This window comes from Rhinoderma darwinii, unplaced genomic scaffold (genome assembly GCF_050947455.1).
Source record: "Rhinoderma darwinii isolate aRhiDar2 unplaced genomic scaffold, aRhiDar2.hap1 Scaffold_68, whole genome shotgun sequence".
In the NCBI taxonomy this organism is placed as follows: domain Eukaryota; kingdom Metazoa; phylum Chordata; class Amphibia; order Anura; family Rhinodermatidae; genus Rhinoderma; species Rhinoderma darwinii.
This window is the reverse complement of record NW_027464238.1, coordinates 126,492-198,580: the sequence shown is the minus strand read 5'-3', so window position 1 is coordinate 198,580 and position 72,089 is coordinate 126,492. Positions and strand designations below refer to the sequence as shown.

At 42.9% G+C, this 72,089-nt stretch overlaps 1 long non-coding RNA gene across 2 annotated transcripts; it reads right to left on the bottom strand.

Moving 5' to 3' along the window:
• Positions 1–43,678: 43,678 nt before the first annotated feature.
• On the bottom strand, positions 43,679–51,855 carry LOC142728491 (uncharacterized). 2 transcript variants are annotated; one of them, XR_012877617.1, is made up of 5 exons: positions 51,132–51,855; positions 48,078–48,198; positions 47,736–47,938; positions 46,575–46,669; positions 43,679–44,182 (listed from the first exon to the last, which is right to left on the bottom strand). It is a non-coding gene; the product is annotated as an uncharacterized LOC142728491 (long non-coding RNA). The 2 variants fall into 2 exon arrangements; XR_012877616.1 differs by lacking the exon at positions 51,132–51,855 and having other exon boundaries at positions 48,078–48,291.
• Positions 51,856–72,089: the final 20,234 nt, after the last annotated feature.

The following is a 72,089-nucleotide window of genomic DNA, read 5'->3' as shown; positions in this document are numbered from 1 at the left end:
AGATGTTGGATTGCGCACTCTTGGTATTTCTGCTTTATAAGTCTTGGATGCTTCAAAGCCTCATTGAAGAACATAGCTGCTGTCATTTTGGCCTTTGGGTCCGCATTCTTCAGGGCATTGAGCAGAAACTGAAGGAAATCTTTTGTTATTTTCCTGCCAGATACCAGAGATGTCACAAGCATGTTCATCCCAATACGCTGCTTCTCTGTATCTTCCAGTTCCTTATTCTCCGCCGCAACTTGCTCCCTGTACTTTTCTAGGAGCTCGGCGTGAGGCAACCAGGCAACCAGGTGGAAATGTTGGCCTTCATGTTGCTTATGGCCTTCATAAGTTGCACTTTGCAGCTGCCACCCTTCACAATATATTCTTGGATGCTGCCGCATAAACGTCTTATAGCATAGCACAACGTCTCCTTAGATAGTTGGTCAGGAGCATTTTTGACCACTTGGCCCAGCACTGGCAGCATGTCCAAGATGTGTGGCATGATGACTGTAGCACACAGAGATGTCACTTCTGTCAAAGTGTCGACAATGGCAGCATTGAAATCCTCATAAACGATGTTGTATCTCAGTTCCCCGACCACCGCTTCAAGATGGAGGATGCTCAGCCAGACAATAACCTTCTTAGTCATGGCATAGGAATAGTATTGTCCCTTCATGTACTCCACCTTCAAGTGCTCACATAGCACATTGATTATATATTCCTTCAGGTAGTGTGCCGCGTCTCTTCTGTACTGAATGACTCTGATGAAGAAGCGGCACATGGCGGCGTTGTATTGAGATGGTAACAGGCTACTCAGAATGGCTTTCTGAAACACATCCGTATAAGTGAAGAGATCTTCAGCCACCTTCTCCTGGATGAAATAAGGGACACAGGCTCCTAAGACGTCTTCTTCCACCAAATCCCAGGTGTCCAAAGCATTTCTGAGCTCTTGATTTGTGTCCACACAGAATGTCTGATGTTTTCTATTCATGATCTTCATATCCACAAATCTGCTGAGGCGAGAAATCATTGTGTGGTTACTTGTTTCTAAATCATCTTCCAAAAAGAAAATAGATTCTAGACTTCTCTGTCCTCAATTATCAGCCCCCTCCCCAATAAACATGTGATAACTGCATGAAGAGCGCCCTCCCAAGGCAGAGACAGGACAGTGCAGCCAGAGGAGACAGCGGCACTCCTCTACACTTGCGCCCTCTGGTGGTGTAAGAATTTAAAGGTTTCAGAAAATGAAAGCCACATATAAGATTATATGTAATATTATATAGGATATTTTATTTGGGTAAATCAAAGATGGGTATAGTTGCGTTTCTTAATGAAATGCGTCTCATCCGTTTGCAAGATTCCTATTGTTTACCCTGATTCTCACAATAAATGACCCCGAGGTTCACAGGTATCTCTTACAGGTGCTAACCAGTAGTGTGAACCCAGTCTTACCCATGGACAAACTCAGGATGTCATAAATGCTAAAGGTGGTTGATAAGTGGCACCAGTATTCTATATCCGCATGTTACATGAGGGGGGAAGTTCTTTTTATCAGGAAGGTCACACTATTTGTCTCTAAGAGGGGCAGACAAGGGGGCATAAAAGACCCAAGCATGACATGAGGGCAGCCACTTGGGAGGCCACTTGAGGAGGGACATACTGGAAAGGAGACTTCCTGGAGTGTGGGGAGACCATGGATGGTAACTATAACCTGCCATGTAATTATTGATGATAAGGAAAAAGTGTCTCTGTAAAGTTCCTTGTTTATGGCTGTCGCTATGTACAAATCTCCATAGAAGTCTCAGAATAACTAACAGTCATTTCACTCTTTATACAATATACATTTTCATACACTCAATCTTGTATTTCATTTATTGCGCCTGACCTTAGAATCTAACCCAGTAAGAGGGTGAAAGAGAAACATTCTTACAGTGGCAGCACATGGAACTCGCTGCAATACTTCACAAGAAACATTCGACATGTTCTCCTCTTACCTCTGAATCGTGGATCTGAAGCTTCTGGATAAAGCAAGATTTCTAGAAGTCACAGGACTCAAGAAAAAGTCAAGTGAGAGCGACGTACCAAAAAGCAAGAAACTATTGGTCTATAGCGGCTCAACGGAATGTGACTGATCTGCAGCTTTTATAGAGAAGGTGAATTATGACATCACTGATGACCTCACACTTACCTTACATTCTAACACACATCTAATCAACATCACATCAAATCACACATTTCAATATCCAGTGATTATAAATATCATAATGCTCAACAATTTATCTGCACAATTTACATCAGGCAACATATATCTCCCCAATCCCATCCCCCGCCCACCCCAAAGATCATTAAGTACCATAAAATTATTACCTTTTTATGATAAAATAATAATTATACCTTCCTATAAAACACCAATCAATTCCATATCCCCAATATTTCCTCCCACTTTTTTATACAATTTTTCTTGTCTGCTCTTATTTTCTCATATTCTTTAATTGTCTTAACCAACTTCAACCAATCCATAACAATTGGGGATTTACCAGCCATCCAATTTCTTGCAATTATTACTTTTGCGTAAAAGAGAACATTAACCCCTTTGTGCACCGTGACGTGCTGTTACATCCGGGTGCGGGTGGTGATGTTTGGAGTGCGCTCCATATGCTGCGTGTGTCGGCTGTGTTTTACAGTGGACACCCGGGACTAACAGTCGGGAGCAGTGATCGTGCTGTTCCTAGCTGTTTAACCCCTCAAATGCTGGAGTCAATCGTGAGCATCTGAGGCATTGAAAAAAGGGGGGCGGCCCCCTCTGACAGTTCATCACCCCCCCAGTTAGATCAGGGGGTGACAATGATTGTAATGGCAGCTCATGGGCCTAATGATGGCACCCAGAGCTGCCTTCACTTAACTTAAGCCTGTAAAAATTACAATATACTGCAATACGTTAGTATGATCGCTGGTTCAAATCCCCTAGGGAGGCTAATAAAGTGTGTAAAAACAGTGAAAAAAAGTTTTTAGTAGTGAAAAAAATTAAAAACAAATAGTTAAAAAAAAACTTTTCCCATTTTCCCCCTAAAGTAATGTAAAAAATAAAAAAGTAAACAAAATTGGTATTGCTGCATGCGTAAAAGTCTGAACTATTACATTATAGCGTTATTTAATGTGCAAGGTGAATACTGTAAAAAATAGAAAATGTAAAACGCCAAAATCGCTGTTTCTTGGTCAACCTAGCTCCAAAAATGTTTTCATGAAAAGTGAGCAAAAATTTCTACGTACCGAAAACTGCTACCAATAAAAACTACAGCTCAACCCGCAAAAATTAATCCCTCACACTGCTCAATCAGTCAAAAAATAAAAAGTTATGACTCTTAGAATGTGGCGACACAAAACATTTTTATTTTAACTAAACGTTTATTATCAATAAAAGTAGTAAAATATAAAAAAAAAAGTATATAAATTTGGTATCACCGTAATCGTATTGAGTCACAGAATAGAGATAAGTTGTCATTTGTACCGCACGGTGATCTGACATTGCTGCTGCTGCTGCCGCCTGTTGCTGCCGCCTGCTACTACGGGATTCTGTCCTGTCCACTCTTTTTTAAATGTGCCGCTGTTGGTGCTGCTACTACTTCTACCACCAATCCACCCCCTGTGCCGTCTGCTACAAGCAGGCCTGCCCCACCACAGGGCTTTGTTCTGTGACTGTCCAGTGTCTTTTAATGTGCTGCTACTACTACCACCACCCTTGCTGTCCGTTGGCTACCTCTACTACCAGCAATACACCTCCACTGCCGTCTGCTACAAGCAGGCCTGCCCCACCACAGGGCTTTGTCCTGTGACTGTCCAGTCTGTTTTAATGTGCTGCTACTACTACTACTACTACCACCACCCTTGCTGTCCGTTAGCTACCTCTAGTACCACCAATACACCTCCACTGCCGTCTGCTACAAGCAGGCCTGAGGCCTGCCCCACCACAGGGCTTTGTCCTGTGACTGTCCAGTGTCTTTTAATGTGCTGCTACTACTACTACTAGCACCACCCGTGCTGTCCGTTGGCTACCTCTACTACCACCAATACACCTCCAATGTTTGGAGGGCTTGTGAAAAGTCATTGCTTGTTGCTTTTACATCCATGTATGGAAGAACCCCGGCAGGCATCTGCCAATAAAAAGAGTAAATTTTTGAAGGGCTTGTGAAAAGCCATTGCTTGTTGCTTTTACATCCATGTATGGATGAACCCCGGCAGGCATCTGCCAATAAAAAGGGTACATTTTTGGAGGGCTTGTGAAAAGCCATTGCTTGTTGCTTTTACATCCATGTATGGATGAATCCCGGCAGGCATCTGCCAATAAAAAGGGTACATTTTTGGAGGGCTTGTCAAAAGCCATTGCTTGTTGCTTTTACATCCATGTATGGATGAACCCCGGCAGGCATCTGCCAATAAAAAGGGTACATTTTTGGACGGCTTGTGAAAAGCCATTGCTTGTTGCTTTTACATCCATGTATGGATGAACCCCGGCAGGCATCTGCCAATAAAAAGGGTAAATTTTTGGAGGGCTTGTCAAAAGCCATTGCTTGTTGCTTTTACATCCATGTATGGATGAACCCCGGCAGGCATCTGCCAATAAAAAGAGTAAATTTTTGGAGGGCTTGTGAAAAGCCATTGCTTGTTGCTTTTACATCCATGTATGGATGAACCCCGGCAGGCATCTGCCAAAAAAAGGGTACATTTTTGGAGGGCTTGTCAAAAGCCATTGCTTGTTGCTTTTACATCCATGTATGGATGAACCCCGGCAGGCATCTGCCAATAAAAAGAGTAAATTTTTGGAGGGCTTGTGAAAAGCCATTGCTTGTTGCTTTTACATCCATGTATGGATGAATCCCGGCAGGCATCTGCCAATAAAAAGGGTACATTTTTGGAGGGCTTGTCAAAAGCCATTGCTTGTTGCTTTTACATCCATGTATGGATGAACCCCGGCAGGCATCTGCCAATAAAAAGGGTACATTTTTGGACGGCTTGTGAAAAGCCATTGCTTGTTGCTTTTACATCCATGTATGGATGAACCCCGGCAGGCATCTGCCAATAAAAAGGGTACATTTTTGGAGGGCTTGTCAAAAGCCATTGCTTGTTGCTTTTACATCCATGTATGGATGAACCCCGGCAGGCATCTGCCAATAAAAAGAGTAAATTTTTGTAGGGCTTGTGAAAAGCCATTGCTTGTTGCTTTTACATCCATGTATGGAAGAACCCCGGCAGGCATCTGCCAATAAAAAGAGTAAATTTTTGGAGGGCTTGTGAAAAGCCATTGCTTGTTGCTTTTACGTCCATGTATGGAAGAACCCTGGCAGGCATCTGCCAATAAAAAGGGTAAATTTTTGGAGGGCTTGTCAAAAGCCATTGCTTGTTCCTTTTACATCCATGTATGGATGAACCCCGGCAGGCATCTGCCAATAAAAAGAGTAAATTTTTGGAGGGCTTGTGAAAAGCCATTGCTTGTTGCTTTTACATCCATGTATGGATGAACCCCGGCAGGCATCTGCCAATAAAAAGGGTACATTTTTGGAGGGCTTGTCAAAAGCCATTGCTTGTTGCTTTTACATCCATGTATGGATGAACCCCGGCAGGCATCTGCCAATAAAAAGAGTACATTTTTGGAGGGCTTGTGAAAAGCCATTGCTTGTTGCTTTTACATCCATGTATGGATGAACCCCGGCAGGCATCTGCCAATAAAAAGGGTACATTTTTGGAGGGCTTGTGAAAAGCCATTGCTTGTTGCTTTTACATCCATGTATGGATGAACCCCGGCAGGCATCTGCCAATAAAAAGAGTAAATTTTTGGAGGGCTTGTGAAAAGCCATTGCTTGTTGCTTTTACATCCATGTATGGATGAACCCCGGCAGGCATCTGCCAATAAAAAGGGTACATTTTTGGAGGGCTTGTCAAAAGCCATTGCTTGTTGCTTTTACATCCATGTATGGATGAACCCCGGCAGGCATCTGCCAATAAAAAGAGTAAATTTTTGGAGGGCTTGTGAAAAGCCATTGCTTGTTGCTTTTACATCCATGTATGGATGAACCCCGGCAGGCATCTGCCAATAAAAAGAGTACATTTTTGGAGGGCTTGTGAAAAGCCATTGCTTGTTGCTTTTACATCCATGTATGGATGAACCCCGGCAGGCATCTGCCAATAAAAAGAGTACATTTTTGGAGGTCTTGTGAAAAGCCATTGCTTGTTGCTTTTACATCCATGTATGGATGAACCCCGGCAGGCATCTGCCAATAAAAAGAGTACATTTTTGGAGGGCTTGTGAAAAGCCATTGCTTGTTGCTTTTACATCCATGTATGGATGAACCCCGGCAGGCATCTGCCAATAAAAAGAGTACATTTTTGGAGGGCTTGTGAAAAGCCATTGCTTGTTGCTTTTACATCCATGTATGGATGAACCCCGGCAGGCATCTGCCAATAAAAAGAGTAAATTTTTGGAGGGCTTGTGAAAAGCCATTGCTTGTTGCTTTTACATCCATGTATGGATGAACCCCGGCAGGCATCTGCCAATAAAAAGAGTAAATTTTTGGAGGGCTTGTGAAAAGCCATTGCTTGTTGCTTTTACATCCATGTATGGATGAACCCCGGCAGGCATCTGCCAATAAAAAGAGTACATTTTTGGAGGGCTTGTGAAAAGCCATTGCTTGTTGCTTTTACATCCATGTATGGATGAACCCCGGCAGGCATCTGCCAATAAAAAGAGTAAATTTTTGGAGGGCTTGTGAAAAGCCATTGCTTGTTGCTTTTACATCCATGTATGGATGAACCCCGGCAGGCATCTGCCAATAAAAAGGGTAAATTTTTGGAGGGCTTGTCAAAAGACATTGCTTGTTGCTTTTACATCCATGTATGAATGAACCCCGGCAGGCATCTGCCAATAAAAAGAGTAAATTTTTGGAGGGCTTGTGAAAAGCCATTGCTTGTTGCTTTTACATCCATGTATGGATGAACCCCGGCAGGCATCTGCCAATAAAAAGGGTACATTTTTGGAGGGCTTGTCAAAAGCCATTACTTGTTGCTTTTACATCCATGTATGGATGAACCCCGGCAGGCATCTGCCAATAAAAAGAGTAAATTTTTGGAGGGCTTGTGAAAAGCCATTGCTTGTTGCTTTTACATCCATGTATGGATGAACCCCGGCAGGCATCTGCCAATAAAAAGGGTACATTTTTGGAGGGCTTGTCAAAAGCCATTGCTTGTTGCTTTTACATCCATGTATGGATGAACCCCGGCAGGCATCTGCCATTAAAAAGAGTAAATTTTTGGAGGGCTTGTGAAAAGCCTTTGCTTGTTGCTTTTACATCCATGTATGGAAGAACCCTGGCAGGCATCTGCCCATAAAAAGGGTACATTTTTGGAGGGCTTGTGAAAAGCCATTGCTTGTTGCTTTTACATCAATGCATGGATGAACCCCGGCAGGCATCTGCCAATAAAAAGGGTAAATTTTTGGAGGGCTTGTCAAAAGCCATTGCTTGTTCCTTTTACATCCATGTATGGATGAACCCCGGCAGGCATCTGCCAATAAAAAGAGTAAATTTTTGGAGGGCTTGTGAAAAGCCATTGCTTGTTGCTTTTACATCCATGTATGGATGAACCCCGGCAGGCATCTGCCTATAAAAAGAGTACATTTTTGGAGGGCTTGTGAAAAGCCATTGCTTGTTGCTTTTACATCCATGTATGGATGAACCCCGGCAGGCATCTGCCAATAAAAAGAGTACATTTTTGGAGGGCTTGTGAAAAGCCATTGCTTGTTGCTTTTACATCCATGTGTGGATGAACCCCGGCAGGCATCTGCCAATAAAAAGGGTAAATTTTTGGAGGGCTTGTCAAAAGCCATTGCTTGTTGCTTTTACATCCATGTATGGATGAACCCCGGCAGGCATCTGCCAATAAAAAGAGTAAATTTTTGGAGGGCTTGTGAAAAGCCATTGCTTGTTGCTTTTACATCCATGTATGGATGAACCCCGGCAGGCATCTGCCAATAAAAAGGGTACATTTTTGGAGGGCTTGTCAAAAGCCATTGCTTGTTGCTTTTACATCCATGTATGGATGAACCCCGGCAGGCATCTGACAATAAAAAGAGTAAATTTTTGGATGGCTTGTGAAAAGCCATTGCTTGTTGCTTTTACATCCATGTATGGATGAACCCCGGCAGGCATCTGCCAATACAAAGGGTACATTTTTGGAGGGCTTGTGAAAAGCCATTGCTTGTTGCTTTTACATCCATGTATGGATGAATCCCGGCAGGCATCTGCCAATAAAAAGAGTAAATTTTTGGAGGGCTTGTGAAAAGCCATTGCTTGTTGCTTTTACATCCATGTATGGATGAACCCCGGCAGGCATCTGCCAATAAAAAGGGTACATTTTTGGAGGGCTTGTCAAAAGCCATTGCTTGTTGCTTTTACATCCATGTATGGATGAACCCCGGCAGGCATCTGCCAATAAAAAGAGTAAATTTTTGGATGGCTTGTGAAAAGCCATTGCTTGTTGCTTTTACATCCATGTATGGATGAACCCCGGCAGGCATCTGCCAATACAAAGGGTACATTTTTGGAGGGCTTGTGAAAAGCCATTGCTTGTTGCTTTTACATCCATGTATGGATGAATCCCGGCAGGCATCTGCCAATAAAAAGGGTAAATTTTTGGAGGGCTTGTCAAAAGCCATTGCTTGTTGCTTTTACATCCATGTATGGATGAACCCCGGCAGGCATCTGCCAATAAAAAGGGTACATTTTTGGAGGGCTTGTCAAAAGCCATTGCTTGTTGCTTTTACATCCATGTATGGATGAACCCCGGCAGGCATCTGCCAATAAAAAGAGTAAATTTTTGGAGGGCTTGTGAAAAGCCATTGCTTGTTGCTTTTACATCCATGTATGGATGAACCCCGGCAGGCATCTGCCAATAAAAAGGGTACATTTTTGGAGGGCTTGTCAAAAGCCATTGCTTGTTGCTTTTACATCCATGTATGGATGAACCCCGGCAGGCATCTGCCAATAAAAAGAGTAAATTTTTGTAGGGCTTGTGAAAAGCCATTGCTTATTGCTTTTACATCCATGTATGGAAGAACCCTGGCAGGCATCTGCCAATAAAAAGGGTACATTTTTGGAGGGCTTGTGAAAAGCCATTGCTTGTTGCTTTTACATCAATGTATGGATGAACCCCGGCAGGCATCTGCCAATAAAAAGGGTAAATTTTTGGAGGGCTTGTCAAAAGCCATTGCTTGTTCCTTTTACATCCATGTATGGATGAACCCCGGCAGGCATCTGCCAATAAAAAGAGTAAATTTTTGGAGGGCTTGTGAAAAGCCATTGCTTGTTGCTTTTACATCCATGTATGGATGAACCCCGGCAGGCATCTGCCAATAAAAAGGGTACATTTTTGGAGGGCTTGTCAAAAGCCATTGCTTGTTGCTTTTACATCCATGTATGGATGAACCCCGGCAGGCATCTGCCAATAAAAAGAGTAAATTTTTGGAGGGCTTGTGAAAAGCCATTGCTTGTTGCTTTTACATCCATGTATGGATGAACCCCGGCAGGCATCTGCCAATAAAAAGAGTACATTTTTGGAGGGCTTGTCAAAAGCCATTGCTTGTTGCTTTTACATCCATGTATGGATGAACCCCGGCAGGCATCTGCCAATAAAAAGAGTACATTTTTGGAGGGCTTGTGAAAAGCCATTGCTTGTTGCTTTTACATCTATGTATGGATGAACCCCGGCAGGCATCTGCCAATAAAAAGAGTACATTTTTGGAGGGCTTGTGAAAAGCCATTGCTTGTTGCTTTTACATCCATGTATGGATGAACCCCGGCAGGCATCTGCCAATAAAAAGAGTAAATTTTTGGAGGGCTTGTGAAAAGCCATTGCTTGTTGCTTTTACATCCATGTATGGATGAACCCCGGCAGGCATCTGCCAATAAAAAGAGTAAATTTTTGGAGGGCTTGTGAAAAGCCATTGCTTGTTGCTTTTACATCCATGTATGGATGAACCCCGGCAGGCATCTGCCAATAAAAAGAGTAAATTTTTGGAGGGCTTGTGAAAAGCCATTGCTTGTTGCTTTTACATCCATGTATGGATGAACCCCGGCAGGCATCTGCCAATAAAAAGAGTACATTTTTGGAGGGCTTGTCAAAAGCCATTGCTTGTTGCTTTTACATCCATGTATGGATGAACCCCGGCAGGCATCTGCCAATAAAAAGAGTAAATTTTTGGAGGGCTTGTGAAAAGCCATTGCTTGTTGCTTTTACATCCATGTATGGATGAACCCCGGCAGGCATCTGCCAATAAAAAGAGTAAATTTTTGGAGGGCTTGTGAAAAGCCATTGCTTGTTGCTTTTACATCCATGTATGGATGAACCCCGGCAGGCATCTGCCAATAAAAAGAGTAAATTTTTGGAGGGCTTGTGAAAAGCCATTGCTTGTTGCTTTTACATCCATCTATGGAAGAACCCCGGCAGGCATCTGCCAATACAAAGGGTACATTTTTGGAGGGCTTGTGAAAAGCCATTGCTTGTTGCTTTTACATCCATGTATGGATGAATCCCGGCAGGCATCTGCCAATAAAAAGGGTAAATTTTTGGAGGGCTTGTCAAAAGCCGTTGCTTGTTGCTTTTACATCCATGTATGGATGAACCCCGGCAGGCATCTGCCAATAAAAAGGGTACATTTTTGGAGGGCTTGTCAAAAGCCATTGCTTGTTGCTTTTACATCCATGTATGGATGAACCCCGGCAGGCATCTGCCAATACAAAGGGTACATTTTTGGAGGGCTTGTGAAAAGCCATTGCTTGTTGCTTTTACATCCATGTATGGATGAATCCCGGCAGGCATCTGCCAATAAAAAGGGTAAATTTTTGGAGGGCTTGTCAAAAGCCATTGCTTGTTGCTTTTACATCCATGTATGGATGAACCCCGGCAGGCATCTGCCAATAAAAAGGGTACATTTTTGGAGGGCTTGTCAAAAGCCATTGCTTGTTGCTTTTACATCCATGTATGGATGAACCCCGGCAGGCATCTGCCAATAAAAAGAGTAAATTTTTGGAGGGCTTGTGAAAAGCCATTGCTTGTTGCTTTTACATCCATGTATGGATGAACCCCGGCAGGCATCTGCCAATAAAAAGGGTACATTTTTGGAGGGCTTGTCAAAAGCCATTGCTTGTTGCTTTTACATCCATGTATGGATGAACCCCGGCAGGCATCTGCCAATAAAAAGAGTAAATTTTTGTAGGGCTTGTGAAAAGCCATTGCTTGTTGCTTTTACATCCATGTATGGAAGAACCCTGGCAGGCATCTGCCAATAAAAAGGGTACATTTTTGGAGGGCTTGTGAAAAGCCATTGCTTGTTGCTTTTACATCAATGTATGGATGAACCCCGGCAGGCATCTGCCAATAAAAAGGGTAAATTTTTGGAGGGCTTGTCAAAAGCCATTGCTTGTTCCTTTTACATCCATGTATGGATGAACCCCGGCAGGCATCTGCCAATAAAAAGAGTAAATTTTTGGAGGGCTTGTGAAAAGCCATTGCTTGTTGCTTTTACATCCATGTATGGATGAACCCCGGCAGGCATCTGCCAATAAAAAGGGTAAATTTTTGGAGGGCTTGTCAAAAGCCATTGCTTGTTGCTTTTACATCCATGTATGGATGAACCCCGGCAGGCATCTGCCAATAAAAAGAGTAAATTTTTGGAGGGCTTGTGAAAAGCCATTGCTTGTTGCTTTTACATCCATGTATGGATGAACCCCGGCAGGCATCTGCCAATAAAAAGAGTACATTTTTGGAGGGCTTGTGAAAAGCCATTGCTTGTTGCTTTTACATCCATGTATGGATGAACCCCGGCAGGCATCTGCCAATAAAAAGAGTACATTTTTGGAGGGCTTGTGAAAAGCCATTGCTTGTTGCTTTTACATCCATGTATGGATGAACCCCGGCAGGCATCTGCCAATAAAAAGAGTACATTTTTGGAGGGCTTGTGAAAAGCCATTGCTTGTTGCTTTTACATCCATGTATGGATGAACCCCGGCAGGCATCTGCCAATAAAAAGAGTACATTTTTGGAGGGCTTGTGAAAAGCCATTGCTTGTTGCTTTTACATCCATGTATGGATGAACCCCGGCAGGCATCTGCCAATAAAAAGAGTAAATTTTTGGAGGGCTTGTGAAAAGCCATTGCTTGTTGCTTTTACATCCATGTATGGATGAACCCCGGCAGGCATCTGCCAATAAAAAGAGTAAATTTTTGGAGGGCTTGTGAAAAGCCATTGCTTGTTGCTTTTACATCCATGTATGGATGAACCCCGGCAGGCATCTGCCAATAAAAAGAGTACATTTTTGGAGGGCTTGTGAAAAGCCATTGCTTGTTGCTTTTACATCCATGTATGGATGAACCCCGGCAGGCATCTGCCAATAAAAAGAGTACATTTTTGGAGGGCTTGTGAAAAGCCATTGCTTGTTGCTTTTACATCCATGTATGGATGAACCCCGGCAGGCATCTGCCAATAAAAAGAGTAAATTTTTGGAGGGCTTGTGAAAAGCCATTGCTTGTTGCTTTTACATCCATGTATGGATGAACCCCGGCAGGCATCTGCCAATAAAAAGAGTAAATTTTTGGAGGGCTTGTGAAAAGCCATTGCTTGTTGCTTTTACATCCATGTATGGATGAACCCCGGCAGGCATCTGCCAATAAAAAGAGTAAATTTTTGGAGGGCTTGTGAAAAGCCATTGCTTGTTGCTTTTACATCCATGTATGGATGAACCCCGGCAGGCATCTGCCAATAAAAAGAGTAAATTTTTGGAGGGCTTGTGAAAAGCCATTGCTTGTTGCTTTTACATCCATGTATGGATGAACCCCGGCAGGCATCTGCCAATAAAAAGAGTACATTTTTGGAGGGCTTGTGAAAAGCCATTGCTTGTTGCTTTTACATCCATGTATGGATGAACCCCGGCAGGCATCTGCCAATAAAAAGAGTAAATTTTTGTAGGGCTTGTGAAAAGCCATTGCTTGTTGCTTTTACATCCATGTATGGATGAACCCCGGCAGGCATCTGCCAATAAAAAGGGTAAATTTTTGGAGGGCTTGTCAAAAGCCATTGCTTGTTGCTTTTACATCCATGTATGGATGAACCCCGGCAGGCATCTGCCAATAAAAAGAGTAAATTTTTGGAGGGCTTGTGAAAAGCCATTGCTTGTTGCTTTTACATCCATGTATGGATGAACCCCGGCAGGCATCTGCCAATAAAAAGGGTACATTTTTGGAGGGCTTGTCAAAAGCCATTGCTTGTTGCTTTTACATCCATGTATGGATGAACCCCGGCAGGCATCTGCCAATACAAAGGGTACATTTTTGGAGGGCTTGTGAAAAGCCATTGCTTGTTGCTTTTACATCCATGTATGGATGAATCCCGGCAGGCATCTGCCAATAAAAAGGGTAAATTTTTGGAGGGCTTGTCAAAAGCCATTGCTTGTTGCTTTTACATCCATGTATGGATGAACCCCGGCAGGCATCTGCCAATAAAAAGGGTACATTTTTGGAGGGCTTGTCAAAAGCCATTGCTTGTTGCTTTTACATCCATGTATGGATGAACCCCGGCAGGCATCTGCCAATAAAAAGAGTAAATTTTTGGAGGGCTTGTGAAAAGCCATTGCTTGTTGCTTTTACATCCATGTATGGATGAACCCCGGCAGGCATCTGCCAATAAAAAGGGTACATTTTTGGAGGGCCTGTCAAAAGCCATTGCTTGTTGCTTTTACATCCATGTATGGATGAACCCCGGCAGGCATCTGCCAATAAAAAGAGTAAATTTTTGTAGGGCTTGTGAAAAGCCATTGCTTGTTGCTTTTACATCCATGTATGGAAGAACCCTGGCAGGCATCTGCCAATAAAAAGGGTACATTTTTGGAGGGCTTGTGAAAAGCCATTGCTTGTTGCTTTTACATCAATGTATGGATGAACCCCGGCAGGCATCTGCCAATAAAAAGGGTAAATTTTTGGAGGGCTTGTCAAAAGCCATTGCTTGTTCCTTTTACATCCATGTATGGATGAACCCCGGCAGGCATCTGCCAATAAAAAGAGTAAATTTTTGGAGGGCTTGTGAAAAGCCATTGCTTGTTGCTTTTACATCCATGTATGGATGAACCCCGGCAGGCATCTGCCAATAAAAAGGGTAAATTTTTGGAGGGCTTGTCAAAAGCCATTGCTTGTTGCTTTTACATCCATGTATGGATGAACCCCGGCAGGCATCTGCCAATAAAAAGAGTAAATTTTTGGAGGGCTTGTGAAAAGCCATTGCTTGTTGCTTTTACATCCATGTATGGATGAACCCCGGCAGGCATCTGCCAATAAAAAGAGTACATTTTTGGAGGGCTTGTGAAAAGCCATTGCTTGTTGCTTTTACATCCATGTATGGATGAACCCCGGCAGGCATCTGCCAATAAAAAGAGTACATTTTTGGAGGGCTTGTGAAAAGCCATTGCTTGTTGCTTTTACATCCATGTATGGATGAACCCCAGCAGGCATCTGCCAATAAAAAGAGTAAATTTTTGGAGGGCTTGTGAAAAGCCATTGCTTGTTGCTTTTACATCCATGTATGGATGAACCCCGGCAGGCATCTGCCAATAAAAAGAGTAAATTTTTGGAGGGCTTGTGAAAAGCCATTGCTTGTTGCTTTTACATCCATGTATGGATGAACCCCGGCAGGCATCTGCCAATAAAAAGAGTAAATTTTTGGAGGGCTTGTGAAAAGCCATTGCTTGTTGCTTTTACATCCATGTATGGATGAACCCCGGCAGGCATCTGCCAATAAAAAGAGTACATTTTTGGAGGGCTTGTGAAAAGCCATTGCTTGTTGCTTTTACATCCATGTATGGATGAACCCCGGCAGGCATCTGCCAATAAAAAGAGTACATTTTTGGAGGGCTTGTGAAAAGCCATTGCTTGTTGCTTTTACATCCATGTATGGATGAACCCCGGCAGGCATCTGCCAATAAAAAGAGTACATTTTTGGAGGGCTTGTGAAAAGCCATTGCTTGTTGCTTTTACATCCATGTATGGATGAACCCCGGCAGGCATCTGCCAATAAAAAGAGTACATTTTTGGAGGGCTTGTGAAAAGCCATTGCTTGTTGCTTTTACATCCATGTATGGATGAACCCCGGCAGGCATCTGCCAATAAAAAGAGTAAATTTTTGGAGGGCTTGTGAAAAGCCATTGCTTGTTGCTTTTACATCCATGTATGGATGAACCCCGGCAGGCATCTGCCAATAAAAAGAGTAAATTTTTGGAGGGCTTGTGAAAAGCCATTGCTTGTTGCTTTTACATCCATGTATGGATGAACCCCGGCAGGCATCTGCCAATAAAAAGAGTAAATTTTTGGAGGGCTTGTGAAAAGCCATTGCTTGTTGCTTTTACATCCATGTATGGATGAACCCCGGCAGGCATCTGCCAATAAAAAGAGTACATTTTTGGAGGGCTTGTGAAAAGCCATTGCTTGTTGCTTTTACATCCATGTATGGATGAACCCCGGCAGGCATCTGCCAATAAAAAGAGTAAATTTTTGGAGGGCTTGTGAAAAGCCATTGCTTGTTGCTTTTACATCCATGTATGGATGAACCCAAGCAGGCATCTGCCAATAAAAAGGGTAAATTTTTGGAGGGCTTGTCAAAAGCCATTGCTTGTTGCTTTTACATCCATGTATGGATGAACCCTGGCAGGAATCTGCCAATAAAAAGAGTAAATTTTTGGAGGGCTTGTGAAAAGCCATTGCTTGTTGCTTTTACATCCATGTATGGATGAACCCCGGCAGGCATCTGCCAATAAAAAGAGTACATTTTTGGAGGGCTTGTGAAAAGCCATTGCTTGTTGCTTTTACATCCATGTATGGATGAACCCCGGCAGGCATCTGCCACCATAAAGGGTAAATTTTTTGAGGGCTTGTCAAAAGCCATTGCTTCTTCTTTTACCACCTTATTTGTATGAACCCTGGCAGGCATCTGCCGCCAAAAATGGTTAATTTTTGTATATTTTTTAACAATGCATTAAGCATATAACATGCACAAGTGCAGTGGTTTCTATTAGTTATCACCGTGTCCCATCCGTTTTCCTATAGCCATACATGTTGGCGTAACTTTGACACTATCTTTGCCTTAAAGACAGCTCAAAAGTACTTGGATACACTCATGGGTGACCTAAGAGTGTTATACAGGGCTTCTAGGGCTTTTAAACAGTGTTATACACGGTTTTTAGGGGCTTTCTTGAATTACAGGCTCGGTCAGAACTAGTTCGGTCCGAATCGAACTTTTTCATGAAATTCGGCGAACCAGCCGAACCAAACTTTTCATAAGTTCGCTCATCTCTACTGGCTAGTGCCAGGAGAAAGGAGGGGATTGAACGGTCAAACCTCCTACTGTAAAGGATCTGCCAGGCACAACTTCTGTGTATACGCCCATAGGTAATCAGTCTGCACCTGAGTCTATGTCTCTGAGACTGACTCCATCTTCCACCACTCAGGATGGCAGGCTTAGGAGTGGGAGAGCCTATCGCAGCCTGGCCAGACGGAGCTAGCTAGCTAGTATTTATACCTGCCTTTCCTGTTCCTCCTTTGCTTGTGATTCTTCTCGTGTGGTTTCCTGGCCCAGCTACAGCTTCTACTATTTGATCCTGCTCCATACTGACCCTGGCTTACTGACTACTCTCCTGCTCTGCGTTTGGTACCTCGTTCTCTCCTGGTTTGACTCGGCTCGTTCACCACTCTTGTTGCTCACGGTGTTGCCGTGGGCAACTTCCCCTTTTCCCTTAGCTTTGTGTACCCTTGTCTGTTTGTCTCGTGCACTTACTGAGCGTAGGGACTGCCGCCCAGTCGTACCCCGTCGCCTAGGGCGGATCGTTGCAAGTAGGCAGGGACAGAGTGGCGGGTAGATTAGGGCTCACTTGTTCGTTTCCCTACCCCCATCATTACATAATCACAAGCCCATATACCTAGTCTACCCTGGTCCCTGACACTACTATGGACCCCCTTGAGACCCTGACCCAGCAAATTCAGGGTCTCTCCCAACAGGTCCAGGTCCTGGCTCAGAGGGTCAACCAGCCTGACACTGCCATGGTATTACCCCTCACCTCACCTCTTGAACCCCACCTCAAGTTGCCTGACCGGTTCTCAGGGGACCGGAGGACTTTTCTCTCCTTTCGGGAGAGTTGTAAGCTCTACTTTCGCTTAAGCCCCACTCCTCAGGTTCTGAGAGCCAGCGGGTGGGTATAATTATGTCCCGGCTCCAGGAAGGGCCCCAAGAATGGGCCTTCTCCCTGGCTCCTGACGCCCCTGAACTTTCCTCCGTTGACCGTTTCTTTTCTGCTCTCGGACTCATTTATGACGAGACTGACAGGACTGCCTTTGCCGAGAGTCAGCTGGTGACCTTACGTCAGGGTAAGAGACCTGTGGAGGAGTATTGCTCTGACTTTAGGAAGTGGTGCGTAGCTTCTCGGTGGAATGACCCTGCCTTAAGGTGCCAGTTTAGGTTGGGTCTGTCGAACGCCCTGAAAGACCTGCTAGTTAGCTATCCCTGTTCTGACTCCTTAGACCAGGTTATGGCTTTAGCGGTACGACTTGACCGACGTCTCAGGGAACGACAACTTGAACGGTTTTGTGTTTTCCCCTCTGACTCCCCCATGATGCCTCCCGAGGTCCCGTTGCTTCGCTCTTCCACGGAAGACTCGGAGGTACCTATGCAACTCGGGGCCTCCGTGTCCCCTAGACAACGTAGAGAGTTCCGCAGGAAGAATGGTCTCTGCTTCTATTGTGGGGATCACAAACATCAAGTGAACACCTGTCCTTGGCGTAAGAATAAGCAGCCGGAAAACTTCCGCGCCTAAGTGATCATCGGGGAGGTCACTTGGGCGCACAGGTATTTCCCGTAAAAATATGAAACGTAATAAAATCTTGCTTCCCTTTCAGGTCTCTTTTGGTGGTAGGTCTGCTACTGGCAGTGCCTTCGTGGATTCAGGGTCTTCTGCTAATATCATGTCTGTGGAATTTGCTATGTCTCTAAGCCATGCCTTTGATTGATTTGCCTAAACCTGTCCCGGTAGTGGGTATCGACTCCACTCCTCTTGCTAATGGTTATTTTACACAGCATACCCCTGTTTTTGAACTCCTTGTTGGCTCCATGCATTTGAAGCAGTGCTCTGTACTGTTGATGCAGGGATTATCGTCTGATTTGGTTTTAGGCCTTCCCTGGTTGAGGTTGCATAATCCCACGTTTGACTGGAATACTGGGGAGCTTACCAAATGGGGTAATGAATGCTTGACGTCATGTTTTTCTGTTAATTCTATTTCTCCCCCTGAGGAGGTGAACACGCTACCTGAGTTTGTTCAGGACTTCGCTGATGTTTTCTCTAAGGAGGCCTCCGAAGTGTTACCTCCTCATAGAGAATACGATTGCGCTATCGAATTGGTACCAGGAGCTAAGCTCCCTAAGGGTAGGATATTTAATCTTTCTTGTCCCGAACGTGAAGCCATGAGAGAGTATATCCAGGAATGCCTGGCCAAGGGTTACATTCGCCCCTCTACTTCTCTGGTGGGTGCTGACTTCTTCTTAGTAGGGAAGAAGGATGGTGGTCTTAGGCCATGCATTGACTACCGTAACTTGAATAAGGTCACTGTAAGGAACCAGTATCCCCTTCCTTTGATTCCTGATCTCTTTAATCAGGTTCAGGGGGCCCAATGGTTCTCTAAGTTTGATCTACGGGGGGCGTATAACCTTATCCGCATCAAAGAGGGGGATGAGTGGAAGACTGCGTTTAACACGCCCGAAGGTCACTTCGAATACCTCGTCATGCCCTTTGGGTTGTGTAATGCTCCTGCGATCTTCCAGAATTTCATAAATGAGATTTTAAGAGATTACCTGGGGGTATTTCTTGTAGTGTACCTTGATGACATACTGGTGTTTTCCAAGGACTTGTCCTCCCACATTGAGCATGTCAGGAAGGTGCTCCAGGTCCTTCGGGAAAACAAACTCTTTGCTAAAACCGAAAAATGTGTGTTTGGGGTACAGGAGATACCATTTTTGGGTCAAATCCTCACTCCTCATGAATTCCACATGGACCCCGCCAAGGTCCAGGCTGTGGCGGAATGGGTCCAACCTGCCTCCCTGAAGGCGTTACAGTGTTTCTTGGGGTTCGCTAATTATTACATGAGATTTATTGCTAACTTCTCGGTCATCGCTAAGCCTCTTACGGACCTCACTCGCAAAGGTGCTGATCTCCTCCACTGGCCTCCAGAGGCTGTCCAGGCTTTTGAGGTCCTTAAGAAGTGTTTTATCTCGGCCCCGGTGCTGGTTCAGCCCAACCAAATGGAGCCATTTATCGTGGAAGTTGACACATCCGAGGTGGGAGTGGGGGCTGTCTTGTCCCAGGGTACCAGGTCCCTCACCCATCTCCGCCCCTGTGCCTACTTCTCCAGGAAGTTTTCGCCCACTGAGAGTAACTATGATATTGGCAACCGCGAACTCTTAGCCATTAAATGGGCATTTGAAGAGTGGCACCACTTCCTGGAGGGGGCTAGGCACCAGGTAACGGTCCTTACCGACCACAAGAATCTGGTTTTCCTAGAATCTGCCCGGAGGCTAAACCCGAGACAAGCTCGATGGGCGCTATTTTTTACCAGATTCAACTTTTTGGTTACCTATAGGGCTGGGTCTAAAAATATTAAGGCCGATGCACTGTCGCGTAGCTTCATGGGCAGCCCTCCTTCAGAGGAAGATCCTGCTTGTATTTTGCCTCCTGGTATAATCATTTCTTCTATTGATTCTGATTTAGTCTCGGAAATTGCGGCTGATCAAGGTTCAGCTCCCGGGAACCTTCCTGAGGACAAGCTGTTTGTTCCCCTGCAATTCCGGCTAAGGGTACTTAGGGAAAGTCATGACTCCGCACTATCTGGTCATCCAGGCGTCCTGGGTACCAAACACCTCATTGCCAGAAACTATTGGTGGCCTGGGTTGCCTAAAGACGTTAAGGCCAATGTTGCCACTTGTGAGGTTTGTGCTAGGTCCAAGACTCCCAGGTCCCGACCAGCGGGCTTACTACGTTCTTTGCCCATTCCCCAGAGACCTTGGACCCATATCTCCAGGGATTTTATCACCGATTTGCCTCCATCTCAAGGCAAGTCGGTGGTGTGGGTTGTAGTAGACCGCTTCAGTAAGATGTGCCACTTTGTGCCACTCAAGAAACTTCCTAATGCCAAGACGTTAGCTACCTTGTTCGTCAAACACATCCTGCGTCTCCATGGGGTCCCTGTCAATATTGTTTCGGACAGAGGGGTACAATTTGTTTCATTGTTTTGGAGAGCCTTCTGTAAAAAGTTGGAGATTGATCTGTCCTTCTCCCCTGCCTTCAATCCTGAAACTAATGGCCAAACGGAGAGGACTAATCAGTCTCTAGAACAATATTTAAGGTGTTTTATCTCTGACTGTCAATATGATTGGGTCTCATTCATTCCCCTCGCCGAATTTTCCCTTAATAACCGGGTCAGTAATTCGTCAAGGGTCTCCCCCTTTTTCTGTAATTTTGGGTTTAATCCACGGTTCTCCTCCGCTTCACCTGATAGTTCCAACAATCCCGAGGTAGAGGTCGTTCATCGGGAACTGTGCATAGTCTGGGCCCAGGTTCAGAAGAACCTAGAGGCGTCCCAGAGCGTACAAAAAACTCAGGCTGATAGAAGACGTTCTGCTAACCCCTTGTTTATGGTCGGGGATCTGGTGTGGTTATCGTCTAGGAACTTGCGCCTTAAGGTCCCGTCCAAGAAGTTTGCTCCCCGGTTTATTGTGCCATATAAGGTCATTGAAGTCCTCAATCCTGTCTCCTTCCGACTGGAGTTGCCCCCATCGTTTCGGATACACGACGTGTTTCATGCCTCCCTCCTTAAACGCTGCTCCCCGTCCTTGGCTCCCTCGAGGAAACCTCCTGTTCCCGTTCTCACCCCTGAGGGGATGGAATTCGAGGTGGCCAAGATTGTGGACAGCAAGATGGTCCAAGGCTCCCTCCAGTACCTGGTCCATTGGAGAGGATACGGGCCTGAGGAGAGGACTTGGGTACCCGCCCGGGATGTTCACGCTGGGGTATTGGTCAGGAGGTTCCACCTTCGTTTCCCCAATAAACCAGGTCCACTTAGAAAGGGTCCGGTGGCCCCTCATAAAGGGGGGGTACTGTAAAGGATCTGCCAGGCACAACTTCTGTGTATACGCCCATAGGTAATCAGTCTGCACCTGAGTCTATGTCTCTGAGACTGACTCCAGCTCCCACCACTCAGGATGGCAGGCTTAGGAGTGGGAGAGCCTATCGCAGCCTGGCCAGACGGAGCTAGCTCCCGCCCTCTGTCTATTTATACCTGCCTTTCCTGTTCCTCCTTTGCTTGTGATTCTGCTCGTGTGGTTTCCTGGCCCAGCTACAGCTTCTACTATTTGATCCTGCTCCATACTGACCCTGGCCTACTGACTACTCTCCTGCTCTGCGTTTGGTACCTTGTTCTCTCCTGGTTTGACTCGGCTCGTTCACCACTCTTGTTGCTCACGGTGTTGCCGTGGGCAACTGCCCCTTTTCCCTTAGCTTTGTGTACCCTTGTCTGTTTGTCTCGTGCACTTACTGAGCGTATTGACCGCCGCCCAGTCGTACCCCGTCGCCTAGGGCGGGTCGTTGCAAGTAGGCAGGGACAGAGTGGTGGGCAGGTTAGGGCTCACTTGTCCGTTTCCCTACACCCATCATTACACCTACACTGTGTGTCGCCATTTTTTGAGCTAACACACAGTGTAGTAGGTTTACATACAGTAGTAATCACACACTAAAACACGTACATACACAGACCTAACTTACCTGTTCCTGCCGCCGCCGCACCCTCAGGTCCGTCCGCTCCGTCTGCTCCCTCCGCTCCAAGTGCTTGCTTCAGAACACAAGTCCGGAAGCCGCGACCGGAAGTAGTAATCTTACTGTCCGACCGCGGCTTCCGGTCCACAAGAAAATGGCGCCGGACGTCGCTCGGCCGAAGACCTTCAATTTGGACTGTGTGGGAGCGGCGCATGCGCCGTTCCCACCCAGACGGCGTACAGCATAATGGATGGAACGGGTCCCGTTCGCATTCACTATGGGGCTGTATGTGCCGTATTCCATGTCTGTATGTGTCGTTAATCGACACATACAGAGATGGAAAAAAAAATGGCAGCCCCATAGACAAGAAAAAGTAAAAAAATAAAAAAAAGTAAAACACAAACACACAAATAAATAAACATTTTTTTTAATAAAACACTAAAAGCAAATTGATATTAAAAATATTTTTTGCGAAACTCGTCCTTTGAGGACCAATGATGGGCAGATAAAATAAAGCAGCTGCAGCCTAGCATCACCAGGGTGGGAAGGGCCACGATTTTTGTCCCTTCCCAGCCTCATAATACCAGCCTGCAGCCTAACCGTCGTTTCAGATGGTCAGGCACTGAATCGTACTAGACTCTTTCCGGTATCCCTGGCGGCAGTGAGAATTGGGGTAATAATAGGGGTTAGTGATAGCCTTGTTACTGGCTAATGCGAAGCCCCAGCCTTAGTAATTGAATGCTGTCAATCAGACAGCAGCCATTTCTAAGGCCATAATAAAGTATTACAAAAAACAGCCATAATAATTTTTTGTTTATTGAAATGAAAACTCCCCCATGCAACCCTCTTTCACAATTTTTTTATTTTTTTTTAAAAGTAGATCCTTGAAGTAGTCCAATGAATCTACGACGTAGTCCAAACGGTCCAGTGGAACCTACCAAAAAAAAGTTAGCAGTATAACATTTAAAAGAACTTACATTTGCCACAATTTGCCCTGATCCTCCTTTTGCTGCGTTGTTGATCTATGATACTAAAGTAACACAGTAAGTAGAATTCTTAAAATCTTTTCTATACCTCAAACAGCACTTTAGCAAATAAACAACAAATGTTTTCCTATTTAACCCCTTAATGACCGGGCCATTTTGCACGTTAATGACCAAGGATTATTTTTTGCTTTTTCATGGTTGCATTCCAAGAGTCGTAACTGTCTTTGTATTCCGTCTATATAGCCGTGTAAGGGCTTGTTTTTTGTGGGACGAGTTGTATTTTGTACTTGTACCATTTTTAGATTATTATAATATATTGATTAACTTTTATTAACTTTATTTTAGGAGAGAATTGAAAATAAGCAGCTATTCCAGCATTGATTTTCACGTTACAAATTTACGCCGTTTACTATGCAGCGTAAATAACATGTTCACTTTATTCTATGGGTCGGCACGATTACGGGGATATCAAATATGTAAGGGTTTTATATGTTTTCCTACGTTTGCACAATAAAAAGCCTTTTAGAAAAAAATTACTTGTTTTTGCATCGCCGCATTCCAAGAGCTGTAACGTTTTTATTTTTCCGTCAATGTGGCCGTATGATTTTTGCGGGCCAATGTGTAGTTTTCATTAGTACTATTTTGGGGTACATAGGACTTATAGATTAATTTTTATTAATTTTTTTATGGGGGAATGGGAGAAACGAGAGAATTTTGCCGTTGTTATTTGCGGTTTTTTTGGACGCCGTTCATCCGGCGGTTTAAATAATGTGTTCATTTTATTGTTCAAGTCGTTACGATCGCGGGGATACCATATATGTGTATGTGTGATTTGTTTTGACACTTTTACTAAATAAAACTACTTTTTATTTGAGTCGTTTTATTTGATTTTCACTGTAATTATTATTTATTTTTTTTCACCAACTTTATTTAACTGATTGACATTTTTTTTTTTAGTCCCACCGAGGGAACTTCACTATGCGATCTGCTGATCGCATATATAATGCTTTGGTATACTTAGTATACCAAAGCATTATTGCCTGTCAGTGTAAAACTGACAGGCAATCTGTTAGGTCATGCCTCCGGCATCGCCTAACAGGCAGATGCTGAAGGCAGACCTGGGGGTCTTTGTTAGACCCCCCGCTGCCAAGGAAACCTGACAGCGACCCGCAATTTGTTTGCGGGGGCGCCGATGGGATGACAGAGGGAGCTCCCTCCCTCTGTCAAACACATTCGATGCCGCTGTCACTATTGACAGCAGCATTTAATGGGTTAAACTGCCGGAATCGGAGCACGCTTTGATTCCGGCAGTTGCAGCAGGAGCCAGGCTGTGTATAACGGCCGTGCTCCTGCCGCTGATCGCGTGGCTACAGTCTCAGTACCCGCGCCATCACAGGACGGATATATCCGTCCTCCTGCGCGAACTAGCAGCTGCAGAGGACGGATATATCCATCCTTCGGCGTTAAGAGGTTAAAAAAATGTAATTGCTGCGTGTTTGTTGTGTAAAGCTAGTAATGAGAAAACTCTGATAAATGGGGGGACATCTTTTTATAGTTCGCCTCAGGCAGCAGAGGGGCTAGGATCACCCCTGCTCATAGTTCTGGGTGGTCATGCACGAGGCTGATCAATTTCTTCACATCCATCTTGTCTCTTGAATGCTGGGAACTTTGGCACGCCCTGCCGTTGCTTGGCAACGGCTCCGTCAAAAACTTACCCATAGGCTTCAATGGCCGTCTAAAGAGTTATTCCCAACTGGTGAGGTGCCCATTGGCCACAGATTCCAGATGGAAACTAGTAGACAGGGGGCAACAGCCCCCTGTTCACTAGTTCCAGCCTGGAATCTACAGCCAGTGGCAGCCCCACTTCAGTGTGTGAACTACGGCATTAGGAATTTTCTCATTAGAAAGGAAAATAATTTCTTGTTTTGAATCATTTTCATTCAAGCATTGACTTCTCACTTCTGTTCAGAAACAAACCATTATCAAGTCATTTCAGTTGTATTATAGTCAGTTCTGTCATTAATTCCGGCCTATTAGGCATCACCCGGCAGTAACAGGATCCCAGCATCATTATTCTTCATTGTTGTTCATACTTAGATGGCCAGTGGAATTATTAGACCTGACATTCCCCAATATAAAGATAAATGATATTAAGGTGTACCTTTTGTACCATTTGTGACCCGCTTAAAAACCTTTTAGGATATGAATCTCAGTGTAAAAAATTCAAGAATCTAGTCTACAATAAAAAACAATGAGTGCTCTATACTTTTTATTGGCTTCAGTCACTTGCAGGCTGCACACCCATTCATTTCAATATTAAACAGAGTAGACTTTTATTTTTTGATGTGTCATTACATCTGTATATTATATGTGGAGTTGTCATTATACACCGTCTCTATGATCTGATGACAGGCATATTCCCCAAACTGCACCACCATGCTGCCCATACACTGACTGTATAGTCTGTCTCGCCAGCTAAGTCCTTGGTCTCCGTCATCTAATGTTGATGGATAACTGGCATCGCTGGACTCCACCGGCCGGTGAGTCCGCGCCTTGTTCACACTCCTCGATGTAGGCCTGAGGCTCGTTCGCAAGTCAGACTGCTAGCTCTGCCCCCTAGATGTTAATATTGATGTTCAGGTCTTGACAGCTGATATTGATGTCCACAACCATTGGATAGTACATGGGGAAGTGATCTACAACCTTGATGTCTCTGTCCTCAGCGGTTCATCCCTGATAAATGCATTTTATTTGTTGGCACTGCCGATGTAAAACCACTTGGTGGCCAGGATGGAGCTGGCTCTTTCAGTGGCTTTTCTGATATTACATGAGAAGCCTTCGCAGTGCAGTGTGGCCAGAGCTAGGCTGAGACTATATAAGTCCAGGTCTTACATGATCATGGTTGATGGCATCTTTAAGAAATTCAACATGTCTGACTACAGCCTCCTTGTCCGCTGAGTTGACCAGATAGCTTGGGATCTGGAGGTGCACGGTCTTCATCAATTTTGGGTGGTTATGAGCCAAACAGCTGTAGATGGATTTCAGGTCATTGATGTTTGGAGAGATTTCCGTCCGGAAAAATCCCCGAATGTTGGCTCCTTTGATGTAGGAGAGGCAGCTCTGCAGAGATGAAGTACTGGCTGCTACTATCTCCTGGTTGTCACTATGTAATTTCAGGAGTAAAGTTGGTATACAGCTCCTGACTTTGTCTGTAAAATATCCAAATAGCGGAAGGCGGCAGCTCTCTGTCAGATCTCTTAACAGGTTTATGGCCGCAATCTGGACTTCTCCATCCGGATAGTCCATATGCTCCCGGGATATTTTAATGAATTGTCTACTGAGGACAGAAAGCTTCAGGCGTCTGATAATGGAGGACAGCGCCCTCAGTGCCGCCATGATGATCTTGATGCTGCTGGTTTTTGATAGTCTAAACTCCATGTGGGCAATGATCTTATTCTTGTAGCTCTCCACCAGTCTTGTAGCTCCGGTGGTGGCATTCCCCAGTGCCTCCATGGCGATGCTGCACAAGATGTTATCGTCCTCTTCTATGATCTTCAGCAGATGTTGGATTGCGCACTCTTGGTATTTCTGCTTTATAAGTCTTGGATGCTTCAAAGCCTCATTGAAGAACATAGCTGCTGTCATTTTGGCCTTTGGGTCCAAATTCTTCAGGGCATTGAGCAGAAACTGAAGGAAATCTTTTGTTATTTTCCTGCCAGATACCAGAGATGTCACAAGCATGTTCATCCCAATACGCTGCTTCTCTGTATCTTCCAGTTCCTTATTCTCTGCCGCAACTTGCTCCCTGTACTTTTCTAGGAGCTCGGCGTGAGGAAGGGTCTGTAACTCGTCATTGACTGGCTCGGTCGGCTGGTTCTCCGATGATTCGGGTACAGTAAAGAATTCCAGGGCAACTTTGGTGGAGTCTTGAAGCTCAACATGGACATCAGGCAACCAGGTGTAAATGTTGGCCTTCATGTTGCTTATGGCCTTCATAAGTTGCACTTTGCAGCTGCCTCCCTTCACAATATATTCTTGGATGCTGCCGCATAAACGTCTTATAGCATAGCACAACGTCTCCTTAGATAGTTGGTCAGGAGCATTTTTGACCACTTGGCCCAGCACTGGCAGCATGTCCAAGAGATGTGTGGCATGATGACTGTAGCACACAGAGATGTCACTTCTGTCAAAGTGTCGACAATGGCAGCATTGAAATCCTCATAAACGATGTTGTATCTCAGTTCCCCGACCACCGCTTCAAGATGGAGGATGCTCAGCCAGACAATAACCTTCTTAGTCATGGCGTAGGAATAGTATTGTCCTTTCATGTACTCCACCTTCAAGTGCTCACATAGCACATTGATTATATATTCCTTCAGGTAGTGTGCCGCGTCTCTTCTGTACTGAATGACTCTGATGAAGAAGCGGCACATGGCGGCGTTGTATTGAGATGGTAACAGGCTACTCAGAATGGCTTTCTGAAACACATCCGTATAAGTGAAGAGATCTTCAGCCACCTTCTCCTGGATGAAATAAGGGACACAGGCTCCTAAGACGTCTTCTTCCACCAAATTCCAGGTGTCCAAAGCATTTCTGAGCTCTTGATTTGTGTCCACACAGAATGTCTGATGTTTTCTATTCATGATCTTCATATCCACAAATCTGCTGAGGCGAGAAATCATTGTGTGGTTACTTGTTTCTAAATCATCTTCCAAAAAGAAAATAGATTCTAGACTTCTCTGTCCTCAATTATCAGCCCCCTCCCCAATAAACATGTGATAACTGCATGAAGAGCGCCCTCCCAAGGCAGAGACAGGACAGTGCAGCCAGAGGAGACAGCGGCACTCCTCTACAGGTGCTAACCAGTAGTGTGAACCCAGTCTTACCCATGGACAAACTCAGGATGTCATAAATGCTAAAGGTGGTTGATAAGTGGCACCAGTATTCTATATCCGCATGTTACATGAGGGGGGAAGTTCTTTTTATCAGGAAGGTCACACTATTTGTCTCTAAGAGGGGCAGACAAGGGGGCATAAAAGACCCAAGCATGACATGAGGGCAGCCACTTGGGAGGCCACTTGAGGAGGGACATACTGGAAAGGAGACTTCCTGGAGTGTGGGGAGACCATGGATGGTAACTATAACCTGCCATGTAATTATTGATGATAAGGAAAAAGTGTCTCTGTAAAGTTCCTTGTTTATGGCTGTCGCTATGTACAAATCTCCATAGAAGTCTCAGAATAACTGACAGTCATTTCACTCTTTATACAATATACATTTTCATACACTCAATCTTGTATTTCATTTATTGCGCCTGACCTTAGAATCTAACCCAGTAAGAGGGTGAAAGAGAAACATTCTTACAGTGGCAGCACATGGAACTCGCTGCAATACTTCACAAGAAACATTCGACATGTTCTCCTCTTACCTCTGAATCGTGGATCTGAAGCTTCTGGATAAAGCAAGATTTCTAGAAGTCACAGGACTCAAGAAAAAGTCAAGTGAGAGCGACGTACCAAAAAGCAAGAAACTATTGGTCTATAGCGGCTCAACGGAATGTGACCGATCTGCAGCTTTTATAGAGAAGGTGAATTATGACATCACTGATGACCTCACACTTACCTTACAGTCTAACACACATCTAATGTTTTTTGTTTTTTTTCACATATCTTTATTAAATTTCAGTAATAAAAACATTACAACATTTCAATATCCAGTGATTATAAATATCATAATGCTCAACAATTTATCTGCACAATTTACATCAGGCAACATATATCTCCCCAATCCCATCCCCCTCCCACCCCAAAGATCATTAAGTACCATAAAATTATAACCTTCTTATGATAAAATAATAATTATACCTTCCTATAGAACACCAATCAATTCCATATCCCCAATATTTCCTCCCACTTTTTTATACAATTTTTCTTGTCTGCTCTTATTTTCTCATATTCTTTAATTGTCTTAACCAACTTCAACCAATCCATAACAATTGGGGATTTACCAGCCATCCAATTTCTTGCAATTATTATTTTTGCGTAAAATAGAACATTAACCCCTTTGTGCACCGTGACGTGCTATTACATCCGGGTGCGAGTGGTGATGTTTGGAGTGCGCTCCATATGCTGCGTGTGTCGGCTGTGTTTTACAGTGGACACCCGGGACTAACAGTCGGGAGCAGTGATCGTGCTGTTCCTAGCTGTTTAACCCCTCAAATGCTGCGGTCAATCGCGAGCATCTGAGGCATTGAAAAAAGGGGGGCGGCCCCCTCTGACAGTTCATCACCCCCCCAGTTAGATCAGGGGGTGACAATGATTGTAATGGCAGCTCATGGGCCTAATGATAGGACCCAGAGCTGCCTTCACTTAACTTAAGCCTGTAAAAATGACAATATACTGCAATACGTTAGTATGATCGCTGGTTCAAATCCCCTAGGGAGGCTAATAAAGTGTGTAAAAAAAGTGAAAAAAAGTTTTTAGTAGTGAAAAAAATAAAAGACAAATAGTTAAAAAAAAAACTTTGCCCATTTTCCCCCTAAAGTATTGTAAAAAATAAAAGAAGTAAACAAAATTGGTATTGCTGCATGCGTAAAAGTCTGAACTATTACAATATAGCGTTATTTAATGTGCAAGGTGAATACTGTAAAAAATGTAAATCGCCAAAATTGCTGTTTCTTGGTCAACTTAGCTCTAAAAAATTTTGAATGAAAAGTGATCAGAAATTTCTACGTACCAAAAACTGCTACCAATAAAAACTACAGCTCATCCCGCAAAAAATAATCCCTCACACTGCTCAATCAGTCAAAAAATAAAAAGTTATGGCTCTTAGAATGTGGCGACACAAAACATTTTTATTTGAACTAAACGCTTATTATCAATAAAAGTAGTAAAATATTTAAAAAAACGTATATAAAATTGGTATCACCGTAATCGTATTGAGTCACAGAATAAAGATAAGTTGTCGTTTGTACTGCACGGTGAAAGCCGTAAAAACGAAACCCAAAAAACAATTGTGGAAAAAGTTTGTTTTTTATGTCATTTGGCTGCTCTGAATTTTTTACCTCAGATTGTGTTGGTCATCAAGGCTTTTCTTAGAAGGATGGGTTTTGCTGTCGCATTACCACTGTCATGTTGGTATCTCCACACGTTTGATGGCTTCTGCTTTCGGATTATTAAGTATGGTACTGTGCTTTTCCTCAATTAACGTCAGAGGACTTAAAAGCCCCTTTAAAAGAAGCTTGTTATGGCGTGAGGCCAAGGCTTTAAAATGTGACGTTCTATTGGTGTAGGAAACACATTTTCATGTGGAGAAAATTCCTAAATTCTCGAATACATTTTTCCCACATATTTTCACCTCTTCGTGCCCGGCTAAATGTAAGGGGGTTATGATCGCTATTAAAAACTCGGTAGTTTTCACTTTTAAATCTCTTATTAAAGATCCCCAAGGAAGATTCTTGGGATTGGTGTGTGAAATCAATAACATACTGTATAATATCTTTAATGTGTATTTCCCCAATAAACGGCAACATCATTACTTGAATTCCCTACTCCCGAAAATCAAGGCGTTAACACAAGGTATGCTAGTTGTAGGTGGAGACTTTAATATGACTATTGACCCAGATATAGACTCCACTGCTAGAACTAGACAGTCTTCTCCTTTTGCATCGTCTTTGTTAGAGGGAGGCCTGTATGACGTGTGGAGATGCCAACATGGGGGTGAGAGGGATTATACTTTCTTTCATGTTTCTGGGATCGGTTTGTTTCTGGGTAATAATAGGGCACTCCTACAGTCACAATCTTCTGTAATTGGACAGATAACCTGGTCTGATCACGCTCCAATCTCGCTTTCCATAAATGAGAAAATGTCGTCTTCTCTTCCTTCACAATGGCGTTTGAATGATTACATACTCCATCACTCTGATCATGCCCCAACCTTGCTAAAAGAATTGAAGCATTATTTTTCAGACAATGTGGGTTCTGTTTCATGTCCTTACATTTTGTCGAATGCGCATAAAGCATTTATGAGAGGGTTATTGATTAAAGCTTGTTCTCAGGCTAAGGCCGGGTTTACACGAGCACACAAAAAAAGTGCAGTTTTGCGTGCGCAAAAGGCACTTAAAAGCTCCGTGTGGCATCAGAATATGATGCACGGCTGCGTTAATTTCGCGCAGCCGCCATCATTATGACACTCCGTTTGGATGTTTGTAAACGTGCTTTTCTGTTTTCATTCATCCTTTTCAGTGCTGTTGCGCGAATCACGCTTGTCCCATGGAAGGGCTTCCATGTGACATGCGTGGTTTTCACGCACCCATTGACTTCAATGGGTGCGTGATGCGCGAACAGCGCACAAATATAGAACAGGTCGTGAGTTTTTCACAGCGGACTCACGCTGCGTAAAAATCACGCACCTGTCTGCACGGCACCATAGACTATTATAGGTCTGTGCGACGTGCGTGAAAATCACGAGCGCTGCACGGACGTATAACACGCCCGTGTAAATGAGCCCTTAGAGAAAGAGGGAAAAGGAGATTTTTAATATCACTAATCAGATAGCAGTTATAGATTTAAAAAATAAAGCTACACCCACACCTGCTTACCCTTCAGAATTGAGGACCTTGCGTTTGACATTACAGTCATTGCTTGCGTCTCAGTACGACATTTATCTCAAACGCATGCAAATGACTACCTATGCACATAATAATAGAGCCGGTGCTTTTTTGGCTAAAAAAATAAAAAACAGTCCTCGCCACGCTCCCGCATTATGTATCTCTTGGATAAAAAGGGTAATAGATCCTAGGCCGACAGCCGAACAGTTCCAATCTTATTATAGTGCCCTTTACAATACGGTAGTCACCCCTCCTAAACCAGATAAGGATCCCACGTCCCCAGCTAATTTTCATCCTATTTCTCTGTTAAACTCAGTTATTAAAATATATGCAAAAATCCTCTCGACTAGGTTGTATCATATTATTCCTCAACTGGTTAAATCAGATCAAGTTGGGTTTGTGGCGGGACGTCAGGCCCCTGATGGAACTCGGCAGTTTATGGACTTGGTTCAGTGTGCAGAGACCTCTCGGACGCCTTCTCTGCTTCTTGCTTTGGATGCAGAGAAGGCGTTCGATAGAGTACATTGGGGCTATCTGTCTCAGCTTCTTGAATATTTTGGATTTAAGGGTCGTATAAAATCCTCCATTCTTGCATTATACCCATTTCCCTCTGCTAGAGTTCTCTCTTCGGGGTTTTTGTCTGACCCTTTTATAATAAAGAACGGTACGCGTCAGGGTTGCCCACTCTCTCCCATTGTGTTTGCCTTAGCGATGGAACCCCTCGCAGAACGAATACGACTTAATCCAAAAGTTCAGGGCATTAAAGTACGATCTAAGGCTCATAAAATTGGTCTTTAGGCTGATGATGTGCTCCTGGCAGTCTGTGACCCCTTTAATTCTCTATCCGCCATCCAAGATAACCTTTCTCATAGTTACATAGTTACATAGTTAGTACGGCTAAAAAAAGACACATGTCCATCAAGTTCAACCAAGGGACGGGAAAAGGGTCAGAAAAAAATTTCAACACATAGGAGCTAATACTTTTTTGTTCTAGAAAATTATCTAACCCTTTTTTAAAGCCATCTACTGTCCCTGCCTTGACCAGCTCCTGCGGTAGGCTATTCCATAGATTCACAGTTCTCACGGTAAAGAAGGCTTGTCGTCTCTGCAGGTTTAACCCCTTCCCGCTCCTTGACGTACTATTACGTCATGGCAGCTGTATCGTTCGCGCTCCATGACGTAATAGTACGTCACGGGAGTAACGGCCGTTTCGGCCGTCCTCCCGACACATACAGGAGCTGTGACGCTGCTGTCTTGTTCAGCAGCTGTCACAGCTCCTACAGCGGGGACCGATCGCTGTGTCCCCGCTGATTAACCCCTTAAAAGCCGCGTTCTATAGAGATCGCGGCTTTTTAGGGGTTAAGCTGCCATCGCCGGCCTGCTACGCGATAGCGGCCGGCGATGGTGACTATGGCAACCGGACACCAAACAATGGCGTCCGGCTATGCCATAGACGGAAGCCTAGTGGGTCCTGACAACGTCAGGACCCACTATGCTTGCTGCCAGTGAGTAGCTGACAGTTCTAATACACTGCACTACGCATGTAGTGCAGTGTATTAGAATTGCGATCAGGGCCTCCTGCTGTCAAGTCCCCTAGTGGGACAAAGTAATACAGTAAAAAAAAAGTTAAAAGAAGTTGTGTAAAAATAAGAAAATAAAAGTTTTAAAAGTATTAAAAGTAGAAATCCCCCTTTTTCCCTTATCAGTCCTTTATTATTAATAAAAATATATAAACAAACAAATAAACTATACATAATTGGTATCGCCGCGTCCGTAACGGCCTGAACTACAAAATTATTTCATTATTTATCCCGCACGGTGAACGCCGTAAAATAAAATAATAATAAACCGAACCACAATCACAATTGTTTGGTCACTTCACCTCCCAAAAAATGGAATAAAAAGAGATCAAAAAGTCGCATGTACCTAAAAATGGTCCTGATCGAAACTACAGTTCGTTGCGCAAAAAATAAGTCCTCGCACGGCTTTATTGATTGAAAAATAAAAACGTTATGGCTCTTAGAATAAGGTAACACAAAAAGTGAATGATTGCTTACAAAACGTATTTTATTGTGAAAACGCCATAAGACATAAAAAAAAACTATAAACATCTGGTATCGCCGTAATCGTATCACCCCGCAGAATAAAGTGAATATGTCATTTATAGCGCACGGTGAACGCTGTAAAAAAAAAAGAATAAAAAAACAATAGTAGAATTGCTGTTTTTTAGTCACCACGCCACCTAAAAATAGAATAAAAACTGATCAAAAAGCCGCATGCATGACATGAAAACTACAATGGATTCCTCAAGGGGTCTAGTTTCCAAATTGGGGTCACTTTTGGGGGGTTCCCAATGTTTTGGCACCACAAGACCTCTTCAAACCGGACATGGTGCCTAATAAAAAAGAGGCCTCAAAATCCACTAGGTGCTCCTTTGCTTCGGAGGCCGGCGCTTCAGTCCATTACCGCCCGAGGGCCACATGTGGGATATTTCTAAAAACTGCAGAATCTGGGCAATACGTATTAATTTGCGTTTCACTGATAAATCCTTTTGTGTTATAAAAAAAATTGTGTAAAGAGGATTTTCTGACAAAAAAATAATTTTAAATTTCACCTCTACTTTGCTCTAAATTTTTGTGAAACACCTAAAGGGTTCATAAACTTTCTAAATGCTGTTGTGAATACTTTGAGGGGTCTAGTTTCTAAAATGGGGTATTTCATAGGGGTTTCTAATATATGGGCCCCTCAAAGCAACTTCAGAACTGAACTGTAACCTAAAAAAATAAATAAATGAGGCAATACTTCGCTTCTTACATTATACTGATAATGAGTCGTGCCCACCCCGAGATGACCCCAGTTTTGACCGTTTGTATAAACGGAGACCCCTATTAGACCGTTCCAGTACCCGGTTTTCCCCAGCATACACCCCCGAGAAGTGTATTTCTATTGATGAGTCCCTGGTACATTTTAAAGGGAGGGTTCAATTCCGCGAGTACCTGCCGGGTAAGAGGGCAAGGTATGGCGTGAAGATGTATAAGCTGCGAGAGTGCATCAGGGTATACCTACAGGTTTAGGATATATGAAGGAAAGGCCACCCCCAAACCAGACTGCATCCTGGACTACAATAGGTACATGGGAGGGATGGACTTGTAAGATCAAGCCCTGAAGCCCTACAGCGCCATGCGGTGTGGTATAAGAAGCTGGCCGTGCACATCATACAGATGGCTTTGTACAATGCGTACGTGCTACGTCGATGTGCAGGCCAGACGGGAACTTTCCTGGAATTTCCGAGGTGATTATCAAGAACCTAATCTTTAGGGACCAAGAAGGGGGGGCACCCAGTACTTCTGGAAGTGGGGCCACACGCATCGTACCAGGGCAACACTTTCCAGGGGAAGTTCCCCAAACTGGCAAGAAGGGAAAAAGTCAAAAGAGGTGCAAAGTCTGCTATAAGAGGGTGATAAGGGATGACACAATATATCAATGTGACACGTGTCCCGAATAACCAGAGCTCTGTATGAAAGAGTGTTTTAAAATTTATCATACATCCCTTGGTTTATAATTTACCCCAATTTTACTTACCCTGATGCACTCCGCACAGCTTATCCCCCCTCGTCTTTCCCCTCTGAGCCCTGCTGTGTGCCCAGGCAGCTGATAACAGCCACATGTAGGGTTTTGCCATACCCGGGAGAACCCACATTACAGTTTATGGGGTGTAGGTCTCCGGTCAAAATGCTCACTACACCTCTAGATGAATGCCTTAAGGGTGTAGTTTTTAAAACGGGGTCACTTCTTGCGGGTTTCAACTGTACTGGTACCTCAGGTGCTTCTGCATACATGACTAGTACTTCGCACTAGAAAATCCCCAGTAGGCCAAATGGTGGTCCTTTCCTTCTGAGCCCTCCCATGGGCCCAAACGGCAGTTTATCACAACAAATGGGGTATTGCGGCCCTCAGAACAAATTGCGCAACAGAATGGGGTATTTTGTTTCTTGTGAAAATAAGAAATTTTCAGCCAAAACTACATATTATTTGAAAAAAATAATTTTGTTTTCATTCCCAGCCCAATTCAAATTAGTTCTGTGAAAAAACTATGGGGTCAAAATGGTCACAACACCCATAAATGTATTCCTTGAGGGGTGTAGTTTCCAAAATGGGGTCATTTGTGATTGGTTTCTATTGCTTTGATAGCTCTGGGGCTCTGCAAATGCGACATGGCACCCGAAAACCAAACCAGCAAAATCTGGACTCCAAAGAACACAGCGCTCCTTTCCTTCTGAGCCCTCCCATGGGCCCAAAAGGCAGTTTATTGCCACAAATGGGGTATTGCCGCACTCAGGACAAATTGGGCAACAAAATGGAGTATTTTATTTCTTGTGAAAATAAGAATTTTTGAGCTAAAATGACATATTATTGGAAAAAATATATTTTTTTTTAATTCCCAGCCCAATTCAAATAAGTTCTATGAAGAAACTATGGGGTCTAAATGGTCACATTACCCATAAATGAATTCCTTGAGGGGTGTAGTTTCCAAAATGGGGTCACTTCTGGTGGGTTTCCATTGCTTTGATATCTCTGGGGCTCTGAAAATGCGACATGGCAGCCGAAAACCAATCCAGCAAAATCTGGACTCCAAAGAACACACAGCGCTCCTTCCCTTCTGAGGCCTCCCATGGGCCCAAACGGCAGTTTATTGCCACAAATGGGGTATTGCTGCACTCAGGAGAAATTGGGCAACAAAATTGAGCATTTTGTTCCCTGTGAAAATAAGAAATTTTGATAAAAAATTACATCTTATTGGAAAAAATGACATTTTTTTAATGTCACAGCCCAATTGAAATAGGTGCTGTGAAAAAACTGTGTGCTCAAAATGCTAACAACAACCATGAATGAATTCCTTGAGGGGTGTAGTTTCCAAAATGGGGTCACTTTTGGTGGGTTTCCATTGCTTTGATACCCCTGAGGCTCTGCAAATGCGACATGGCACCCAAAAACCAATCCAGCAAAATCTGGACTCCAACAAACATATAGCGCTCCTTTCCTTCTGAGCCCTCCCATGGGCCCAAACGGCAGTTTATCACCACAAATGGGGTATTGCCACACTAAGGACAAATTGGGCAACCAAATGGGGTATTTTGTTCCCTGTGAAAATAAGAAATTTTGATCACAAATGACATTTATTTGGAAAAAATGACTTTTTTTTCATTTCACAGCCCAATTCAAATACGTGCTGTGAAAAAACTGTGCGGTCAAAATGGTAACAACAACCATAAATTAATTCCTTGAGGGGTGTAGTTTCCAAAATGGGGTCACTATTGGGGGATTCCTACTGTTTTGGCACCTCAACACCTCTTCAAACCTGGCATGCTGCCTAAAATATATTCTAACAAAAAAGAGGACTCAAAATGCACTAGGTGCTTCTTTGCTTCTAGGGCTTGTGTTTTAGTCCACGAGCGCAGTAGGGCCACATGTGGGACATTTCTAAAAACTGCAGAATCTGGACAATACATATTTAGTAGTGTTTCTCTGGTAAAACCTTCTCTGTTACAGAAAAAAAATGAATAAAATGGAAATTCCGCAAGAAAAATGAAATTTGCAAATTTCACCTCCACTTTGCTTTAATTCCTGTGAAATGACTGAAGGGTTAAAAAACTTTCTAAATGCTGTTTTGAATACTTTGAGGGGTCTAGTTTTTAAAATGGGGTGTTTTATCAGGGTTTCTAATACATAGGCCCCTCAAAGCCATTTCAGAACTGAACAGGTACCTTAAATAAAAGGCATTTGACATTTTCTTAAAAATATGAGAAATTGCTGTTTATGTTCTAAGCCTTGTAACGTCCAAGAAAAATAAAAGAATGTTCAAAAAACGATGCCAATCTAAAGTAGACATATGGGAAATGTGAACTAGTGACTATTGTGGGTGGTATAACCGTCTGTTTTACAAGCAGATGCATTTAAATTCTGAAAAATGCAATTTTTTCAAAATTTTCTCTACATTTTGCAATTTTTCACCAATAAACACTGAATATATCGACCAAATTTTACCACGAACATGAAGCCCAATGTGTCACGAGAAAACAATCTCAGAATCGCTTGGGTAGGTTTAAGCATTCCCACGTTATTACCACATAAAGTGAAATATGTCAGATTTGAAAAATGGGCTCTGAGCCTTAAAGGAACAGTGTCATCACAAATAATTTTTTTATATGTTAAAGATGTTAGTGCCTTAATATAAACGTTTATTTACATTTGTGTGTTTGTGTTTTACTGTTTCTTATTTTCACACTTTTTCTTCCCTATGGGGGCTGCCATTTTTTGTTCCATTTCTGTGTGTGTCGATTAACGACACACACAGACATGGAATACGGCAGCCACAGTCCCATAGGGACTGCGAACGGCTCCCGTCCCATTGACTGCCGTGTACGGCGTCTGTGTGGGAACTGCGCATGCGCCGCTCCCACACAGTCCTATTCGAAATTGGCGCCGTCCGGCGCCATTTTCCTGTGGACCGGAAGTCGCGGCTGGACAGTAATATTACTACTTCCGGTCGCGGCTTCCGGACAAGTGCACATGGAACAGCGGCAGCAAAGGGAGCGGACGGGCCGCGGCGGCAGGAGCAGGTAAGCGATTTCAATGTATGTTAGTGTTTGTGTGTGTTTACTACTGCATGTAAACCTACTACACTGTGGGTTACCTCAAAAAATGGCGACACACAGTGTAGGAGGTTAAACCTTTCAAACCCCTCGTTTATCCCGGCACTAGCCAGGATAAAGGAGGGGGGGATGCTGAGAGCTCACTAGAGCGATAGCTTTTAACCCAATGTTGCAATGCTGCAATTTTGGGAACTAGCTCCAAACAGCTCCATCTAGTGACCAAAAATGGGTAGTATTATAAATTTGAAAAAATTTATAATATTTCCTGACTCGCGAAAAAAATAAAAAAAATTTGAACAATGTTTAATCACCCACACACTAAATGTTTAAATTTTAAAAAAAAAACATGTTTTTGGGGCGACACCATGCCTTTAAAACTAGGCTGCGTCCTTAAGGGGTTAACCTTTTTTTCTCCAGACGGAGGGAGTGCCCCCTTGTTTTTTTAGGGGGTTTTACATGGAACAGGATTTCACCATATTTTTTGTATGTGCAATTAATATATTTATATAAATTAATCATGTCCCCCCTTAGTCGTCTTTTTTCAAGGCTAAATAGGTTTAATTATTTTAATCTTTCCTCATAACTTAGATTCTCCATGCCCCTAATTAGCTTCGTTGCTCTTCTTTGTATTTTTTCCAACTCCAGGGCATCCTTTCTATGAACTGGAGCCCAGAACTGAACTGCATATTCTAGATGAGGCCTCACTAATGCTTTGTAAAGTGGCAATATTACATCCCTGTCCCGCGAGTCTATGCCTCTTTTAATACATGACAATATCCTGCTGGCCTTTGAAGCAGCTGATTGACACTGCATGCTGTTATTTAGTTTATGATTTACAAGTACACCCAGATCCTTCTCAACAAGTGAATCCGCCAGTGTAGCTCCCCCTAGGACATATGATGCATGCAGGTTGTTGGTACCCAGATGCATAACTTTACATTTATGTACATTAAACTTCATCTGCCAACTGGATGCCCAAACACTTAGTTTGTTTAAATCCGCTTGCAATTCACGAACATCTTCCATAGACTGAACTATATTACATAGCTTGGTGTCATCTGCAAAAATAGAAATAGTGCTATTAATCCCATCCTCTATATCATTAATAAATAAGTTGAATAATAGTGGTCCCAGCACTGAACCCTGGGGTACACCACTTATTACCGGGGACCATTCAGAGTAGGAATCATTGACCACAACTCTCTGGATACGGTCCTTGAGCCAATTATCAATCCAATTACAAACTATATTTTCTAAACCTATAGTCCTTAATTTACCCATTAGGCGTCTATGGGGGACAGTGTCAAATGCCTTTGCAAAGTCCAAAAACACTAAATCCACAGCGGCCCCTCTGTCTAGGCTTCTGCTCACCTCATAAAAACAGATTAGGTTCGTTTGACAACTTCTGTCCTTAGTAAAACTGTGCTGGCTGTCACTTATAATACTATTTTTTTCACATAATCCTCTATATAGTCCCTCAATAGCCCCTCAAACATTATCCCCACGATAGATGTTAAGCTTACTGGTCTATAATTACCCGGGGAAGACCTAGAGCCCTTTTTGAAAACAGGCACCACATTTGCCCTGCGCCAGTCCCTTGGCACTATTCCAGTCACTAGAGATTCTCTGAATATTATGAAAAGGGGGACAGAAATAACTGAACTAAGCTCCTTAAGAACTCTAGGGTGTATTTCATCTGGTCCCGGGGCCTTGTGCACATTTATTTTGTTTAATTTAGCTTGGACCATATCTACATTCATCCAATTCAGTATATCAACTGATATATTAACAGCACTGGCACCGGCTACATCAGCTGCTCTTTCTTCTGTTGTATATACAGAGCTAAAGAACCCATTTAGTAACTCTGCCTTCTCTTGATCCCCTGTGACCAACTCCCCATTACCATTATCTAGGGGTCCTACATGTTCAGAACTTGGCTTTTTAGCATTTATATACTTGAAGAATTTTTTACTATGTTTTACTATCCCTGGCCACCTGCCTTTCATTTTGTATTTTTGCTAATTTTATTACATTTTTACAGATTTTATTAAGCTCTTTATATTTTACAAAGGCTGCAGATGTACCCTCAGATTTGTATTTTTTAAATGCCCTTTTTTTGTCATGTATTGCCCCTTACACAGAAGGTGTAAGCCATGTGGGATTTAGTTTTAGTCGTTTATACTTGTTACCTATAGGAATACATTTTGCACTATAATTACCCAAAGTAGATTTGAAAATCTCCCATTTATCATTTGTCCCATTATTTGACATTAGTTCTTCCCAGTCTATATCCTGAATTGCAGCCCTCATCCTGGGGAAATTGGCTTTCTTAAAAGTAAATGTTTTTGCCCTCCCAGCCTGCGTTTGTTTTTTACAGTATAGGTAAAATGTAACTATATTGTGATCACTGTTACCAAGGTTTTCACGAACATTGACATTCCCAACAAGATCTGCATTATTAGAAATGACCAGATCCAACAGAGCTTCACCTCTAGTCGGGTCTTCCACAAACTGGCCCATAAAATTTTCCTGCAACAGGTTGAGGAAATGTCTCCCCTTTGCAGTTGAAGCCGAACCATGACACCAATTAATATCCCGGAAATTAAAATCTCCCATTATCACTACAGTACCCGCCTGTGCAGCCCGCTCCATCTGTTTATATAGTTGACCTTCCATCTCCTCAGTTATATTGGGGGTCTATAGATTACACCAAAAGTAATTTTTTCAGTGTTTACCTCCCTTTCTAGTTCCACCCACAGGGTTTCAACCTCCTCACAGTATTCACCCACTATTGTCTCTTTCACGCTCGCCTTCATATCACTTCTCACATACAGACATACACCACCGCCTTTCCTATTTATCCTGTCTTTCCGAAAAAGTGTAAAACCCTGTAGATTTACAGCCCAGTCATGTGAAGAGTCCAGCCATGTTTCAGCAACACCAACAATATCTATATTTTCTTCCAGTACCAAGGCCTCCAGCTCCCACAGAGAAAAAAAATAAAATTTCTAACCAACCTGAGTCCATATTTGGACCATCCACTCCAGTTATCAGTTATTTTATTAACCTCTAATATATTAAAGTTGCCAATTAATGTTGTGAAACTCAATGCTCCATTTAAATGAAACATTTTTCTTAATTTAACCCCAATTTCATGCATCATATATATTGTTGGATACTCCTTACAATTTCTCAATTGCCCGGACTCCATTACCTCAAGTATATTCTGAAGATGGCCCCTACTAGACTTAGTAATATTTTGTATAAATGGAGATTGTTTCCCACTCAAAATATTTCTCCACTGTCCTGACAAAAAATATATTCTCAAGTCAGGTACTGCCAGTCCACCCTCTTCTCCTCTATCCATCAAGTATTTTAACTTTACCCTGGGTTTCCTTCCTCTCCAAATTAGCTCCCTCATTAAAATTTCTATGTCTTTTCTCCTATCCACATGGGACTGTTAATGAGTGGATACAACAACTGTGGTAATACTATCATTTTAATTACGGCTATTCGATCTGCCATAGAAGGGGGTAACATATTCCATATCTTAATTTTTGGGTGAGAATTTTGTAGCTGGTGTCGATCCACGTAGGGTAGTCTCTTCAATCAACCCATCGGGTTGACCACCAGATCATGGGCGCAGGGGATTTAACAAGAGAGTAATGGCTGTTTTTTCATTTCAAAACATTCCATGCAACTAGTTTCATTTCTCGGACAATCCTTTTAAGGAAATATTTATCGGGGCACAATGCACCATTTCTGGGCGCTGTATCCAATGTTTATCTGGACAGTCGCCTGGTTATTTTTCTGGACTTTGTATGCACTATTTACCTGGATGCTGGGTAATAATTATGTGAGTTAGAAACAGGAGGACCTGCAATCTCATCAACATTGTCCTTTCCTCATAAAATGTTCTTCTTGAGACATCTGATGGATTACTCTGAAAATATGTTGTAGGTGCCAATCAAGGTCCAAAGGTTGACATACTCAATGGCCTCCAGGATCTGAATTATACCTTTTTCTTTCACTAACCCATTTCTCTAGGAGTCATATATAAAGGTTGGGTCTATGGAGCCCAGATGAGCTACATTAGCAACTTTGAAAGAGCAGCCTCAGAGACATTCAGCTCCAGGATGGTCTGTGTCAGATAAGTAGTGGTTCAGAACGCACTGGACGATGTAGGTGCACGAATAGGGTCCCAACCCAATCGTAGTCAAAATAAGTATTCGGCACACAAAGCTGAGGTTTAAAGAATAAATCTTGATTTTATTTCAAGTGGTTGTAGATGCCAGAGGCTAAGGCTGGATTCACACGAGCATGTTACGTCCGTAATAGACGGAAAGTATTTCGGCCGCAAGTCCCGGACCGAACACACTGCAGAGAGCCGGGCTCCTGGCATCATAGTTATGTACGATGCTAGGAGTCCCTGCCTCGCTGCAGGACAACTGTCCCGTACTGTAATCATGTTTTCAGTACGGGACAGTAGTTCCACGGAGAGGCAGGGACTCCTAGCCTCATATATAACTATGATACTAGGAGCCCGGTTCCCTACAGAGTGTTCGGTCTGGGACTTGCGGCCGAAATACGTTCCGTCCATTACGGACGTAACATGCTCGTGTGAACCCAGCCTTAGTGCGACGCTTCGGTCATTACATGACCTTCATCAGGCACTGTGCCGTTCTGGTTGCTGGTACATCCAGTAGTTGGCGCTTCGTTCCGAATGGCGGCTGACCACTGTAGTTGGCGCACTTGAGATTTCTTAAAACTTTAGCTTTGAGTGCCGAATACTTATTTTGGTCTGTGTCAGATGTTAGGGATGAAGTCTACAACTGGCCAGACCACCTATCTTTCCTTCGCTCTGGAAATATAGGACAGTCCACGAGGCAGCACATCATGTCTGGTCAATTCCCCTACTACTCTGTACACTAACATCTTCAAAAGAGAAGAGGAAGGTGCAGATGTGACGTTCAGGTTAGGTATTTGTAGCATTGAAGTTGTATTGTGCTCCCCTTGGAGCACTATGCAAAGGCAAAACTCCTTTATTGGCATGATATGTAGATGGTTGGTACTCTATTTGGGTGCGCAGGCTTACTTTGTTGTGTGCTCACTTGGCTAGGTCGGCATTAATGAGTGAAATGTATACAGTACCTTAGGAAAATACAGTGTGAGAAAAAGATGTTAACTGGAGCGCTCCCTAGGGTAATACCTTGAAAAAAAATGTCAACTAGTCTTCTCACCTTGTGAACCTCTTGGTTGATAAGAACATCGACTGGATGCAGTTGTCTCTCTTTTTGTAGATTCTTGTTCTTCTGACACGGAGTACAGTATGTCTCAGGCTGGGGGATCTCTTTGCTGGACTTTGTTGTATGGTGGTGTACGTTCGTCCTGATTATGACCTGTTTTTGTAGCAGGAAGATGTCTTTCTTGTTTAGATGTTACTCCACGGGTTACCCAGCCTACTCATTCTTCAATGAATCAGTGACCATGTCCACAATTGATTACACATGTATAATATAGATTTCATGATAGTTCTTTAGAATTAAAACAAATTCTTTTTATGTATTTGTCTATCCATTTTTATTAGAAATACAATAAATACATTGAGATATGTTTTTATTGACATGTGTTGCTATCAGCCAGACAGGAAAAAAAATATAGAAGGCCTTGGGAATCTGTAGGGGCAGCTGTTCTACAGGAAAGGGAGTGCAGAGACCCTACCAAACAGGACGAGGGGAGGCAGTCCATTGCCGGGCATCTGAAGAGACTTGCCATTAAACACCCAAAACCATTGTACTTCACCGCAGCCCTGCGAATCATGGACAAGGCTTCATTTTCAAAGACTTCTCGACAGTTGTCTTTTAATTGGATGGATCTTAAAAACCCCCACAGTGGGGGATGGGAAGGAGGAGGTGTGGACGGATGACGTTACGGCATTCTTAGATGGACATTAGTGGTTCATATCTGCTGCCTCTTTAGCTTTCAGACCTTGATCTGGCACATCCCTTTCCATGGCTGACGTTCTCGACACCAGGGCTTCCTCCTGCTGATGTTGTACGGTACATTCCCTTCAGTTCTGAAACAAGAATAAATAAAATGTCCTAGTGAAGAGTTGCTCTCTTGAAGATATTCCCCATGACCCACACCAAGACCCTTTGTCTGCCAGGTAGGTAGATAGTGCGTTCTATGTTCAACTAAGTTAAATAAATTCACAAGTAAATCTGCTCAACTTTAAGATGCGGTTAACAGAAATGTTTAAAAACGGGGACAGATAGGGCGCCAAGCAATGGTAGAATTTTATTTAAATACGCGTTTCTGGCACGACTGGTCCCTTTATCTGGTGTTAAATTGACGAAGGGATCAGTCAAGTTTAGTCCCGGACCAGTCCAGTCCAGAAACACAGTCAAAATAAAATGGGTTTTACTTTACTGTCCACGTGTGAAGTATTTGTGTTACCCGCCGCTTATCTATTTTTGAAGGGGAACTCCAAGAAAAATGTGTCATGCAATCAAAGGCGCAGTGCCCACCCAAACTACATCGCAACATTTAATTTAAAAAAATTAGCTTTTATCTATTGGATTACTCCAATATGTAAAGGCCAATATCACTAACAGCTCCTGGCTCAGCCAGCAGAGGTGGGGTCCGGAGCCGAATGGGACCCAGAGCTGCTGAAGGAGCGGAAAGTACATAAAGGGGATTTGTCCGGGGTCTGAATACATTTTAGGGTTTGTTATTAAAGGGGTTTTCCAGGCTTTATAAAAATTGTAATTCAAACTTAAAATTGCACCATTTAGCAAATACCCACCTTCTAATTCTCTGCGGCTCCAGTGCTGGCGGTTCACAATCCCCTGCCGGCCTGTTTACATAGGCTGGACCAGTGATGTCCCGTATCGGCACATGATCGCACTAGTCAATCACTGGCCACAGTGGTCACGTGCCATACTTACTTAGATCACTTCTGCAGGCGATACCCTCCCTCTATACTGTCCTTACTGCAAGGTTTTTATAGTGAGGATAGAATACAGGGAATATCTGGTACACAAAGCGTATTCTCACTAACCCTGCCCCATGACAAGCCATGCCCAATGAACCACGTTCTGTCAAAGGTACGCCCTGTCAAGTCCTGTCTCAATCCATCTGAAACTAAAGTGTCCCTAGAAAGAAATTCCAAATATTGTCAACTATGCTATATTAGGGTATAGTATGAAGAATCAGTGCAGTAGGGTCTATATACTACTATATACACAAAGCTGCCATGTGCTGAACATTGCAAAACACCCTTTTCATAAAAGAGCGTTAATTCCAGTCCTGCAGTCACCCTGATGACCTTATACTGTGCCAGTACTTGAGGTAGGTGTGCCCCTTTATATATTACTTGCAGCCAGAATTGGCACCGGGATTTTCAGCTCATTGACGAATTCTTGAGGTCACATTTGTGTCTTGATGTCACCAGACTTATCCAATCCTACGCCACTTGCTCTTTATAGAATTTTCAGAAAAAAAATTCCCCTAGCAATAAATACTGCATGTAAATAATATTCTCATTACAATACAACAACAAATAAATGGAAAAAGAGCCATATCCCTATTAGGTCCCGCGGACATCATAGAGGTGGTCCTTGACTTCCAGTCCTGCAGTCACCATGAAGACTTTGTGCTGTCAGTGCAGGCAGAATAAAGCTGACATGGTGACAATGTAATGTTTTATATGTACTACTACTCCCTGTACTGACTGATAGTAGAGAGAATGGACTAAGCTGAAGGATTCCCGACTCTTATCAATTCTTTAAATAGGGAATGCCCTGAATACTAACCCCAAATTTATATTACATTTATAGTAGGGCAGATTTACTATTCAAATTGAGCCAGAATTATGGCGTACACGTTGTGCGCCATATTTATTAATTGTTTTAGCCACATTTTGCGGCGTGCTTGACAAGGGGCGTGGCCTAGAATAAAGGGGCGTGTCTTAAACTAAGTCAACCAAGAGGTGGTATAAGGAAGAGAAAAGTGTCTAACATGTCTAGCAAAATCTATCATACATCGTGCACCACTGTGATAAATTTAGCGCAGTTTCTGACTTCCTTGTATCAGTTTACACTGTGTAAAACTCAGATAGTTTTAGGCCCCATGCACACTAACTTATTTTTGCAGCCGCAATTCACCCACAAATCTGCAGGTGAATTGCGGCCCCATTCATTTCAATGGGCCCATGCACACGACCGTGGTTTCTACGGTCCGTGCATTGCCCAGGAACCGGGACCGCAAAAACAACGGACATGTCTTATTACGGTCGTGTTTTGCGGTACAGGCTCATAGAAAACAATGCACGCGGTCATATGCAGGGCCCGCGATCTGCGGGCGGCCGCGGGTGACACTCCGCGGACGTACGAGCCGCAAGTCACGGTCAATGCACCTCACTACGGTCGTGTGCATGAGGCCTTAGTAAATCTGCCCCATGGTAATACCAGTGACAGCCCGCTCTTTCCCGGTGGGGTACAGTCCTCCGCACATCTTCATCCACGTCTCATCTTGTATGTGCCGGTTACTTTTCTCCTTATACCTGAGAAGTAACAAAAATAACATCAGAAACTAAAAAAACACAATTCCAAGTATTTCTCCCCATTTCTAAAAATAACATTTCCTGCAGGTGAATAATGGAAAATATAAAGATATAAATATATTCAGGCCTATGTGTCTGTCCAGGGGGTCAGTGAGGGTCCTGCCTGTTATATGTGGGGAGGTCTTGCTGCACAATAACGGAGGGGAAAATGTCTGTACATCAATATATATTTGTCTCTAGGAGCCCCTACAAAGTCTCAGTGAGGGCCCCGTCTGTTATACGTGGGGAGCTTGTATACAGCGTTAGTAACAGGCATGTCACTCCAGTATAGATATTTTGGGTGCGGGTTCTTCGACCCCACTGTCCATAGTTTAATTAAACACCTTAAGAAAATGGATCATCACCAAGAAGTTTTATTTAAAGGGGTACTCCCATCTTACTATTTCTCTGGGACTCACACCTATGTGGAAAACGGAGGTCTCTCCCTGACCCTGTCCTGCTTTGTTCCCACATCCCTGTCCCGTCTAATGGCTGCTGATTCCAGGTGGAGAATGACTTGGGAAAGGCCTCGCACGTCCCTCTCTCTATTCTGTTCTATGGAAGTTTCGGAAACAGCTGAGCGCTGTTGAACTATTTGTGTAACTCCCATAGTACAGAACGGAGAGAGCTGCGTGCATGAGCATAGGTGGATATCACATAAACGTCTGAGATGGAGAAAACCCTCTAAAGAGATTATGTAATTAAAGGGGTTGTACATAATTAGAAAAATAGAGCTGCTGTCTTCCAAAAACAGAGCCACACCTGTCCACAGGTGATGTGCGGTGTGTGGACAGCTTAGCCCTATACATTTCAATACAGAAAAGCTGCAATACCACACACAGCCTCTGGACAGAGGTGGCGCAGAGCTTCCATTTGGGTCTTAGAGATGGTCTCCAGCGTGATACCCCCCTCTATGATATCTAAATACCCTTATAGGGCATTTCAGGTGTAACCAGAAGTTAAGGTGATACAAAAAAATATTCCATACATGAGATTTCCTTAATGGAGATATTGTAACAATAATTACTGAAAATATGTAATTGACTTTTTCCTCCATTGTAGGAATAGAACCCGAGAAGCCACGTTTTGGACTACGGAACAGTCGATCCTCCGGATGAAATGCTGTGTGGTTGGAGCGTAGTCCCAGGAGCGCTGGTGTTGATGTGCTGATCCATGTTCTTCTTATCTGGAGCTTGTATACAGAACACGCGATCCTTCTGGTCCGACCTACTAACATATATAAGCACAGCCTAAACACACACGTAATGATATATAATAACATAACATTAACATAATATTACTATGTATCAGCCCTGATACGTCAGTGTCATCATATTTCTGGGGTCCCCGCACACAGGATATACGTTACCTCCTGTGATGATGTCACTTCCCTGTATTTCCTGTATGACATGGCTGCTCTTCCTCTTCCCGTTTCCCTTTCTGATGTATTTCCTCTTCCTGTGTGATAAGACGTGTGCTGTTGCCTCCTGCTGTGTATAACACGAGATGTAACATGTCTTATAAAACATGTCAATAATAATCGCAGAAAGCGAAAAACATTTTGTTCATTTCCATTCACATCAATGGTTATTTGTTTTTCTGAGCCATACTTGTCTGTTTTTAGAATCAACTACAGGGAGATTTGAGATGTGGTTTGAGAATTTCTTTCCTATGTAAAGCCCACCCATAAGGACAGCTAAGAAGCCTCAGTTATCAGCGAGCGACCCCATAATTAGAGTAAGCAGAGTGCCCCCATACAGTGCCAGCAGAGTATTGTCCCTTAAACAGTGCCAGTATACTGCCCCCTCATAAACAACACTACCAGCAGAGACCCCTCAATAAACCATATTGCCAGCAAAGTGCCTCCAATAATTAGTGCCAGCAGACTGCCCCCAATAAGCACTACAAGCAGAGTTCCCCCTCACAAATAGTCCCAGCAGAGTGCCTTCCTTTATGCAGCTACATCATGTAAGATCTTCCCTAGTTTGGAAGTCTCCAGGACAATCTGGGAGAGAAGACAAGTGTGATGTAACCTGGTTGCAGTGTGTAAATGTAGCCTGAAACATCACGTGTAGCTCCTAAGTCTATGTTCACATGTTACATATTTATTGCAGATTTCCATGGTCAAATTGACACATGAAGAATGAATGTGAATAGGGTTCTAGAAAACTCCATAAACTTGCAGCAGTAACAATCTGCAGTAGATGTAATACAAAGGATGCACAGCCAAATATGCTGCAAAATCCACATGTAATATATGGAGAAATATTAGGCCTAGTTCACACAGAGTTTTTTTGGAGCATTTTTTTACGTGGAAACCGCATCAAAAACCGCATCAAATAACGTCCGAAAACTAATCTTATTGATTTCAATGGGATGCAGAGGCGTTTTTCCCACGAGAAAAAAACATTCACAGGAAAAAGCAGCGTCAAGCCCTTTCTTCAAGTGTTTCCGTCTCTGACCTCCCATTGCCATCAATGGGAGGCAAAGAAAACGGTTTTCGCAGCATTTTTGCATGCGGTGCTCAATGGCGGTGGTCGAAAAATGCGTCAAAAAAGCGGCAGAAGGAATTTTGAGGCAGATTTTTCCACCTGCAAAAAACTTGGTGTGTAAACAGGGACTTCGTGTCCACATGTGACCTACTGTATCCAATCACAGCTGTAATTCCAGCCAAGGCTGCCTAAGATTATGTTCACACCCCCACTTCTCCTGCGGTTTGGCCGCTGCAGCCCGATGAGGAGGGATTATAACTAGAAATTGTGGATATAAAGAACATGCAGAGGTTTCTGTGTGACAGTCTAAGGGCATGCCCAGACGTGGCGGAGTTCTGCATACACTGTCCGCATCAATGCCGCACAGAATCTGCGTTGCAGATTCTGTCGCGGCTTTGCCTAAAATGGGCATTAAATTGATGCGGACTGGCCGTTGCGTATTGAGGGGGAAAGGGCTTCCCTTCTCTCTATCAGTGCAGGATAGAGAGAAGGGACAGCCCTTTCCCTAGTAAAAGAAAAAGAAATTCATACTTACCCGGCCGTTGTCTTGGTGACGCGTCCCTCTTTCGACATCCAGCCCGACCTCCCTGTATGACGCGGCAGTCCATGTGACCGCTGCAGCCTGTGATTGGCCTGTGATTGGCTGCAGCCGTCACTTGGACTGAAACGTCATCCCGGGAGGCCGGACTGGAGGAAGAAGCAGGGAGTTCTCGGTAAGTATGAACTTCTATTTTTTTTACAGGTTGATGTATATTGTGATCGGATGTCACTGTCCAGGGTGCTGAAACAGTTACTGCTGATCGTTTAACTCTTTCAGCACCCTGGACAGTGACTATTTATGGACGTCGCCTAGCAACGCTCCCGTAATTACGGGTGCACACACGTAGTCACCCGTAATTACGGGAGCCCCATTGACTTCCTCAGTCTGGCTGTAGATCTAGAGATACATAGGTCCAGCCAGAATGAAGAACTATCATGTTAGTAAAACCAGTACGCTCCGCAGCACACATAACATCTGCGGACTTCATTGCAGAATTTTCACTCTCCATTGAAGTCAATGGAGAAATTACGCAATGAGTCCGCAACAAGTCCGCTACACGTCCGCAACAGCCAGTGTATGCTGCGGACAACAAATTCCTCACCGCAGCCTATGCTCCGCAGAATTGTCCGCAACGTGTAAACGAACTCAACTAAAAAGCTATGGAAAGCAATGGAGAAACGTGTACGCTGCGGATTCCAGAGCAATTCCGCCACGTCTGGTCATGCCCTAAGGCTCTGTTCACATCTGCATTGGGGTCCCGTTCTGACGTTTCCGTCAGAGGTTTCCGTCAGAACAGGACCCTGAGCAGACACAAACTGACACCGACGGAAACCAGGGGTTTCCGTTTCCATCACCATTGATTTCAGTAGTCGACTACGCTATTGCTTCCGGCAAAACGAAGGGTCCGGTGCACAAAAGAGACAAACCGAAACCACGGGCACCGGCTCCGTCACCATTGAAATCAATGGTGATGGAAACGGAAACCCCTGGTTTTCGTCGGTGCCTGCTCAGAGTCCCGTTCTGACGGAAACCTCCGACGGAACGTCAGAACGGGACCCCAACGCAGATGTGAACAGAGCCTAATATGGATGAGAAAGGGGAGGTGGGAATACTCATTGTTTATTATGCCCGGATACTGAACTGGTATTACTAGTATTATACCCTGTTCTATGAACTTTACCCGCTGGAGAACCCCAAAGATGCTTGTACCACTGATCGAGGTGCCATGTGTTTTGTAGTAAAATTAAATTGGTATTTGATTATTTTTTTACAGTTAATATTTATTAAAAATTCTGTTTTAAAGTTTTTTGCCTGGCAGTGATAGTTTGATATTTGTCCAATACCTATTTAGTTCCATTTTTCATGGATATTATGAGGTGGGACTACTCACCTAACCAGTATGTTCCTGACGGGAGCTGCATGCGTCCATCTCATCAAGTCTCCGATCTCCTGGCAGCTCCACTTTGTACAGATCCTACAATGAAAATCTATGCAAAAAGTTTACACCAAAAAAACAGAAAATTCTACTGCGGAACCAGGATTGTTGTTGTGTGGCAGGGCTGCACCTCGCCCTTCTGCTGCCGGAGGTAAACAGTGAAATAGCGCCACCACCTGCATCACCATAGAGTGGCCATGTGGGGTAGAGAAAAGATAGCAAAGAAAATATAGAAAACCTTTATGTTTACATGTAGTAGAAATTTATTTAATACAAGAGAATAATATTTATAAAAATCTTAATCACATGCTGCGTTAGGCCTTATTCACACGACAGGGTCCGAGTGTCGGCCGGGAAAATCGTCAGTTTTTGGCCGATTTTCCCGGCCGGTTTGCATCCGTTCCGATTCCGTTCCGGGCCGTGTTGCCATTTTTACCGGCCGATTTGGACCCGATTTGCATCCGGTTTTTTCCCTGACCGTTTTTTAATCGGATGAATTTTTTGCACTCTACTTATTTTTTTATTATTATGGTCTATCCCTCAAAGGTCAAAAAAGAACTTTTTGGAACTTGTAATATTTTTTTTCTTTCTTTTACACCATGTTTTTCCCTGTAACTGGAGCTGCACAGCAGCCCCAGTTACAGGGGAAATCAGCCCTCTCACAGTGACGATTGTCACTAATAGGGCTGTGCTGGGTCTAGTAAGACCCAGCAGCAGTCTGTCACTAACGGCACCCGGCGATCATGTGACCAGTCACATGATCACCGGCAGGAATAGAGACAGCGCCGCTGCTGCTGTCTCTATTCCTATACACAGCGTTCATTGAGCGTTGTGTAAAAAGACATCGTAGAAGACAGAAGCAGTGAAAGCTGCTTCTATCCTCTCCTCAGGGTCCCCGGCAGTCACTGACAGCCGGAGACCCGACATTCAGCTGCCCGATCGCGCGGGCAGCAAGTTAAAACCTGAGCCGTAAAAAGTCTATGGCTCGGGTTTTAAGGACCCTGACCGCTGGCCGTAAAAATACAGCCAGCGGTCGGGAACTGTAACAAGCAGGGGAAGGGAGCCAGCGCAGCGCTCCCTTCCACCTGCTGTACACCCCGACCCTGCCACACAGTATCACCAGCGTAGCCATTCGTCCGAATGGCATCAACTCCTCCTCCTCACATGCACTCTGCACTGTGAGGAGGAGAGAGTGCGCGAGCGACGGTTGACCCGGCCATCACTCGGGACACATTCCGGTGATGGCCGTGTATTACCCGACCCCATAGACTTCTATGGGAGCCGGGCGGCCGGGTACCCGGCCGAAAATAGGGCATGTCCCATTTTTTGACGGCCGGTTTTCCTGGCCCGTCAAAAAATCGGTCGTGTGAATAGCCCCATCCTAATGGTCTATTATTCCTAATGCAGCCGGGTGCCGGCCGATTTATGAACGGCCGGCACCTGGCCGGGAAACCCTGTCGTGTGAATCCCGCCTTAATTCTGCAGTGTATTACTGACATACCTACCTACCTGCATTATATTACACTCATCCATTATATACCTACCTGCACTCATTATATTACACTCATACATTATATACCTACCTGCACTCACTATATTACACTCATCCATTATATACCTACCTGCACTCATTATATTACACTCATACATTATATACCTACCTGAACTCATTATATTACACTCATCCATTATATACCTACCTGCACTCATTATATTACACTCATCCATTATATACCTACCTGCACTCACTATATTACACTCATCCATTATATATCTACCTGCACTCATTATATTACACTCATCCATTATATACCTACCTGAACTCATTATATTACACTCATACATTATATACCTACCTGCACTCATTATATTACACTCATCCATTATATACCTACCTGCACTCATTATATTACACTCATACATTATATACTTACCTGCACTCATTATATGACACTCATCCATTATATACCTACCTGAACTCATTATATTACACTCATACATTATATACCTACCTGCACTCATTATATTACACTCATACATTATATACTTACCTGCACTCATTATATGACACTCATCCATTATATACCTACCTGAACTCATTATATTACACTCATACATTATATACCTACCTGCACTCATTATATTACACTCATCCATTATATACCTACCTGCACTCATTATATTACACTCATACATTATATACTTACCTGCACTCATTATATTACACTCATCCATTATATACCTACCTGAACTCATTATATTACACTCATACATTATATACCTACCTGCACTCACTATATTACACTCATCCATTATATACCTACCTGAACTCATTATATTACACTCATACATTATATACCTACCTGCACTCACTATATTACACTCATCCATTATATACCTACCTGCACTCACTATATTACACTCATCCATTATATACCTACCTGCACTCACTATATTACACTCATCCATTATATACATACCTGCACTCATTATATTACACTCATACATTATACACCCACCTGCACTCATTATATTACACTCATACATTATATACCTACCTGCACTCATTATATTACACTCATACATTATACACCTACCTGCACTCATTATATTACACTCATCCATTATATACCTACCTCCACTCACTATATTACACTCATCCATTATATACCTACCTGCACTCATTATATTACACTCATCCATTATATACCTACCTGCACTCACTATATTACACTCATCCATTATATACCTACCTGCACTCATTATATTACACTCATCCATTATATACCTACCTGCACTCACTATATTACACTCATCCATTATATACCTACCTGCACTCATTATATTACACTCATCCATTATATACATACCTGCACTCTTTATATTACACTCATACATTATATACCTACCTGCACTCATTATATTACACTCATACATTATATACCTACCTGCACTCATTATATTACACTCATACATTATACACCTACCTGCAATCACTATATTACACTCATCCATTATATACCTACCTGCACTCACTATATTACACTCATACATTATATACCTACCTGCACTCATTATATTACACTCATCCATCATATACCTACCTGCACTCACTATATTACACTCATACATTATATACATACCTGCACTTACTATACTACACTCATCCATTATATACATACCTGCACTCACTATATTACACTCATCCATTATATATCTACCTGCACTCATTATATTACACTCATACATTATATACCTACCTGCACTCACTATATTACACTCATCCATTATATACCTACCTGCACTCATTATATTACACTCATACATTATATACCTACCTGCACTCACTATATTACACTCATACATTATATACCTACCTGCACTCACTATATTACACTCATACATTATATACCTACCTGCACTCACTATATTACACTCATCCATTATATACATACCTGCACTCATTATATTACACTCATACATTATACACCCACCTGCACTCATTATATTACACTCATACATTATATACCTACCTGCACTCATTATATTACACTCATACATTATACACCTACCTGCACTCATTATATTACACTCATCCATTATATACCTACCTCCACTCACTATATTACACTCATCCATTATATACCTACCTGCACTCATTATATTACACTCATCCATTATATACCTACCTGCACTCACTATATTACACTCATCCATTATATACCTACCTGCACTCATTATATTACACTCATCCATTATATACCTACCTGCACTCACTATATTACACTCATCCATTATATACCTACCTGCACTCATTATATTACACTCATCCATTATATACATACCTGCACTCTTTATATTACACTCATACATTATATACCTACCTGCACTCATTATATTACACTCATACATTATATACCTACCTGCACTCATTATATTACACTCATACATTATACACCTACCTGCAATCACTATATTACACTCATCCATTATATACCTACCTGCACTCACTATATTACACTCATACATTATATACCTACCTGCACTCATTATATTACACTCATCCATCATATACCTACCTGCACTCACTATATTACACTCATACATTATATACATACCTGCACTTACTATACTACACTCATCCATTATATACATACCTGCACTCACTATATTACACTCATCCATTATATATCTACCTGCACTCATTATATTACACTCATACATTATATACCTACCTGCACTCACTATATTACACTCATCCATTATATACCTACCTGCACTCATTATATTACACTCATACATTATATACCTACCTGCACTCACTATATTACACTCATACATTATATACCTACCTGCACTCACTATATTACACTCATACATTATATACCTACCTGCACTCACTATATTACACTCATCCATTATATACCTACCTGCACTCACTATATTACACTCATCCATTATATACATACCTGCACTCACTATATTACACTCATCCATTATATACATACCTGCACTCACTATATTACACTCATACATTATATACATACCTGCACTTACTATATTACACTCATCCATTATATACCTACCTGCACTCACTATATTACACTCATCCATTATATACTTACATGCTGGCCCTTTAAGAAACGGCCTGGGCCAGCGCGCACTTGGGATCCGGCTGCCGTGAGCAGGAGACATCAGTGGACGTTAGCGACCTCGTGGTGGAGGAGGCTGTCAAGCAAGGTACAGGATCCAGCGACGGAGACCACTGGCAGGAGAGGGACCTGCCGCCAGCATTACAATAATTTTACCCCAGTCCTCTGCGGTCCAATCAATATACTTAAAACAGGATGTCAGTCTGTCCTTGATGTTTTTCTTGGAGAGAAGTGGCTTCTTTGCAGCTCTTCTTGACACCAGTCCAGCCTCCAAAAGCCTTCACCTCACTGTGCGTGCAGATGCACTGACAGATGTCTGACGAAGCTCTGCACTGCTGTTGAACCGATAGCTGTTGAACCGATAGCTGAATCCTCTTTAGGAGAAGGTCCTGGTACTTGCTGGAATTTCTTGGACACCCTGAAGCCTTCTTCATAGCAAATGAACCTCTCTCCTTGAAGTACTGGATGATCCAATAAATGGTTCATTTTGGGGCAGTCTTACAAGCAGCAATGTCCTTGCCTGGAAGGCTCTTTTGATGCAAAGCAATGATAAGCAAGTTAACGACATCTACCGGGATCCGTTATATGTCAATGTGGTGATGTATCTAGATGACATCAAGATTTTCTCACCCGCTTTGACTACACATTGGAAACGTGTTCGACAGGTCTTTCAACGGTTGCTGGAGAATAAGCTCTGTGCAAAGTTGGAGAAGTGGGTCTTCCAGAAATCCTCCCTTCCCTTTCTAGATTATATAGTCTCTGACCAGGGATTGAAGATGGACACCAACAAAACATCTGCTGTGTTGAACTGGCTTTGTTCTCAGGTTCTCCGTGCAATTCAACGCTTTCTGGGATTTGCACATTTCTACCGGCAGTTTATTCCCCACTACTCTTCATTACTGGCGCCTATTTCAGCTCTTACAAAGAAAGGAGTGAATGCCAAAAATGAGACCCAAGAGACCAAATTGGCATTTCTTCAACTCATTCTGTCTCTGCCGCCCCTATATTGCAGCATCCGGACGTCTCCAAGCAATTCTTCTTTGACGTGGATGCCTCTACTATCGGTGCAGGTGCAGACCTGACGCAAAAAGGTCTTACCGGCAAGACTGTCACCTGCGGCTTCTTCTCCTAGTTATTTTCTCCTGCCGAGAAGAATTACTCTTAGAGATCAGGAGCTTCTGGCCATTGAACTGGCATTGGAAGAGTGGAAACATCTGCTAGAAGGGGTCATGCATCCTGTAATTATTTTCAGACCACGAATATTTGGTCTATCTACAGACCGCTCAGCGGTTGAATCCGCGCCAGGCCAGGTGGGCGCTCTTCTTTGCCTGATTTGAAATTCTGTTACATTTCCGTCCTGCCGAAAGGAATACTAAGGCTGACGCTCTGTCCCGGTGATTTGAAATTCATTTGGTTTTTATTTTTTCAAAGTACAATACAAAAGTATACAACATCCCAATGATACAGTCTCACAGTGTTGTATACAGAACACAGAAAAAGCTTGCACCTTTAGATATCAGAAACGTGCCTCGGACGTTGACATACTGACATATTAACAGACAAACAAATATAAAAACAGACATACAAAGAGTGGTGGTGATAAATACAAGCAATTATACATATGAGATGTCAAAAAGGAACAGGATGATGCAGGATACGAAAACCATGTATAAGTTAGCACAGATACATTCACAGAGTGACAGAGTTCTTGCGGAGCAGAAGTTGAACATGGGGTAACTCCGTCCAAGGGGCCCATTGAGACAAACATTTCTGCCTATAACCTTTAGATGTAGCAAAGTGCAATATGTAATAGAAGTGAAGATAAACCCTGTTTAGCACCTCCGAGAGATTCAGAGCCTCAGCTGTTTTCCATCTCTTGGCTATATGGAATCTGGAAGCGATAAGAATATGGCTTATTGGCCACCTATATTCTAAAGGGATCTCATCCATCTGCATATCAGTTAAAGCCAATGCAGGGGAAGGTAAAAGTTCTGCTCCCATTAATTCTGATATGTAGCGGAAGATACGCTTCCAGAATGGGTAGACTGATTTACATGTCCACCATAGATGAAATAATGTGCCCCTTGCTCCACATTCCCTCCAACACAAAGGAGAAGCCCAGGCTTGCATATGCTTGCAGGTGTGAGGTACCAACGAAACTGAATTTTCCTAACGGCTTCTATATGATTGACACATTTGGATATCCTATGTGAGTGATGTAAAGCAGCCCTCCAGTCCTCCTCCGAGAACTCCCGACCCATATCCGTCTCTCACTGAGATATGTATTTCAATTTGAGAAATGAGCTGTGGGTGTTTAAGGACAAGTAAGCTGAGGCCAAACCTTTCAGCGATGTAATATCCGAATCTGTCTCGGTAATTTGATGCCTCTGATCAAGTGAAACATATTATATCGATCCTTCTCGCATCATTCTGGTGGCTCCAGTCCTACTGAAGGATATCCATCATCGTAAAACCTTTGTTCCCTCAGCCAGAAGAAGGACAGTGCTTTCCTGGGGACATAACCCTAAACTGGCCGGTCACGCAGGTGTGCGTAAAACCAGAGAGCTCATTTCTCGTCAATTTTGGTAGCCAGCCATGGTCCAGGATGTTTAGGACTATGTCGCTTCCTGTTCCTTCTGTTCCCGGAACAAGACCTCCAAGTCCAGACCACCTGGCCTTCTTCTACCTCTTCCAGTCCCTGATTCTCTGTGGCAACATATTGCGATGGACATTATGAGGGATCTACTCCTTTCACCCGAATGCAATACCATCTGGGTGATGGCAGATCGCTTCTTCAAAATGGCACATTTTGATCTTTTGTCTTGTTTGCCTTCTGCTCCTCATCTTGCCGGTCTCTTTATACAGCATATATTTCGTCTGCATGTTCTTTCCCATCATATTGTTTCTGACCACGGTGTACAGTTCACCTAAAGATTTTGGAGAGCTCTGTGTGGCCTGCTGGAAGTCAAGTTAGATCTTTCTTCTGCATACCATCCACAGTTCAATGGCCAAGTGGAGAGGGTCAACCAGATCCTAGAGAACTTTCGACACCATTTCAGGCAACGTGTCCGCTAGTATCAATTGTATAGGTTATTACAAAATGTTTCTTCACATTTAAGTGTTTTATCTGCTCCTGGGGCGCAATCGCCACCTCCTCAATTTGCAGCCTTCAGTCCTGGATTGCATCTACAACTCCTCCATCTTACAAAGGCGACTCCAGGCCTTGTAAAGGATTAAATCAATGAACAATCCGTTTTGAGCTTTTAGCGCAGCAATTTGCTTCCGACCACGCTAAGGTAGCCAACATCTTGTCTCTACTGTCTGGTGAGGCGGCAGGCCTGGGCTTCACCTCTATGGAAAAGGACAACCCCATCATGTTTGTTACCCAAGAATTTTTCATGACTTTTAAAAAAGTCATCATCTGCTTCTTCGTCACTACTCCAGTAGGACAATATGCCATCCAGTTTTGCACATTATCCACAGAGTAAGGCCCCATGCACACGACCGAAAAAAACCTCATGGTCGTGTGCATGGGGCCTTACAGTGGAACATTGATTCTCTTGTCGCTATGTTTTGGAAAGGTCTGGCAGACCGCATCAAGGATGAACAGGCCCTGTATTAACTACCGAGGTCTTAATGAAATCACGATTAAAAAAAACCCACGTTCATTTCCAAGCTCTTTGACTGACAGCAAGTTGCTAAGATTTTCACCAAGCTAGACTTACGTGGTACTTACAATTTGATTCACATCTGTGAAGGGAATGAGGGGAAATTCATGTTTAACACTAGAGATGGAAACCATGAATATATAATTGTGGCTTTTGGTCTCAGAAATCCCCCGGCTGTCTTTCAAGAACTTGTTAACGACATTTTGCAAGATCTGTTATACGGCTGTGTTTTGTTATATTTGGATGACATTTTTGTTTTCTCCCTAGACCACTATACTCATCGCAAGCAATAGAGTCTTGTTCTGCACCGACTTACAGAGAATCATCTATATGCCAAGCTTAAAAAATTGCTTTTTGAGTGATCCAGACTGTCTTTTGTAGGATATATCTCTGATCAAGGAATTCAAATAGATCCAGCAGTACTTAAATTGTCTAGTCTAGGCCTTCTCCTCTGCCTTAGTTCTCCATGGACCGGACTACAGTAAAACCTCCATCTTGGAGAAGCAGGTCTCATCTGTAAGGAGTGCGTGCTGTTCTTTTTCAAAAAAATTATAAAGCAAAAACGCTTTCCTGTGGATTCTTCTCCAATGCCTTGTCCCCTACCCAGACAAATGATGGCATTGGAGATCAGGAACTCTTGGCCATAAAATTAGCTCTCGAAGAATGGAGACGTTTGCTAGAAGGTGCTCATTATCCCATCACTGTCTACACCGACCTCAAAAATGTATTGTATCTGCAAAGGGCATATAGACTAAACCCTCATCAAGCAGGTTGGACTTGGCTTACCAAGTTGCTCTGGTTGTACTGTAATCTGGTTCGTAGTTGACTGTTTTTTGAAGATGGCACACTTTATTCCTCTGACCGGCCTTTCTTCTGCTAAAAGTCTGTCTAATCTCTTCAGTAAACACATTTTTCGTCTGCGATGACTCTCTAAGCATATCGTGTTCGATAGAGGAGTGACATTTACTTCAAAGTTCTAAAGGCCACTCTGCAAGTTGTTTGAAGTTAAGTTGGATTTTCCTTCCGCCTACCACCATTAATCTAATGGAGAATTGGAATGGTTCAACCAGGTTTTGGAAAACTTTTTCAGCAATTTTGTGTCCGCACTTCAAGATGACTGGACTAGTCTTCTTCCCTGGGCAGAGTTTGCTTATAATAACTACACCTGGGAATTCACACCTTTTTTCTTGATTTATGGACAGCATCCAAGAATCCCTCTGCCAGTTCCAACACTGTCCAAAGTTCCAGCAGCCAGTTTCACTCAATTCTTGCACAAAGGGCAGGAGGCCAAGGAGTCTATAAGTAAAGGAGTAGGCCGATTGAAGGGAAATGCATACAAGAAGTATAGAGTTCCTCCACAATTCCACCCAGGAGACAAGGTCTAGTTATCCACCAAGTACATTTGTTTGAGGACCCACTGTTTTAAATTGGATCTTTGGTTTTCTACAAGCTCCGACTCCCACAGTCTTTGAAAACTCCCAAATGTTTTCATGTGCCTCTTCCCAAGTCTCTGTTCCGGAATCACTTCTCCAAGAAGTTTCCTCGTTCTCCTGCTTCCTCCACTCCTGATGGAGAGTATGAAGTCAATGGGATTCTGGGCACCAAGAGGTCCAGAGGGAAGCTCCGGTACCTGGTCAATTAGAAAAACTTTGGTCTGAGGAGAAATCTTGGGAACCTGAGGAAAATGATCATGCTTCATCTCTCCTCTGGAAATGTTGTCTTCACTTTCCCCACAAGGCTAAAAAGAGGGGGCATAAGGCTCTCTGCGGCTGCCATATACTTACCTCTACATGACGTCCTCTGGCTCCTGGCCACCACCACATACCTCCATCACTACGTGACATACACCTACTAACCCACACTTACTATATTACACTCATCCAATATATACCTACCTATCTGTACTCACTATATTACACTCATCCAATATATACCTACCTATCTGCACTCACTATATTACTCTCATCCATTATATACCTACCTATCTGCACTCACTATATTACACTCATCCATTATATACATACCTATCTGCACTCACTATATTACTCTCATCCATTATATACCTACCTATCTGCACTCACTATATTACTCTCATCCATTATATACCTACCTATCTGCACTCACTATATTACTCTCATCCATTATATACCTACCTACCCAAACTCACTAAGTTACACTCATCTATTATATACTTATTTGCACTCACTAAATAACACACTTCCATTTTACACAAACCTACCCACACTCACTATATTATACTCGTCCGTTACCATTTATTTTAGCCTCTTTAGGGCTCTATTTGTTCTGACCCTTTTCTAGGGCATCATCTGTTTTTGGCCACACACAGGCACCATTTCAGTGGTCCTCGGGCACTATTTACATGGTCCTTTCTCGGGCACCATTTCTATGCTCCTCATTTGGGTACCATTTATTTTGGCCTCTTTAGGGCTCTATTTGTTTTGACCCTTTTCTAGGGCATCTGTTTTTGGCCACACGCAGGCACCATTTCAGTGGTCCTCGGGCACTATTTATAGAGTCCTTTCTCGGGCACCATTGCTATGGTCCTCATTTGGGTACCATTTATTTTGGCCTTTTTAGGGCTCTATTTGTTTTGACCCTTTTCTAGGGCATCTGTTTTTGGCCACACGCAGGCACCATTTCAGTGGTCCTCGGGCACTATTTATAGAGTCCTTTCTCGGGCACCATTGCTATGGTCCTCATTTGGGTACCATTTATTTTGGCCTTTTTAGGGCTCTATTTGTTTTGACCCTTTTCTAGGGCATCTGTTTTTGGCCACACGCAGGCACCATTTCAGTGGTCCTCAGGCACTATTTATACAGTCCTTACTCGGGAACCATTTCTATGGTCTTCATCTAGGGACCATTTATTTGGCCTCTTTAGGGCTTTCTTTGTTTTAGCCCTTTTCTAGGGCATCATCTGTTTTTGGCCACACGCAGGCACCATTTCAGTGGTCCTCGGGCACTATTTATATAGTCCTTACTCAGGAACCATTTCTATGGTCTTCATCTAGGTACCATTTATTTGGCCTCTTTAGGGCTCTCTTTGTTTTGGCCCTTTTCTAGGGCATCATCTGTTTTTGGCCACACGCAGGCACCATTTCAGTGGTCCTCGGGCACTATTTATATGGTCCTTTCTCGGGCACCATTCTAAAGGCCACTCTGCAAGTTGTTTGAAGTTAAGTTGGATTTTCCTTCCGCCTACCACCATTAATCTAATGGAGAATTGGAATGGTTCAACCAGGTTTTGGAAAACTTTTTCAGCAATTTTGTGTCCGCACTTCAAGATGACTGGACTAGTCTTCTTCCCTGGGCAGAGTTTGCTTATAATAACTACACCTGGGAATTCACACCTTTTTTCTTGATTTATGGACAGCATCCAAGAATCCCTCTGCCAGTTCCAACACTGTCCAAAGTTCCAGCAGCCAGTTTCACTCAATTCTTGCACAAAGGGCAGGAGGCCAAGGAGTCTATAAGTAAAGGAGTAGGCCGATTGAAGGGAAATGCATACAAGAAGTATAGAGTTCCTCCACAATTCCACCCAGGAGACAAGGTCTAGTTATCCACCAAGTACATTTGTTTGAGGACCCACTGTTTTAAATTGGATCTTTGGTTTTCTACAAGCTCCGACTCCCACAGTCTTTGAAAACTCCCAAATGTTTTCATGTGCCTCTTCCCAAGTCTCTGTTCCGGAATCACTTCTCCAAGAAGTTTCCTCGTTCTCCTGCTTCCTCCACTCCTGATGGAGAGTATGAAGTCAATGGGATTCTGGGCACCAAGAGGTCCAGAGGGAAGCTCCGGTACCTGGTCAATTAGAAAAACTTTGGTCTGAGGAGAAATCTTGGGAACCTGAGGAAAATGATCATGCTTCATCTCTCCTCTGGAAATGTTGTCTTCACTTTCCCCACAAGGCTAAAAAGAGGGGGCATAAGGCTCTCTGCGGCTGCCATATACTTACCTCTACATGACGTCCTCTGGCTCCTGGCCACCACCACATACCTCCATCACTACGTGACATACACCTACTAACCCACACTTACTATATTACACTCATCCAATATATACCTACCTATCTGTACTCACTATATTACACTCATCCAATATATACCTACCTATCTGCACTCACTATATTACTCTCATCCATTATATACCTACCTATCTGCACTCACTATATTACACTCATCCATTATATACATACCTATCTGCACTCACTATATTACTCTCATCCATTATATACCTACCTATCTGCACTCACTATATTACTCTCATCCATTATATACCTACCTATCTGCACTCACTATATTACTCTCATCCATTATATACCTACCTACCCAAACTCACTAAGTTACACTCATCTATTATATACTTATTTGCACTCACTAAATAACACACTTCCATTTTACACAAACCTACCCACACTCACTATATTATACTCGTCCGTTACCATTTATTTTAGCCTCTTTAGGGCTCTATTTGTTCTGACCCTTTTCTAGGGCATCATCTGTTTTTGGCCACACACAGGCACCATTTCAGTGGTCCTCGGGCACTATTTACATGGTCCTTTCTCGGGCACCATTTCTATGCTCCTCATTTGGGTACCATTTATTTTGGCCTCTTTAGGGCTCTATTTGTTTTGACCCTTTTCTAGGGCATCTGTTTTTGGCCACACGCAGGCACCATTTCAGTGGTCCTCGGGCACTATTTATAGAGTCCTTTCTCGGGCACCATTGCTATGGTCCTCATTTGGGTACCATTTATTTTGGCCTTTTTAGGGCTCTATTTGTTTTGACCCTTTTCTAGGGCATCTGTTTTTGGCCACACGCAGGCACCATTTCAGTGGTCCTCGGGCACTATTTATAGAGTCCTTTCTCGGGCACCATTGCTATGGTCCTCATTTGGGTACCATTTATTTTGGCCTTTTTAGGGCTCTATTTGTTTTGACCCTTTTCTAGGGCATCTGTTTTTGGCCACACGCAGGCACCATTTCAGTGGTCCTCAGGCACTATTTATACAGTCCTTACTCGGGAACCATTTCTATGGTCTTCATCTAGGGACCATTTATTTGGCCTCTTTAGGGCTTTCTTTGTTTTAGCCCTTTTCTAGGGCATCATCTGTTTTTGGCCACACGCAGGCACCATTTCAGTGGTCCTCGGGCACTATTTATATAGTCCTTACTCAGGAACCATTTCTATGGTCTTCATCTAGGTACCATTTATTTGGCCTCTTTAGGGCTCTCTTTGTTTTGGCCCTTTTCTAGGGCATCATCTGTTTTTGGCCACACGCAGGCACCATTTCAGTGGTCCTCGGGCACTATTTATATGGTCCTTTCTCGGGCACCATTTCTATGGTCCTCATTTGGGTACCATTTATTTTGGCCTCTTTAGGGCTCTATTTGTTTTGACCCTTTTCTAGGGCAACATCTCGTTGTAACCTGTCATCTACAGCGTAATCTCGCGAGATTACGCTGTGCTCTGCTGTAACTACCATAGACACATTAACGAAGTGCAGAGATTGTGAATAGACATCCCGTGGAATGTCTATTCACGGTCTAAACACTTCAGTATTGTTAATGTGTTAGTATAAGACAGCACATAGCGATCTAAAAGGATCCCTATGCGCTGCCTAAATGAATGGAGAGGAGTGCATGACGCCGATTGGTCAGCGTCATACACTCCTCTGTACAACGCCCACTTGGTCTGAAGTAAAAACACACCCACTTGGGCATTAAGACACTCATTAGCATAAATCTAAAATCGCTAATAAAGTGGTGAAAATAGATCATGTTTTTTTTTAATAGAAAGCATTACTGTCACCTACATTACAGCGCCAATCTCCTTATGTATGAGATAGGGCACTTATAATGTGGTGACAGAGCTTCTTTAACCCCTTCCTGCTGTGGCCACTTTTGACCTTCCTGACAGAGCCTCTTTTTTCAAATCTGACATGTTTCAATTTATCTAGTAATAACTCCGGAATGCTTTTACCTATCAAAGCGATTCTGAGATTCTTTTCTCGTGACACATTTGACTTTATGTTATTGGCAAAATTTGCCCGATACATTCAGTATTTAATTGTGAAAAACACCAAAATTTTGCGAAAAAAGGCAAAAATTAGCATTTTTCTCAATTTAAATGTATCTGCTTGTAAGACAGGCAGTTATAACACGCAAAAATGTTGCTAATTAACATCCCCCATATGTCTACTTTAGTTTGGCATCGTTTTTTGAACATCCTTTTATTTTTCTAGGACATTATAAGACTTTGAACTTTAGTAGCAATTTCTCACATTTTCAAGAAAATTTAAAAAGGCTATTTTTACAGGGGCCAGTTCAGTTGTGAAGTGGCTTTGAGGTCATTGGCTTTTAGATATTAGAAACCCCCAATAAGTCACCCCATTTTAAAAACTGCACCCCTCAAAGTATTCAAAACAGCATTTAGAAAGTTTCTTAATCCCTTAGACATTTCACAGGAATTAAGGCAAACTAGAGGTGAAATTTACAAAGTTCATTATTTATTTCCAGAAATTAATTTTGAATCCATTTTTTTTGTACCACAGAAGGTTTTACCAGAGAAATGCAACTCAATATTTATTGCACAGGTTCTGCAGTTTTAGGAAATATCCCACATGTGGCCCTAGTCTGCTACTGGACTGAAGCACCGGCCTCCGAAGCAAAGTAGCACCTAATGGATTTTGGGCCTCCTTTTTATTAGAATATATTTTAGGCACCATGTCAGCTTTGAAGAGGTCTTGTGGAATTAAAACAGTGGAAACCCCCCAAAAGTGACCGCATTTGGAAAACTACACCCTTCAAGGAATTTATTTAGGGGTGTAGCAAGCATTTTGACCCGCCAGTTTTTTTTTGCAAAAATTTTTGGAACTAAGCCATGAAAATGAAAATCTACATTTTTTCAAATAAAATGTAGGTTTAGCTAATTTATTTTCATTTCCAAAAGAACTAAAGTAGAAAAAGCACCACAACATTTGTAGAGCAATTTCTCCCGAGTAAAACAGTACCCCACATGTGGTAATAAACGGTTGTTTGGACACATGGCGAGGCTGAGAAGGGAAATAGCGCCATTTGGCTCTTGGAGCTCAAATTTAGCAGGAATGGTTTGCGGAGTCCATGTCGCATTTGCAAAGCCCCTGAGGGGACAAAACAGTGGAAACCCCCAACAAGTGACCCCATTTTGGAAACTACACCCCATGAGGAAATTATCTAGGGGTACAGTGAGCAGTTTGACCCTACAGGCGTTTTACAGAACTTATTGGAAGTAGGCCGTAAAAATGAAAATCTAAATTTTTTCAAAGAAAATGTAGGTTTAGCTAATTTTTTTTCATTTCCACAAGGACTTAAGGAGAAAAAGCATTTGTAAAGCAATTTCTCCCGAGTAAAGCAATACCCCACATGTGGTCATAAACATCTGTTTGGACACACGGTAGGGATCAGAATGGAAGGAGCACCATTTGGATTTTGGAATGGTTTCTGGGCGCCATGTCACATTTGCTGAGCCCCTGTAGTACTAGTAGTCATTTGTGTTGCACATGATTAGAAATTCCCATGTAGCCCCAACCTAAAGCATAAAGTTCCTTCATGGGCAAAGCTGCCAACAAAAATAGGTATTTCCCATGATGCAGTAAAGTGATTTGGAAGGATATGGGGGCTGTAGATGGGATCTGCTCCCAATCGTACACGCATTCTCATATGTCTCACTATAGAGACTCTCTTCATGTAAGGGGCAGACATTACAAGATATCTGCAACCCCGGCATTATTCCCCATGTAGAAGATCATTCCCACAAAAATCCTTCATGTGTCTACAACTGTCCATAAAAGAGAGTCATTCATTCCTAAATATGTCACCAATCTTTCCTGATTACGCCATTTTATGGGTGCAACACGTCCGGCCATGTGTAGCAGTATACATATATACTCTATGTGAATAACGCAGACAATACATTCATATTAAATAGTCACCTACCTCTTGTAACTTACCTGTTCACCACATAGGAGTAGGACTGATGACATCATATGAAGACACGTCATCTCTAAAAAGGGAAGAAAAAACAGTAAATAGATTGTAAATAAAAATAATAATTCTCAGTTAGACCCCGTTTACACAGAGTTTTTTTGCAGGCAGAAAAATCTGCCTCAAAATTCATTCAGGAATGGAAAATCTGCCTGCAAATTCTTGCCGCTATTTTCGTGGCCTTTTTCGCTGCATTTTTCGGGTAAAAAACGGCGGAAAGAAAGAGCATGCCACTTTTTTGTAACACGAGCGGCTGAAAGCCGCCGCGGAAAAAAAACGCCTCCGCCTCCCATTGAAATCAATGGGAGGCGGTTTGGGACTTTTTTTTACACTAATTCTGATACGGTTTCCGCATCAAAAAACGTTGTGTGAACTGGGCCTTACAGATGTGTTAACCCTTAACTTGCATCAAGTTATACAATGTATCATAATACCAATTCATTACAATCTCGTGCCATCTAGCAAAAAAAAGCAACATACACTTGTTTTTAACATGGGAGTCTATGGGCGACATATGGCATCCGTCGGAGTAAATACTTTCTTTTACATCTTCGTTTAACATCTCGCGCCATACATCTCGGGTTAGGCCCCATGCACATGACCGTATTTTCATCTATCCGTAAATAATGTCGGTAAATACGAATCCGTAGTCATCCGTAACTTATCCGTATATATATGGAACGGTATCCGCAAATACGGTCTGTAGTGCATCCGTATTTGATCCGAATACGTAAAAAAAGGGAGGCTGCAAATGATGTCACTAACATGTTGCTTAGCAACGCTTCTGTAAATACGGACGGTTTATGCATACACATCCGTAGCCGTCCGTATATACGGAAGCGCCCATAGGCTTCTATGGGAGAGTGGCAGGTTCTATCATTTTTTCAGCAAAAATACAGAAAGGTGTCCGTGGCCAATAGAAATGAATGGGTCCGTAATTACGGATGAAAAATACGGTCGTGTGAATGGGGCCGAAGACATAAGTTAAGGAAGGACACTTCTGTATATCTGCCCAGAGAAAACCCAGACAACTGTTGTCACCCAAATTGTCCACACTCCTGAATGGCAAGACTGCTTAGTAATGTAACGCTACAGTATGGTGAGGTGACATATCACTTCATAACTAGACAGATTTACTATTTATATAGAGATATGATAAAATCAATGCTACGGGGGCTGAAGGGAGGCAGAAAAGAAGAACGTTTTGCTTCGGAGTTATTTCCTGTTAACCCTTTCCTGTCGCTGCACTGGCTATTTATGTAAAGGAAAGGGTATTTAAATATGGCGCCTGCTCAGAAGCAGAGTGGGCGCCATAGCCGCTGGGTCTCTGCTGTGTAACACCGGCTCACACGCGGCAAGATGGTGGGAGCCGGTGTGTTCCTCTAGCAGCTGGCCGCCTTGTGAACGCTCCCAGCCCTGCTATAGGAAGATTGCTATTAGGACCTGCCTGTGGCAGGTCTCAATAACGAAGCACTGATTTCACCATAGATTGCAATACTGTGATATTGCAGTCTATGGCACAAGCGATCCAATGATCGCAGGTACAAATCCCCTAGAGGGGCTAAAAAACAATAAAAATAATTCCCTAGATCACAATATAAAAATAAACATAAACACATTAGGTATCCCTGCGTCCGAAAATACCCAAACTATAATAATATAAAAATATTTATCCAATATGGTGAACGCCGTAGCGTGAAAGAAAATAAAAAAATAAAATGTCTGAATCGCTGTTTTTTTGCCACTACAACCACCCGCAAAATTGAATAAAGTGTTTGAAATGCCCGATATTCCCCAAAATGGTATCAATAAAAACCACATCTTTCCACGTACAAAAAGACGCCTTACACAGCCCTGTACACAGAAATATAAAAACTTTATTATGGGGGTCACAATATGGTGCAAATATTTTTTTCAAACTTTGTATTTTTTTTAAAGGTAATAAAACATAACAAAAACTATATAAATTTGGTATCACCGCGATCGCACTGACCCTCAGAATAAAGGTAACACGTCACTTTCACGGTACAGTGAACACCGTATAAACGAAATCTATAAGGGTATGTGCACACACACTAATTACGTCCGTAATTGACGGACGTATTTCGGCCGCAAGTACCGGACCGAACACTTATGTACGATGCTAGGAGTCCCTGCCTCGCTGCAGGACAACTGTCTCGTACTGAAAACATGATTACAGTATGGGACAGTAGTTCCACGGAGAGGCAGGGACTCCTAGCATCGTACATAAGTATGACGCTAGGAGCCCGGCTCCCTGCACTGTGTTCGGTCCGGTACTTGCGGCCGAAATACGTCCGTCAATTACGGACGTAATTAGTGTGTGTGCACATACCCTTAGAAAATGCCGGCCTGCTGTTTTTTTCCAATTCCACTCCATTCTAAAAAAAAAATCCAGCTTCCCAGTACATCACACATAATATTAACCCCTTCCCTCTTTAGCCACTTTTGACCTTCCTGACAGAGCCTCATTTTTCAAATCTGACATGTTTCCCTTTATGTGGTAATAACTTCGTAATGCTTTAACCTATCCAAGCGATTCTGAGATTGATTTCTCATGACACATTGGACTTTATGTTACTGCCAAAATTTGCTCGATACATACAGTATTTAAATGTGAAAAACACCAAAATTTCACGAAAAATTGCAAAAATTTGCATTTTTCTAAATTTAAATGTATCTGCTCGGAAGACAGATAGTAATACCACACAAAATTATTGCTAATTAACATCCCCCATATGTCTACTTTAGATTGGCCTCGTTTTTTGAACATCCTTATATTTTTCTAGGATATTACAAGGCTTAGAACTTTAGCAGCAATTTCTCACATTTTCAAGAAAATTTCAAAAGGCTATTTTTACAGGGGGCAGTTCAGTTGTGAAGCGGCTTTGAGGTCCATAGATCTTAGAAACCACCAAAAAGTCACCCCATTTTAAAAACTTCACCCCTCAAAGTATTCAAAACAGCATTTAGAAAGTTTCTTAAGCCTTTAGACGTTTCACAGGAATTAAACAAAAGTAGAGGTGAAATTTACAAACTAAATTTTTTGTTGTTGCAGAAATTAATTTTGAATCCATTTTTTTTGTAACACAAAGTTTAACCAGAGAAACGCAACTCAATATTTATTGCCCAGGTTCTGCAGTTTTAGGAAATATCTCACATGTGGTCCTAGTGTGCTAATGGACTGAAGCACAGACCTCAGAATTAAAGGAGCACCTAGAGGATTTGGGGGTCTCCTTTTTATTAGAATATATTTTAGGCTTCATGTCAGTTTTGAAGGGCTCTTGTGGTACCAAAACAGTGGAAACCCCCCAAAAGTGACCCCATTTGGGAACTACACCCCTCGAATTTTGACCGGACAGTTTTTTTGCAGAAATTTTTGGGAAGTAGGCTGTGAAAATGAAAATCTACATTCTTTCAAATAAAATGTAGGTTTAGCTAATTTTTTTTTATTTCCAAAAGGACTAAAGGAGAAAAAGCACCGCAACATTTGTAGAGCGATTTCTCCCGAGTAAAACAATACTCCACATGTGGTCATAAACGTCTGTTTGGACACACGGCAGGGCTTAGAAGGGAAAGAGCGCTATTTGACTTTTGGAGCTCAAATTTAGCAGGAATGGTTTGCGGAGGCCATGTCGCATTTGCAAAGCCCCTGAGGGACCAAAACAGTGGAAACCCCCCACAAGTGGCCCCATTTTGGAAACTGCACCCCTTGAGGAAATTATATAGGGGTATAGTGAGCATTTTGACACTGCAGGTTCAAAGAAAATGTAGGTTTAGTTAATTTTTTCTCATTTCCACAAGGATTAAAAGAGAAAAAGATTCGTAAAATTTGTAAAGCAATTTCTCCCGAGTAAAACAATACCCCACATGTGGTAATAAACGGCTGTTTGGACACACGGCAGGGCTTAGAAGGGAAAGAGCGCTATTTGGCTTTTGGAGGTCAAATTTAGCAGGAATGGTTTGCGGAGGCCAGGTCACGTTTGCAGAGCTCTTGAGGGGACAAAACAATGAAAACGCCAAAAAAGTTACCCCATTTTGGAAACTACACCCCTTGAAGATCTACGTGTGTGGTGATCATTTTGACCCCCACAGGTGTTTCATAGAATTTATTAGAATTGGGCAGTGAAAATAAAAACAATCCTTTTTCATCAATAAGATGTAGCTTTAGGTCAACAATTTTAATTTTCTCAACAAATAAAGGAAAAAAAGAACCCCCCAACATTTGTAAAGCAATTTCTCCTGAGTACGGAAATACCCCATTTGTGGTCATAAACTGCTGTTTGGGCACATGGCAAGGAGCAGAAGAGAAGGAGCGGCATTTCGCTTTTGGAGCCCAGATTTTGCTGGATTGGTTTCTTGACACCATGTCACTTTTGCAAAGCCCCTAAGGTACCAGTACATTGGAAACTACCCAAAAGTGACTCCATTTGTGATACTATACCCCTTCAGGAATTAATCTAGGGGTGTAGTGAGCATTTTGACCCCACAGCTGTTTCATAGATTTTATTTGAATTGGGAAGTGAAAATAA